Below are 72,089 nucleotides of genomic sequence, written 5' to 3' on the forward strand. Positions count from 1 at the left end.
GGCGTTAACAATGGGGGGGCATTTGACCCATCAGGGTTGGGAAACAATAAAAATTGGGGTCTGGGGACCATTTAACATTGGGGCCAATGTAAAATCAGGTCTCAGGGACGCGATTTTGGGGGGTCCCGATGGACACAATTTTTATCGCTGGCGCCGTGCTAGGAAGCAAGTACCAGTTAATGTTTTCCAGGTCTCCTCACAGAATCACAAGTGAAGTAATTAGCTCCACCTGTGGATCTTTTAAAATGTGTTAATCAGTTGTTATCTGGAAAATGTGAACTGTTGGTAGCTCTTGAGGACTGGAGTTGGCTACCACTGACTTAGATGCTAATTCAGTATGTAAAATTTGTATTAAACAGGACACCCTATAATAAATGAAGCAATATTTGAATTAAATGTTAAGACATTTAATTAATGAATGTTGCATATTTTTCTGGGTAGATGCCCTTAATTAATATGACAACTATATATACTTGTCATATAGGTCCATTAAGCCTAATTAACATACATTACAGTATATCTACTGCATCATTCCATTTACGAATACATTCTAATTTATATAGTAACGTTACCAATGTTTATATTATATTTGCTACTTTTTATGATCATCACAAAACTAAATGGTGTCTTTATTATGACAGTAAAATATTACTGTGTGTTGCTTATACTGCAATTTTATTAGGTTAAAACATTTTTCTGTAGTTAAAACTTTCATAAATTTAGTGCTATGAGGCATCACAAAACTGGCAGCTATTTGTGGTGTAAAACACATTGGCATCAATAAAGCCTCAGAATATATTGATAAAAACTGAATAAAAACATAATCTTTTGCAATTTAGAATTATTTGTTAAAATGATTTATAGACATAAACAGTACTGGCTAGTTTACTTTGCCACTTTTCTTAAATCAATTTAATAGATATTTAATATTAATTATTATTTTATATTCTACCTAGCAATAAGCTTGCATTGGTTAAGAGCTCATTTCCATATGTAGGCATGATTTACCAATGGAAAATATTTGACCTTCCATGAAGACCGACTGTAAAACAAACCCTTCACCTCCACTAGCATAAAACGGTGATGTCAATAGATCTTTATGTTGTTTTCCCTGCATTGGTCAATACATTCTCATTTGGCAAGTGCTCATTGGTAGAATTTCTGCCAATCAGTAAATGCAGAGCCACAGCCAGTTTTGAGTAAAGAATCAGTGGCAGATTTTAACCTAGGAGTGAGAGGACTGCAACCAGTGACTATAGCAGGGCTGGGCAACACCGGCCCTCCAGATGTTAATGAACTACACATCCCAGGATGCTTTGCATTAGTTTTGCTATGTGGCCATGCTGAAACTGATGCAAGGCATGCTGGGATGTGTAATTCATCAACATCTGGAGGGCCGGTGTTGCCCAGCCCTTGACTATAGGGTTTATTTACTAAGATGGGAGTTCTATTGAATATAGGATGTTGCTATCGCCAACCAATCAGATTCATTGTATTATCTTCTAAAAGATGCTAAATAGATAAGAAGTAGATTCTGATTTGTTGCTTTGGGCAACATTCCATCTTCAGCAGAACTCTTATCATAGTAAATAAAACTCTATGCGTGGGATTCTGTAAACCAGAAATGCAGTAACAGCCCCGTTATCTGGGTTTTTACCGCTTTATCAGCATGCCCCGCAGAGGGGGCAATGGTAAAGTGCTGGGTATATATGGGGTATAGAGGGGGCAGTGGTATAGTGCTGGGTATATGGGGGGTATATTGGGGCAGTGGTAAAGTGCTGGGTATAGAGGGGGCAGAGGTATAGTGCTGGGTATATATAGGAGGTATAGAGGGAGTAGTGGTATAGTGCTGGGTATAGAGAGAGGGGGCAGATGTATAATGCTGGGTATACAGTATATGGGGTATAGAGGGGGCAGTGGTATAGTGCTGGCTATATAGGGGGTATAGAGGGGGCATTGGTATAGTGCTGGGTATATAGGGGGTATAGAGGGGGCAGTGGTATAGTGCTGGGTATATAGGGGGTATAGAGGGGGCAGTGGTATAGTGCTGGCTATATAGGGGGTATAGAGGGGGCATTGGTATAGTGCTGGGTATATAGGGGGTATAGAGGGGGCAGTGGTATAGTGCTGGGTATATAGGGGGTATAGAGGGTATATATGGGGTATATAGGGGCAGTGGTAAAGTGCTGGGTAAAGAGGGGGCAATGGTATAGTGCTGGGTAAAAAAGGGGTATAGAGGGGTCAGTGGTAAAGTGCTGGGTATGTATGGGGTATATAGGGTCAGTGATATAGTGCTGGGTATATAAGGGGTATAGAGGGGCAGTGGTATAGTGCTGGGTATATGGCAGGGGTGGGGAACCTTTTTTGTACCAAGGGCCGTTTGTATGGGGAAAAAATCCTTCAGGGGCTATATGTAAAACATTTTTTTACAAATTGTTATGCTGCAGCCGACCCACGCTCCAGCTGCTGCTGAATAGGACTGACAGTCTCCCGCTGCTGTTGAGTAAGAGGAATCTTGCAAGAACTACCGACCTCTCGCGAGAATTCCCCTGTACTTGACTCCCGGCAAAGCCGCCGGGTGGGTGGGCTGGCTACTCAGACTGGCTACAGGGGCTGCATAAGGCCCCTGGGCATGAGGTTCCCCACCCCTGGTATATGGGGATATAGAGGGGGCAGTGGTATAATGCTGGGTATATAGAGGGAGGATAGAGGGGCTATAGAGGGGGCAGTGATATAGTTCTGGGTATAACGTATATGGGGTATATAGGGGCAGTGGTATAATGCTGGGTATATAGGGGGTATAGAGGGAGCAGTGGTTTAGTGCTGGGTATAGAGGGTGCAGTGGTATAGTGCTGGGTATATAGGGAATATAGAGGGGGCGGTGGTATAGTGATGGGTAAATATATTCTATATATAGGGGCAGTGGTATAGTGCTGGGTATATAGAGGGTATAGAGGGGGCAGTGGTATAGTGCTGGGTATATAGGGGGTATAGGTGGGGCAGTGGTATAGTGCAGGCTACATAGGGAATATAGAGGGGGCAGTGGTATAGTGATGGGTATATAGGGGGTATAGAGGGGGCAGTGGTATAGTGCTGGGTATATAGGGGGTAAAGAGGGGGCAGTGGTATAGTGCTGGGTATATAGGGGGTATAGGTGGGGCAGTGGTATAGTGCTAGGTATATAGGGGGTATAGAGGTGGCAGTGGTATAGTGCTGGGTATATAGGGGGTATAGAGGGGGCAGTGGTATAGTGCTGGGTATATAGGGGGTATAGAGGGGGCAGTGGTATAGTGCTTGGTATATAGGGGGAATAGGTGGGGCAGTGGTATAGTGCTAGGTATATAGGGAATATAGAGGGGCCAGTGGTATAGTGATGGGTATATAGGGGGTATAGAGAGGGCAGTGGTATAGTGCTGGGTATATATATATAGGGGAATAGAGGGGACAGTAGTATAGTGCTCTGTATATATGGGGTGTATAGGGGCAGTGGTATAGTGCTGGGAATATAGAGGGGGTATAAAGGGGGCAGAGGTATAGTGCTGGGTGTATATGGGGTATAGCATTTACAGTGGTATAGTGCTGGGTATATAGAGAGGGTATAGAGGGAGCATTGGTATAGTGCTGGGTATATAGAGGGGGTATAGAGGGGGCAGTGGTATAGTGTGGGGTATATAAAGGGGGATAGAGGGGTTATAGAGGGGGTAGTGATAAAGGGGGTTATTTTGGTTTACTCTTTCTGACAAGTTCCTTCTTAGTTGGACAAAACCATGTGCACTGCAGGTGGGGCAGATGTAATTTGTGCAGAGAGAATTAGATTGGGTGGGGTTTTACTTCAAGTGAGATCTATATTGCAGTGTAAAATAAAGCAGTCAGTATTTTCCCTGCACAGAAACAAGATAACTCACCCAAATTGAATTCTCATTCACATTTGACATCTGTCCCCCTGCAGTGCACATGGTTTCATCCATCTAAGAAGGAATTTGTCAGAAAGAGTGAACCAAAATAACCCCCATAGTGCTGAGTACATAGGGGGTATAGATGGGAAGTGGTATAGTGCTTGGTATATTATATATATATATATATATATATATATATATATATATATATATATATATATATATATATATATATATATATATATAGCAATTGAAAGTTGGCGCCCCTTGTTGATTCGGTCTATATAGCCTTTTGACAGATTTCAGAACAAAAAGTAAAGTCCAAAGTTCATATAAATTTATTAAAATGTCTCTTGTTCCACATAACAGTGGTGATTGTTTCAGACCATAAAAAGTTCAGTGGTACAGTTCACAACAGCTTTGAGGGTCTAAACAAGGGGCGCCAACTTTCAATTGCTATCTACATTCTCCTTGTCCCCATCCAACAGGGGTCTTTGTAAGTCCGGCAGCCCAAACATAGTCATCATAAAATAAGTGGCGCGAAACAAGAGTCTGTTGTCAATATATATATATATATATATATATATATATATATATATATATATACACGATACAATAAGATACAATTCATTGTTATTACCATGCATAACATAGTAACAAAATAATAGACGAGCGAATGGATCCTGACCTCACATCCTGGGGTCTGTTGGTCAGTAAATCCATGATCCAGTTACTGTTGATTCCTAGATCTAACAGTTTGGTAATTAATTTTTACTGGAATAATGGTATTAAAGGCAGAACTAAATCTATCAACCGTAATCGAACATATGAATTGCCTATATGCAAATGTGTTAATGCAGAATGTATCAGCAGGGAAACTGCGTCTTCCGTGTTTCTATTTTTGCGATATGCAAACTGGTATGGATCTAGAGTAGGGGAAAGGTTAGCCTTTAAATACCCTAAAACCAAACGTTCAAAACACTTCATAATAATCGGAGAAAGCGCCACGGGCCGATAATCATTCATACCCACTGGACTAGAATTCTTTGCTATCAGAATAATGGCCATATATTTAAAGCACTCCGGCACAATCGCTTGGGACAAGTTCAAGTTGAAAATGCCTGTAAAAACCCTGCTAACTGTTTAGCACATGCTGTAATTCCTTCCCCCGAGATACCATCAGGCCCAGCAGCTTTATTTACATCAATTTGACTCAATACCTCACTCACCTCTGCAGATATAAGTGACAAGGGCTGACTATCCGAAAGCAATCTAGTTCCATTCGTATCATTCCCTCTGTCAAACTGTGCATAGAAATGATTTAACTCATTTAAAAAAAGATACATCTTAGGCTAATAAGTTTGATTTGTTTTGATTTATAGTCACTGATGACTTGAATGCCCTGCCACATGCGTCGGGGTCAGATCTTAAAAAAATGTTCCTCGATCTTTAATCTATAGCAGCGGTTCCCAACCTGTGGTACGCGTACCCCTGGGGGTACGTGTCCACACGCTGGGCTGTACGCCGCGGCCCGGCCTGTAATGGCGGCCGCGGCAGTCAGACAGGTCGCTGGAGGGGAGAAGAGTGCATTGCGCATCTCTCCTACCCCTCAGTGTGCTTTTCTGTGACTGGCCGCCCGTCCGCCAATCAATCAGAGCTTGCGGGCCGGCAGCCAATCAGGAGCCGGCCCGCGAACTTTGATTGGCGGGCAGCCCAGTCACACTGAAGGGAAGGAGAGATACGCAGTGTGCTGTACTCTCCTTCCCTGAAAGAAGCACTGCAGCGCGGCAGCTACATGGCAGGGTGACACTGGACTGTCCTCTCCCCAGCAGCAGCGTCAATGGTGAGTGTGCTGCTGCTGGGAAATACTATGGGGGCATTGCTGGCACTGTGGGGCATTGCTGGCACTGTGGGGCATTGCTGGCACTGTGGGGCATACTTGTTGCTGGCACTGTGGGGCATTGCTGGCACTGTGGGGCATTGTTGGCACTGTGGGGCATACTTGTTACTGGCACTGTGGGGCATTGCTGGCACTGTGGGGCATTGTTGGCACTGTGGGGCATACTTGTTACTGGCACTGTGGGGCATTGCTGGCACTGTGGGGCATTGTTGGCACTGTGGGGCATACTTGTTACTGGCACTGTGGGGCATTGCTGGCACTGTGGGGCATACTTGTTGCTGGCACTGTGGGGCACTGCTGGCACTGTGGGGCATTGCTGGCACTGTGGGGCATACTTGTTGCTGGCACTGTTGGGCATTGCTGGCACTGTGGGGCATTGCTGGCACTGTATGGCATTGTTGGCACTGTGGGGCATACTTGTTGCTGGCACTGTTGGGCATTGCTGGCACTGTGGGGCATTGCTGGCACTGTGGGGCATTGTTGGCACTGTGGGGCATACTTGTTACTGGTACTGTGGGGCATTGCTGGCACTGTGGGGCATTGTTGGCACTGTGGGGCATACTTGTTACTGGCACTGTGGGGCATTGCTGGCACTGTGGGGCATTGCTGGCACTGTGGGGCATACTTGTTGCTGGCACTGTGGGGCATTGCTGGCACTGTGGGGCATACTTGTTGCTGGCACTGTGGGGCATTGCTGGCACTGTGGAGCATTGTTGGCACTGTGGGGCATACTTGTTACTGGCACTGTGGGGCATTGCTGGCACTGTGGGGCATTGTTGGCACTGTGGGGCATACTTGTTATTTTATATGCTGTCCACAGAATGGGCTAAGCTTATATTGTGGTCAAGTGGTTGCACTTTTTTTTTTCTCGTCATTGCCAGTATGACTTGCCCCTGTTAAGCCACACCCCTTTTAGGCCACGCCCCCTAAAAATTTCACGAGGGGGTACTCATAAATGAAAAGTCTAATCAAGGGGTACGGGAGACAAAAAAGGTTGGGAACCACTGATCTATAGCAACACTTTGCCACATAATACCCCTTCTCAGGTTCGCCCTGGATTCACTATATGCCTGGGCATCCCCCTTCCTGAAGGCAATGTTACGGGCCCTCAGAAGGAGCCAAACCTCCTTGTTCATCCATGGCTTCTGATTGTGGTACACAATAATCTGCTTCCAGGTTGTAACTTTGGAAATAGCAGTGCTGATATAGTCCAACACCGAGGAAGAATAGCTGTTAATATTTACATGTGAACCCTCCATAGCCGGAGCTTCAAACCCACTCCAGTCTGTATGTTCAAACTCATCCTGCAGCACAGAATCAGCCCCCTTTGGCCAGACCTTAACATCCTTGATCACCGACATTATGTGTGTGCACATATTGCTACTTTCCCTTCTCAACATTTATTCAACCACAGCTGATGTTATGTAGCTACTGCACACTCCAAACCATGCGTAGTAGCCATTTGCTAAGAAACCAGGTGTTTGCATCGCATAAGAAACTACACACATACTACACACATATGTAATGTCACTGATTTTATCATGATTGTTTTTGGACATGTGGCTATTTGCAATATGTGTATGGCCAGTGACAGAACTCTGGGAGGCAATGGAGTTATCTGCCACCGGGCTCCTGCTCTCAAGGGGGCACCTCTCCTCCCCTGCAAATGGAAATCCATGAATTGAAAACCATTGAAATAGCATCTGTGGCTGAGTTCTGAAATATATATGTGTTCTTTCGCTCTCCATTTATAAATAGATATATATTTCATAAGAGACATATATGTGTGCGTGTGTGCGTGTGTATATAAATGGTTGTGTGTGTATGTGTGTGTGGATGTGTTGGGGGCACCAATATATATCTTGCCTCCGGGCAACTGGGATGAACTTACGCCACTGTGTATGGCCCTAAATACCTGACACATTTTGTGATATGGGTATCTGTAACAACTATTCATCTGGCATTGCAATTTCTGTTATTTATCCTTCTCACTCACACCGTATAATGTTGCTAAGCTGCTCATCCTATTTTTGTAGTTAACTTTCACATGGCCTTCTCACTTTCCATATCTCTTTATAATTTTTTTCAAAAAAAACATACATTTTCAATGCTTAATTTTCGTTAATTGCATATGTATAGTCTACATTTTATCTCCAACAATATATCGTCATATATACAATATCTATACCTCTAACATTTTGTTATTACCTACTATCTAGGGTTTTATTGTATAATCTGTCCTAGTCTTAAACTTAAACAATCTTCTAGGCTAACTCTGTTTACGATGTGACTGTATTTTAATAAACATGGATATGTTGGATATCTTTTAAAAGAAAATAAAGCATTCAATATCAAACATACACGTAATAGAACATTCACAAGGAGACGGAGGTAAAAACAAATAGGGAAAAGCAAAGGTATAGGTACTCTCTATGGTTACAAAAAAGAGAAAAAACAAGTACTCTCCTTTGTTTGAGGGCACGCTTTTAACAACAAAGAAAATGGTTAGTGATTATGAAAAATTTAAAACTTAGCTTTTAATGTAAATTTTGCTAAAAAAAAAAAGACTACTTTAGGACAAAAACACAACGTACTACACAAAACACAGAGGTGTTTGAAAAACCACTAAGTGAACTCAAATGAGTTCACTTAGTAATTGTGCATGTTCTATCATTGATAAATAAATCTGACAGTTGTCTAGTATCATATGTATGTGACTTTATATAATGAAGCAAGTAAACCAAAGTATAAGGTACTTGTTGGTTACTATTAGCCCGTGGTAGACTATGTATATAGTGACGTATCTAGAGATTCATATACTGTAGAAGCATTTATTACTTATCCCATATATTTCTCTTATCCTTGTAAATTGGGATATATTTCCCCCTGGGTCAAATACATCTTTAATCACCCCCCTCAATTCCCCTTCCACACTCCAAACCAGTTATTTTCCACCCCCTGTAAGATAAGGGGATTCCACAAAAAGGAATATATGGGGAGTATTTCCAGTTCCATTTAAATTTTTTATTTATCTGGATCCATGCTGTATATGTATCTCCAAATAATAGATTTTTTACTGATTCCACAGGGGATTTTTGATTTGGGGGTATGTAGCAAAGCTGTTAGTGAATATGATTTTACTAATTCTATTTCTACGATCTGTGATGTATATACAGATCGTTGTAGCATCCAATCTGCAATATTGACAGGGCGAATACTTTCAAATCAGGGACTCCAAACCCTTTTTTCCTTCGTGGAAGAGTGAGTTTTGTCAAAGATATTCTAGGTCTTCCCTTATTCCAAATAAATCCAAAAATGTGTATTTATATCTTGTTTATGTATGGATATTGGTATCATCTGCATAGGATATGAGATTTTTGGAAATATTACACTTTTTATTACCGCAATCCTACCCATCATAGATAGGGGTAGCGAGGCCCATCCCATCACCACTTTAGGTATAAAGCGTAACAATGGTGAAAAAATTACCCAATATAAATCTGCCAGAGCAGGGGGAATATATATACCCAAATATTTCATTTGTAGATTCGGCAAGTCTTAATTGTGAGAACATTGGTATCTTTTGAATCTCAGATAATTGTCCTGTGAGGTGCAAAAATTCTGATTTACTGATGTGAATCCTATATCCTGCAAATGTTCCATATGATTCTATAATTCACATCACTTCTGGTGCAGAGACACTCGGATCGGACATAAACAGGAGCATATCGTCCACAAATGATGTGACCTAAAGCTCCACATCTCTGACCCGGATGCCTTTGAAGTTCCTTGATTGTCATAGTGCTATTGCTAACGGCTCCAAGGCCACAGCAAAGAGTAAGGGAGACAAGGGGCATCTTTGTCTCATCCCTCTTTGTACCTCGAATGGATCTGGGAGATAACCGTTACATGCAATTTGTGACCTACTTTAGCATGAATGTATAGGTTATTTAATATTTTTATAAATGTAAGTGGAAAACCAAATGTTTTTAAAGTATAAAATAAAAGATCCCATGAAATTAAATCAAAAGCCTTTTCTGCGTCAAATGGTAATATGGTGTTTAATTCATAAGTTGTAGTGCTCTTAGTGGCCTGTATTGCAGCTATCACTCTATGGATGTTGACTGTGGAATGTCATCCCCTTATAAAATCCGTTAGATCTTCATGTATGATTGTTGGCATAGTTATTTTTACTCTCTCTGCTAATATAGATTTTATAGTCGACATTTAGTAGTGATATAGGCCTATAAGACCCTATTGCTTTCGGGTCCTTTCCCGGTTTAGGTATTAATTTAAGGATTGTTGAATTAAAGTGTGGGGGCATTAAATCCACCAGAAAAATGGCGTTATACATGTCTGTCAAAATGTCTGTTACTTGTGATATTAATAATTTGTAGAATTCTCTGGTATACCCATCTGGGCCTGGGGCTTTTCCAGTTTTAAGTGTTTGTATAGCCTGATTAACCTCCTCAGATGTAATTGGAGCACTGATCGAATTTGCTAGTTCAGAAGTTAGAACTGGGTTAGAGAGATTAGACCAAAATTCATCTTTTTTTACAGTGTCAGGTGAGGAAGGTGACTATAGTGTGGCATAGAAGGTGCTAAATTCTTCCACTATTTGTTTACTCAAGTCTGTGTAAGGGCCAATGTTTGTGCTCAAAATTTTAACATAAGTGGGGGAGTGGGTCCCTTTTAGTAAATTAGAGAGTATACGACTAGTGGCCTTGTCAATGGTAATTCTACACATAAACACATAAACACACATCCAATGTTGGCCACATGTAGAATAAGTGGTGTGTGGTTTGCTTGCATCAACATATTGGCCATCTTCAATAAATAGATGCCTCAGCCTTGTGTGGTGTAAATATAATATAATGTTCCTTTTGTATAAACTTACTCCACAGATATTAGGAATCATGGATTTATTTTCCATTCCTTTGTCTGTATATGTATTAATATTTTCATCTGTTGTTGATTTGTGTATGTATTGTCAATTGTTTATATTTGAGGCTGCTTTGTTTTATCTGATTACATAGGTAGTGACGCTTGCAGTGGATCCTGATGTGGACCAGCAGGGGCAAAGTGTGGCTCCACCGGCTTCCCCAAGAAGGAGGCCAGGGCGTGCTCGAATCTTCTGCTCACTGGTGACCCTCTTTGGAATGCCTGATGATGAAGTACTTACTTGGTACAGGTTACCGCCCCATGTCGCCCCAATAGAAAGTGATTTAGAAAGTAGTCACAGGCTCCCAACAGCAATATAGCCAGTGGCAGTACTTGTTGTTATATCCCAACCTGCTTTCTGCAGGATCCTGAGACATGTGATATCTGCCATGTTTGTACGCAAGGGGAACTTCATGGCCATGCCATTTGACAACGATACCCTTGAAAGGTGTAAGCTGGCATTTCAACACCTTGCTGGCTTCCCTAATATGATAGGCACTGTGGATGGGACACATGTTCCCTTCGTGCCTCCATCACACAGCAAGCGCATCTTCTGTAACAGGAAGATGCTCCATTTGCTGAACGTGATGGTGGTATGTGGACCATCCATGGAGATCCTGGCATTTAATTCCAACTTTCCCGGAAGTGCTCATGACTCTCATGTTATCGTGTGTTGCTCCATCCGAATGGAATCGGTGGGCTTATATGCATGACTTTGCTCACCGTGTGTATGTGCGCAGTTTAATCGGTCGGATGCATGCGTACGCGTATACAAAGTAATGAACCAGAATAAGGCCCATTGGGGCAGATGTATTAAGCCTTAACAAGAGATAAATGCAAGGGTGATAAGGAGAGATAAACATCCAGCCAATCAACTCTTTACTGACTTTTTTCAAACACAGGCTGTAACATGGCAGTTGGCAGGTGATTGGCTGGACGTTTATCTCTCTTTATCACCCTTGTATTTATCTCTTGTTAAGGATTAATACATCTGCCCCATTATTTCCTGTGGCTGCTTAATTTAATTAAGCTCTTGTGTTGCCATTTCTTATTTCATTAAGGTGTGCTAAGTCAAGAATAATAATTAAACTTCACGGAACATATAGTATCTCTAAATAATTGCGTACAGTGCTCATTAAGACTCCTGTTTGTGATGTTTACTCCAGAGATTAATTATATCATTTTTAAATTATATATTTTAAAAGAAGAGCTAAGGAGTTTTGTGATGCAACATGTATTTTTGTCACACAAACACAGATTCATTTAACATGTCCATACTTGCTGGGAAACGGCAATATTAATTAGTTGTCACTGTGCGTAGACATAAAACTATTTATCCCCAGTTTATGTTCGGTCTTGCAATAATACTGTGTATTTACTCTACTGCAATTCATTGTCCTGTCCACACCACACAAAGAATTCAGCTACAGCTGTGTGCAAACAAATATTTCAAATCAATACATATTTTTAATTATTATTTTAATACAAACCTGAATGAAACATTTATTCATTCTGATTTTTTTTATTTCTTATGTGCTGTCTGCACCACTGCTACAAGCTTTATGTTAATATTTGATTAAGAATTATATTAATTACTGTATATATTAATTATTTTTCAGTTGTGATTTGCACATTTGGGGGTATGAAAAGGTCGGAGGACGCGTAGGACGGGTACCGCCGCCCCTCGCGGGCTCGCAGTGCTCGCCACGCTTCAGGTGGGCGTTGATAGTGGGGGTGGCGTTAACAATGGGGGTGCATTTAACATAGTAATCACCCATCAGGGTGCCTGTATAATTGAAAATCGGTTCCAATTTGGTCGCATTGCATGCAATCGCATGCGATCGCATGCAATCGGATTGCATTCGATGCAATGCGATATGACCAAAACTATGTTGTACGATGGAAATCTTGGGCGCCCAGATAATACACAAGTACCAAAAACTGTTTGATGTTTTTGTGAATGGATCTGTGAATGCATCACTATTTGCGATGCATTCACAATTTTGCAAGGGGTAACTTTTGATTGTAGACTCTTTCTCTTATTAGCAATCCATGCTGAATTAGGCCCTTATTTTGCAAGCAACTTAAGTGTGTTAAACCTTCCATCTGCCCCACTGGTCATCCATTTCTTGTGCATCTCTGTTAATTTTACATTACAGTGTAGAGAGGTAATGTTGCCCTTAGCAACCAATCAGATTCTGATTATTCTTTAGGATGCAACAGAAAAATGATAGACAGAATCTGATTGGTTGTTACGAGCAACATGACCTCCTTTCATTTTTAGAAGCTTTAGTAAATTTGCCCAGTATAGACTGACTAGATGTTGGTGAAAGAAGTACTGTATTGTGCACAATTAGGGCTCTTTTAAGTAAACATGTATACTCACACAATTAGGGCTCTTTTAAGTAAACATTTCAGAGAACTTGATAATAACCCATTCCAATTGGATTACATAACTAAATGGACCAGATAATTTTGCAGATTTAATAACAATTTTTCTCACATTCTGATGGGTGTAAGAAAATTCGGTACTTATGTAGTATCTGGGCGCCCGATTTTTTGATTGTATGCCTTAACTTAAGGCATACAATCAGATGCGATGCGATATCGCATCGCATCGCATACGACCATATCGCATGCGATGCGATGACCCGATTTTTCCATAGGATTCAATGTTAAAATGGACTGAGTCCATTTTAACATGGAATTCAATGGGAAAAAGGGGTCCTTTTCATACCCCTACTATCCAAGTGGGCATGGAGTTGGATATAAACCTGTGGCGAGCGTAGCGAGCCACCGAGCCTGAAGCGTGGCGAGCGAACGGTATTCTGTGTCCCCTCGCAGGGCTCGCTACACTCGCCACGCTTCGGGCTCGGTGGCTCGCTATGCTCGCCACAGGTTTATATCCAACTCCGTGCCCACTTGGATAGTAGGGGTATGAAAAGGACCCCTTTTCCCATTGAATTCCATGTTAAAATGGACTCAGTCCATTTTAACATTGAATCCTATGGAAAAATCGGGTCCATCGCATCGCATCGCATCCGATTTGGTCGCATGCGATGCGATGTGCCCGATCCGACCCGATTTCTAAATCGGGCGCCCAGATACTACATAAGTACCGAAAATTCTGTGTTGATGCATGTTTAAATAACACCTTTTACTAACAGCTGTATTTGCAGCAATATTACAATTTTCACTTACAGTACATGTGCTATTTTTCCAATAGAGGGAGAATAGAATAGGTGGCGAGCGCAGCGTGAATGTGCCTGCCCCCTGTTGGGCTCCTGAGAGACAGGATTCTGATATCGAAGAATCGCCTGTATGTATCCCGACTGTCGGAGGGTTATACCATACCCCATACAGGTGCGTAGAGAGCTGGGCTCGGCGTTGGTACTTTTTTTAGGAAAGGGTGGTCTGTTGTGGGACCTGTGAACAAACCTTTGAAAAAGTACTTTAAGCATTGTGATGCAGCCTTGAGCACCGAAAAGAAGAGAGCCGTAAGCCTCCTAGCCAAGGGCAAATCCAGGGGGGAGGCAATAATAATTTTTTAGCCATATTAGTTTTGGGACACATGTCACTAGTGGAAACACAACGCCCATTCATGGGGGTTGATTAATACACAAGTAACCCACTGACATACTGTATATGTAGTGAAAGAGCAGTAAATAGATAACTGTAGTAACCATTGTTTTCTATGGCAAATGTATCTTCTGGTTTCCTGGTAAATGTCTTAACCTTGGTGCTGTGTCCATGTTGCCATTTTGTGCCCATAGGAGCATACCCTGTTAATGCCCCTTTTTAAAAACCTCCGATTTCGACAGGCATCCAGCACTGCCGACAAACTCAGAGGCTATCACCATAAGTACTATAATAGCCTTTGAGTTCAGTGGCCGTGCAGGATGCCAGTCGAAATCGGTGGATGTTAAAGAGGGGCATTTACAAGTTATGTTTTTGATGCTATTGCTGCTGCATTATAATCCACAGCATGCAGTGGAAAGAGAGGGGTGGTTTTTTATCATTCATGTCTGCTACTCCTAAGAGAGAGAGAGAGAGATTACATGCATGTGTACTTTCATCTGCAGCCTCCTGCAAGGAGGGAGAGGAGGAAGGGGGGCAGGTTACTATCATCGGCTTTGGTCAGGATGAATAATATCTTCTGCGATTGTCATTTATGTGGTGGCTGATATGGAAGGACCAGCCACAGCATCAGCTCAGTGCACCAGCTGAGGTCGGCGGCAGAGCAGGTGATTAGTGAACTGGATGATACTGTTAGCAGCTGGTTCTACCACTGGTGAGCAGGAGCAGGTTTACTTCTAAGAAATCTATCCGGGACCCCTGGGACTCATCGCCTCAAGCAGAAATACTCTCCTGGGGGGATCTGGTTAGCATCTTTGCATGTATACCCTCCTACAAGCTACGAGACTTCCGGTTTTTGGGGTTGTCCTCTGCTATTCTGGAGGTAGGTTGCTCTCCCACATAACATGTTACTCATTGGCAATTGTGGGAGCCACAGAAAGTGAGCAATGCTAAATGACTGGATTTTGACATGTAGTCCCACCCCTCACTGTGGACCCGTGAATCACAGGTGTTTCCCTATGCTGGGGGTGGGGCCTTATTATGAGCTCATTCAGTCCAGCCCATGAAGTGCCCTGTGTAGTGTAGGATGAGTCTTACCTACTTTGTAAGTCTCATCCCGGACAGGATACAGGAGTGCATCTCCTGTCCGGGATGAGACTTACAAAGTAGGTTAGGTAAGTTTGACTATGTGATGCTAGCTGTGTCTGCCACTGAATTACAGTCCTCTATCCTCAGAAAATACAGATGTGTCCTCATACATCTTTCTTTCAGTCACTCCTCTTGTCTCGATAGGTCCTGTGAGATTCTGCCAGCATACAGTAGGTTGTGTTTTTTGCATCTATTGAAGAAAATGCATCTTATCTGCAATGATACAGATATACAACACTTGTATATCTGTATGCAACTGAGGGGGTAATTTGCTAAGAAGGCCGATTACGACCAATCCCATGTACGAACCGGTATGACCAGGATCATCCATAATTGGGTGGAAATAATGAACGGAAAATACAGCCGATTTACTAAGCTGCCTTATTTTCCTGATTTGTATTTTCCAATGGTGAAGAAATTTGTATTTGCCAAATATAAAGTCAAATATGGGGAGGCAGTACTTCCCCTGTCATTTTGATTTAAAATCAAAGCAGTAGGCTAAAAAGGCCCATTAAAAATAATGCAAAAAGCGGCACTTCTAGAAGTGCCAGGTCAGAGAGGAGGGGGTGGTAAACCATCTGATGATTAACTACCTGAGGCTGTTGTATGCAAGATCTCCAGCGAAGAGGGATAAAATGGGACGGAGATAAAGGACCTTGTTCTAATTGATTGACTATTACCCAAAGGTGCCATCTGGGCTCCAGGAATATCGAGTATATATATATATCTCCACCTGGACTGCGGACACCCCACTGCACATTGATTTTGTGCATATCGCAGAATTGAGAGACTCAGCCGGAGAGCTGTTTTATTATTGTATCACCCCGGAGAATTCCAATATTCTTAAACGTCATGATATTTGAATATCAGCTGTATCACGACCTACGATTAATAACTCCGACCACTATTCTAATCTGAACATCAGAGAAGTTTCCCTCTCACATGAGTGAAAACTGCCTTAACAGATTGATCACGTGTATTACCCCTGAAGAAGTCCCTTAGGGACGAAACGCGTAGGGTATCTCAGACTATCCTTACCATTGGTCGAATCAGGAATTTATACACCTCTGTGAATACAACTATTGGATTAGCACTGTTTGTTGTATTTTATACATTTTACTGTTTGAAATAAACATTTTCGATTTTAATGTATTGTTGGTGAAACATATCGAAGCGCACCTCTACACCTTTCATATATATATATACCCGTTGCTCGGCACTTCTGTACGCATCCTCACCCCCTATCTTCGATCCGGTATTGAATGATAGACCATCTACCTCCATCTATTAGAGGAGGGGATAGGTCTAAAAAATTAATTCAAATGGAGACCCGCTGGATCCATCGGTTGGGAACACTATCCCCGATGGGCTTGAATGAGCATTCTGGTCTGAGCGCACTATTATAATTAGTGGCTAGATGTAAACTGGTTTTATATTATTGCTAAATATGTAGAATGCTTTAGATGGTTATTGGAGGTACTGTGTACATCTATAATTGTGATCAATAATAGCCATATATGAGTTGTTGAATGTCTGTATGTTGCTTTACAGTTTGTCTATATGCTGCCATGGTGATGGGTCTGCACGTTGACATCACGTCTGGTGATGTCATCTTCCTGCGACTAGTGCCTGGGAAGCGTCACCGCCCCCAGGACTTGCTGCGCTCACAGGGTGCTTTTATAAGGTAAGAGAAACTTTTGACTTTTATAACCTGACGAAAATGCCACAATAAACGGCATTGAAACGTTGTTTATTATTCCTGTGTCCGCCTGAAGTTATTACAAGCCGTCTGGAGTGCCGAGCCCCGTCCCCCGCTATATATATATATATATATATATATATATATTTTGCAGGGGGGGAGTAGCACACCTTGTAAGTTCAGATACTGGGCTCCGGTGCCCGTCCTAAGAGACTAAGATAAGTCTCCCCATGTACAGATGCAAGTTGGCGGCACCCGGAGGCAATGAAGACAAGACACTGCAGTTAGTGATCAAACGTTTTCGATGTATTGATTTCACATCGTCATCAGGATGCAGTACAAACAAAGTGAACATAACTTTATAGGGAATACCTTCACCACGTGAAAAAACCCAAGAGAGGCTGGTCAGGTGTCAGAGCGCCCACTAGTGACGCGCTCACCTGGTTACCATGGAAACCAGTAAGGTACCGTGAAAAAGTGACATAAGGTATAATGTAACAAAATCGTGAACAATAATCTAAGTACAGTGTGACAAGAAAGGGTTAAAAATGTACAGTGTATCAAGGTACCAAGTGCGGAAAATGTGGCTGAAAGAAATGATATATAAAAAATTATATATAAAAGAGAAAGATGCAACATCGGCTATTGGCATGCGGTGATGCATAAATCAAAGTAGGGGCCTGTCAAGGTAATGGAGCGCAACGGACTGGCTACACAGGCGTACATATTTACAGATTACACATATGCATATAAGTGAGCGGCATAACCTGGGCCAAAAGCAAAAAAATTCAACGCATAAATTGTATAAATTGTACAGATAAATTGTACAGATATGTTGCATGAAACGGGCGTACACACAGAACGATAAATGAAAAGGCATTGGGTACTATGGGAGAAAAATATGGGTTAAGTTTAAAGAAAGCAGTGAAGGCCGGCAGACTCATTGAGCCCCTTAGGGGCTAGCATACCCAGTTCGTGTATCCAGCGAGCTTCTCGCCGCAGCAGACGGAGTGAACGATCACCTCCTCTGATGTTGGCAGGCTCGTGATCAATGATGGTGTAACGAAGTGTAGGGAGACCATGTGCCCTCTCAATGAAGTGTCGCGCTACAGGTTGGTCACTGTGACCACTAGCTAAGGCAGCTTTAATCGTAGATTTATGTCCCGCAATGCGCTCTCTGAGGGTGCGATCGGTCTTGCCGACGTACCCTAATCCACATGGACATGTAATAAGGTAAACAATGTACCTGGTGGTACAGGTTACTCGATGTCGTATGGTGATGCGTCTACCCGTGTGGGGATGGGGAAAGTCTTTGCCAGTGACAAGTGCCCTACATACAGCACAACCCAAGCAACGGTAACACCCCTTATGTTTTTGTAGGAATGTGTTCTGTTCAGACTGTGCTTCCTTGAGGCCACTGATGTCTGTCCTCATCACCCAATCTCGTATGTTTTTGCCTCTGCTATAGCATGGCATGATTTTGGTATCATGTAGTCTGAGGTCTGGGTCAGTCCCGACTATGGGCCACAGTTCTTTGGAAATTTTCTGGATTTGGGTACTATGGGAGTTAAAGTGATTGACCCATGGAATCCTTTTGCTGGGTGCTTCCTTTTTGGATGAGGTAAGTGCTCGTTCTCTGCTGATCTTGAGTGCTTTATTTTTGGCTATGCGAAGTTGTTCAATGTTGTAACCCCTGGCAATGAAGTCCTGGCTCATCCTGTCTATGTGTCGTATCGCTGCCTCCTGGTCGGAGCAGATCCTAACTGCTCGTAAGAATTGTGAGTAAGGGAGCGATAACTTGAGTTTTTCAGGGTGAAAGCTGCTCGCATGCAATGATGTATTACGGTCAGTAGGTTTACGGTATAATTCTGTACTGATCACGCCATTAGCAAGGCTAACCTGTACATCAAGGTAATTGACAGTGTGCGGACTCATGTTATAGGTAAATTGTACGGGGTGTTGGGTATCATTATGGGTACTGATGAAGGTTTCAAGCGCTGCTTCACCACCTGACCATATCACAAACAGGTCATCAATATACCTAGTATAGAATACAGTGTTATTGGTAAATTCAGTATTATTGAACATGATATCCTCCTCCACCATATACATGTACGCATTGGCGTACGATGGAGCCACATTCGACCCCATCGCACACCCAGAGGCCTGCAAGTAAAATGCATTGTCGAACATAAAGTAATTACATGTCAGGACCATCTCAAGCAAGTCCAGTACCAGATCAACATCAGGTCCAGAGTACCATTGATTACCATTAATCAAACGTTTAACAGCCCCCACACCCTCCAGGTTGGGAATAACAGTATATAGGCTGGATATGTCCAAGCTGCAAAGAATGGCATCCTTATGTATAGTTCCAATGGAGTCAAGTTTTTTCAGGAACATGGTGGTGTCAAGTAAATGACGGGGGTGGTTGACAATACAGGGCTGCAGGATGGTGTCAAGGTAGGTGGAAATCTTTTGGAACAGGCCACCTCGGGCTGAAATTATAGGTCTGCCCGGGGGGGATTCAAGGGATTTATGTATCTTAGGCAAAGAATAAATGAGGGGCACAGTCGGATTGTTAGTCATAAGGGCAGAGCAAAGTGCTGAGGTGATGAAGCCATCTTGGACAGCTCTCTTGAGTCTGTCATTAAGCCGTTTAGCAAATGCTGTGGTGGGGTCAAAGTCAAGTTTGCGATATACATTAGTATCACTCAGTTGTCGGGTTAATTCTGCACTGTAATCAGTCAAATTCTGGATCACAATTGCCCCGCCCTTGTCGGCGGGACGAATAATTATGTCAGTGTAATTAGACAAGTCTTTGAGTGCTTGCATCTCAACAGAGTTAATGTTGGATCGCTTACCCTTCCGATGGTCTGGCTTCTCCATATTCAATTTGACCTTACGGTCAAGGAGGCGATTGAAGGTCTTGATGGACGGATTGGCCGATGTTGGATCAAATCTTGACCGGGGTTGTAGTTTTTGTAGAGCAGGAGGTAATGGTGTAGTAGCAGATGCGTCAGTCATTCTGTCCTCAGCTTTAGCCCCATGATAAAATTCATGTAGTTTAAGCTGTCGATTGAGTTTGTATTTTTCCACAGTCCATTTCATACTGTCAAGTTTAACAGTTGGCACAAATGACAGGCCACGTTGGAGAATTTGTTCTTCAGTCAATGTGAGTGGGTGATCTGACAGATTAAAGATCATGCTTTCACTTTGCGGTGTAACGGGGGTCGACCTGCTTGCCCTCTTCCACGTCCTCTTCCTCGCTTTTTCTCCCCCACGGCGGGTTCTCCTTCTCTTCCGCGGTGGGTACCAACCCCTAAAGGGGACCTTACAGAAGTGTTATGTTCACCTGTACCTTCTGATTCGCTGTTGGTAGCTTGGTCTTGTGAGGAATCGGATTGCCAAAGTTGTCGGTAGTTCTTTGGTCGGTAGTAGCGGTTGCGATTGTGAGGACGTTCGTTGCCACTTGCCCACTGATATACCCGGTTATGTTCGTAGTCGGCATTGACCTTTGCAAGTTTTTCTTTTTTGAACTGTATTAGTTCATTTTTGTAAGTGGCAATTTGGGCTTCAAGCTTGTCAATCCACTTTTGGGGCTCAATGAGTCTGCCGGCCTTCACTGCTTTCTTTAAACTTAACCCATATTTTTCTCCCATAGTACCCAATGCCTTTTCATTTATCGTTCTGTGTGTACGCCCGTTTCATGCAACATATCTGTACAATTTATCTGTACAATTTATACAATTTATGCGTTGAATTTTTTTGCTTTTGGCCCAGGTTATGCCGCTCACTTATATGCATATGTGTAATCTGTAAATATGTACGCCTGTGTAGCCAGTCCGTTGCGCTCCATTACCTTGACAGGCCCCTACTTTGATTTATGCATCACCGCATGCCAATAGCCGATGTTGCATCTTTCTCTTTTATATATCATTTTTTATATATCATTTCTTTCAGCCACATTTTCCGCACTTGGTACCTTGATACACTGTACATTTTTAACCCTTTCTTGTCACACTGTACTTAGATTATTGTTCACGATTTTGTTACATTATACCTTATGTCACTTTTTCACGGTACCTTACTGGTTTCCATGGTAACCAGGTGAGCGCGTCACTAGTGGGCGCTCTGACACCTGACCAGCCTCTCTTGGGTTTTTTCACGTGGTGAAGGTATTCCCTATAAAGTTATGTTCACTTTGTTTGTACTGCATCCTGATGACGATGTGAAATCAATACATCGAAAACGTTTGATCACTAACTGCAGTGTCTTGTCTTCATTGCCTCTGGGTGCCGCCAACTTGCATCTGTATATATATATATATGCGCGACCGAGGTAAAATACCACACTAGAATTTAGACAAATATCAACCTCGCAACCAGCGTAGTTTTACTTGACAGTATATTACCCACTGAGAAAAGATCACTAAACTGAGAAAATGTGACAATACATAATCAAATGTCTGGTCCAACAGAAGAAATAGAAAATATAAAAATTAACAAGGCCCACCCAAAAACCCAAAACAACCCCCCCTATAATGAACCTTTACACAAGTGTCATTGAGAGTGTTCTTACCTATGGTGGCATGGTTCGGCCCCTGCTCTGCTGCTGACTGTAAATCCCTTCAGAGGGTAGTATCAGTTGCAAGCAAAATAATCGGGGTTGCCTTACCAAGCATACAACATTTATTTGGGAAGTGGCTTCTCTTAAAGATAAATAGTATCTTGAGGTACTACCTGAGTGGTGATTTGTTTTCCCTACTCCCTTCAAGCAAGCGATACCATTCAGCCTTGTGTGAAACTAAACGATATAGAGAGAGTTTTTTTTCCTGCGGCAATCCGCACCTTAAATACTTAGTGTCAACTGTGAATCATGCACAATCCCATACTCCAGTGTTACCTCCTTTCTTCCATTGTTTTTGTCTGTATTGTTTACATTCGATTTTCGTTTAATGTTCACTACATGTGGGCATTTTATGACAATTAAAGATATTATTATTATTATTATTATATTACAACCCACCCCAACTAGGCGTACCTGGATCCCTTAATGTGACCCCCCACTAACTACTATTGATTAGGAGGGATTAGATTAGTGGCCTTCAGCTAAAAATTAAGCTGATTCATGCCAAATGGCTAATGTACCCCCCCCCCCCCCAAATATCTAAATATACAAGATATTAGCCATATGGGCAGCACGGGGCGCTCCCGATACCGAAACCCACTATTATCCACACTAACCCACTATTTATTATAAAAAATACCCCCCCTCCCACCCCCCAACAAACGGATAATAGGCAAATGGGTTACCTAGGGCAATGACTTGGCATTAAAGAATAAGTATAGTTAGAATGTTGCAGCACAGTTACATTACACATACATAGCTAAAAAAAAGGGGGGGAGACAAAAAAACTAACCAGGATATAGAAAATGCACTTCGACAAGGAAATTATCAGAAAATTAAAGTCATCCTGAGGTACAGTATTTCGAAAATCAGGCAAGCCTCACCCTCCCATCAATAGAAAGATGTGAGATGGAAAAAATACTATTGCATATTAATAACTGCATAACAAGACACCAAAATATTAGTCCGGCCAGGCCCTCTTCCACAACAGAGCCAAGTGTTTAGCAGTCCCACTGTCATACACTCCTGGATACGCACATATATATGGGGAGTGAAAATACTGTGTTAAGGAGTCCAGGATCGTTTCAGTAAGCCAAGGAGGTATAGATTCTGGAGGCAGGTAAGAAAGAGGTCCTGGAGCATCTTCCTCCAATGTCTCATATCTAATATCTGGCCGGCACCATCTAGTAGGAGGCAAAATAGCAACAGGGGCTGTAGGAGATATCACACTTTGATGGGATGAAGCCTGAAGGTTCGCAGTACCAGCATCGGGGGACAACAAGGGAAATCTTGATCCGGCAGGATAGATCCAGGATGTTGGGAGACTCAGAATTTGTGAGCATAGCGATCACATTTCCTTGTCTAGCAGTGAGCCTTTGGGCAGAGGCATTTGTAAGTGATCAGCCATAATAGTGGTGGTCAGATGATACTCCAGAGGAAAGTCAGAAGTAACACGGTGGCGGCTAGCACACCACCAATGTGTACCAGCTATTAACCAAGTAGGATTGAGCAACCAGGGAACACCAAGTCAGCAGGATTTTTATAAAATATGGAGTAGAGTCCAAACACAAATTAACAGTGCAGCACGATGATACCTCAAGTAATGCAGGAGGTTGAAGAGACAATCTGGCAGGAGATAGAGGCAGATCCCAGGCTAGACTAGCAAACTGACCTCTCCAATGCTCCAGGTGGTGCTGTTCTCCAGGAGATCTCAGAGATGGCGTACACGCTGTAGAGGATCTAGATCAGCGGGCCCACCAAAAGGCAAGAAGCACTATGTGTCCCCCACTACAGGAGAGAGGTGAAGGCAGAGGACCACTGGCAGGGGCACAGGTGGAGCGGAGGCCGCGGCGTAGACTGCACAGCAAGGGAACGAGGGCCCTGCAGAAAAGTCCCAGAGTAGCCGTCAACTGGAGAGGTGCCCGGGCACTCAAGCGCTACAGCAGAAGTCAGGCAGAGGTCCCTCCACTATTAAGGATGACAGGGAGTGCAGCCGGTTGGCCGCCGGCAAAGCGCGCCACGAGTTGACTCCCTCCAAGATGGTGTCCGGACACATCCCAGCTGGACCCAAGCAGGCTGAAGTCTCCCCCACCACCACACCAGCAGCTCTCCGAGGATGCTGAGCCGCTCACTACCCCCAGGGAAGGATCAGCCGCAATTGCAAGCAGGAGCAGGACGATTGAGCTGCCGCTAGCAGGATATATGAACAGGATTTTAGCGGAGCTCGCACTTCCCACCACCACTCAGGAGCTCAGCCAGGCCACGCCCCTATCACTCTCCATTTTATCACTTTTGCAGCTTAGTGCATCTTGCCCCATGTCTGATGTGATTCTTCATTAGATTCTAATTTTCTCTTCCTCTTCTATTTTGTGTGCCAAATGTAATAAACAGAAGATGAAAGCCAGTAATTTAATTAATTTAATTTAATTTTATATACATTTAATTGGTGGGAAAATAATTATCCTGAGTTAGATATTTCAAATGTGGAAAAGTAGTACTTTTCAGTCCATTTAATTTCATGTTGTGTGTGTTTGTGGTTAAAATTTATTTTTCAGACAACTTTTAGTATTACGAATGTAATGCTATGGATGTCATGCTAATATTATGCAATTATCAAGTAATTAGATGAGAAGACTGCATGAATATTCATTAGTTAATTATTTGTGTATCCTTTTTAGTGCTTATATCTTACCCACAGTATTAGGGGCCCAGAAATATTTTAAAGGGGAACTCATAAAATGATTCCATTGATCATTTGTATAAAGATTAGAATAAAAATATATAAACTACAACAACATTTATGTTATTCTCAGGTGCTAGGCAATTATATTTTATGATCAGTGCCAGATTAACATCCACTTGTGCCTGGAGCTGAAATTTATGATGGGCCTAGTGTTCACCTCGACAGCAGGTGTGAAAGCGTTGCCGGAGGTTAGTTACATATGATACAAAGAGCACTGCAGTGAGTGACATATGGTACAGAGAGCATCGCAGTGAGTACATTTGATACACAGAGCATCGCAGTGAGCAACATACAGATACTGTATGATACAGAGAGCAGGGCAGTGAACATCATATGATACAGAAAGCATTGCGCTAAGGGCCTTATTCTGGTTGGTTCGGATGGCTCCGAATGCGTACAGACGGCCAATGGTTGGTGTTTGTGCATGTACAGAGGCGTATCTGCGCATGTGTTAACGCTGCACATGTCCGAATACGGCGCGAATTCTGTAAAATCCGAACAGGGGGTGGAGATGGGTGTGAAGGGCTGTTTGGGCTCATTACCATATTTGTACCCCCTGCGTTTCATGGGCGTTCCCATGAAAACGCTGGGCTTTCGTATGGTAATGTGGCCGTGACGCACGTGTAGGGGGCGGACATATGGCATATCCGGATGCCAGCTGTCCGCCCATATCCCTGCTTTTGCACGGAGAAATGCCCAAGTGTTCTGGAGCACTCTGTGCTGCCTGACCACCCCCCCCCCCCCCCCCCCCACAGCCGAAACCAGCACCAGGCTGAAAGAGCCGGGCCGGTTATAAAAAATCAGTAAACCCGACAAATAGGAGTTCCCCAAGTTTTTAAAACCAGCCCCAGGCTCCAGGTCCGGGGCTGGTTCCCAAAATACGGGGGACAAAAAGAGTAGGGGTCCTCTGTATTTTAAGAAGCAGCCCCAGGCCAAACCAGCCAGCAGGGTAATGTCACAGCCGGGGGACACTTATTATATAAGGTCCCGCGGCCAAAACATCACCCTACTTACAAGTCAGCCTGGCCAGCGGCCCTGGGGGAGTCCCCCCCTCCAGGACTTACCTGACCAGGCTGAAGCCTGGTGCAGTCCCCGGTGACCCTGTGCGGTGGTCACTGGGCTGATTGAAGTGTCAAAAAATAGAATAAAAACTATTGTCTTTTACTGTGGAACTATGAGTCCCAGCAAGCCTCCCCCACAAGCTGGGACTTGGAGAAGCACAAGTCCCAGCCTGCGGGGCATTAAAGGGCCCGCTGGCACTTGTAGTTCCACAGTTAAAAAAATAGTCAAATAAACACACACTTGCACACAATAAAAATAAAACTTTAATACATCCAAAGCCCATACATACTGCTACTTACATATCTTGAGCCCGTAGGTAGGTCCTTGGGTCTTGGTCCGGTGTCCTGTTCTGGTCCGGATCCATGTTGACATTCGGCTCCATGTCGATGTCCAGGTCCATGTCGGCGGCGTCTGTCAGCGTCCGGTCCGGGTCAGAAGAAATCCATGGGGGACCTGTGGAAGGAAATCCAACTCTCCCAGGTCCTCCTGCGAAGATCTGTCCTCTTGATCCAACATAGTCCTGGTCTTCTGGCATCTTCTGGCACCTGCCAGCGATTCCTGCAGCTCCCCGCATCGGACTGATGAGAGGCGCAGAGATCTTTCATCTTCTGCGCCTCTCCACTGAATGATTCTATTGGCCGCTGGGCAGCCAATCAGGAGCCGACTTTCTCGGCTCCTGATTGGCCGCCTAGGGGCCAATAGTCTCATTCAGTGGAGAGGCGCGGAAGACAAAAGATCTCTGCGCCTCTCATCAGTCTGATGCGGGGAATTGCAGGAATATTTTAGTAAATTTCCCCCTGATTGTCAGAGCCGGAGGGGACTGTGTTCCCGGCTATGCCGGTAGTGGACCAGTGGTGAATGATAATGGGTAATGGAACCTTGGCTGTTTAATGTACCAATGGTTTTGCAATAGAGAGACTGGGATGTTGGATTAGGAGTTGGTCGTCAGACTGAGAACCGATGAAGGCTGTATCATCCTGGGAACCGATGGTCGGTCTGGGAATCAATGGTGATATTATCGGTATGAGAAACCATGGTCAGTCTGCGAACCAATGGAAATATTTTTGGTTTGGAATCTGATGGTGTTCCTCTGCTTGGGGAGTCCTGGACTAAACAGCCAATACTCCAGGTGTTAAGCTGGAGGAGGTAAAGTGATGTGACAACGCGTTTCATCTCCTTGACAACTGTAAACTTTTGAAAAAGTTCTCAAGGAGACAAAACACGTCGTTTGCTAGATTAATGAGGGAGAGAGGGAGATTGCTGCTATTTAAGAGAGGCAACTATGAAGAAGAGATGATTCAAAATGATTCTAGACACTGATACAGACACATTGACATACCTTACTGACACAAATACATATTTATTCGGACATATTTACATAAATCCCTTACTGAGAAGTACCTCTTACTGACACATATTTCACCTACTGACACAAACAAATTGACAGTGACACTTCTGATACAGACATACTTACTGACACAGCACTTACGGACAGATATCCCTTACTGACAAAGAAACTCTTTGTTGGTACATGCATTCTTACTGATAGACACCCCTTATTTACATAGATTAAACTTACTGACAGATACAATTTAGTGACTTCTTACTTAAACAAGCACTTGACATAGACACCCTGTCACACGTAGCCGCGACGGAGCGCGGCGGGTACAGAACTCACCCGTCCGCGCCCGCCGCCGGCTAGCGTGTGCAGGCTCCGGTCTGCGGTGTGCGGGTAGCGGCAGCTCTGGGTAGGGATGGCAGCAGGGGAGCGTCGGGTAGCGGTGTCTTTGCAGATAGTGGTGCTGGGAGGCCGGCGTCGCCATCTTGGTTGAGGGCAGGAGACAGATTGGCCCAGAGTGGAGGTTCCCTCCTCATCCTGCGCTGACAGCCAATGGCAGCCGTCCCCTGGGGATATAAGGGATCTGCCTAGGCTGTTCAGTGTCAGTGCAATGAGTCTTTGGAGTCATTCACAACTCCTAGCTGATTCCCGAATCCTGGCTCTTTCTCTCCTGACTCTGGTGCCTTGCTCCCTGCATCTTGCTACAAGGAAGTTTTCTCCTGACACCAATGCTGCAAGTCCTACCTAGTGCTTGTTCCTGCTTGTGTCCCAGAATTACCCTGCACAGCATTCCGCTGCCCTCCTTCATACAACTCATTCATTCCATCATCTTTCAGTCATCCGGATCCATTTCTTCTGTCATCAAATCAACCTCTTTCCGGATCTTCCTCTATGTACTCTGGCTCATCAAGTACACGTTTCCAGATTTACCTGCTCGTTATTAATATTGTGCTGGACTCTATTTAATTTATCCCAACTGTTACTTAAAGAAGTATTTGAGTGAAGTTTATCATTTATGAAATCTGTTATTAAACCTGCACGTTTCAATCCTACTCCTCCTGGTCCGTCTCCGGCTTCTGTGCACCACACGACTCCATCCAGCCCTTTAGCCGTGACACACCCCTTACTGACAGACAGGGGCGTAGCTAAGGGTTCATGGGCCCTGGTGCGAAAGGTCAGCTTGGGGCCCCCCTACATACAACAAAATTAAAATCTCGGTCTGTTTATATTTTAATACATCAAGTATATTATGTTAATAATAGAACTAACATTTAAACATAGGATAGCAGTTTATTGAAATAAAATATTAAAAGAACAAATGATAAAACTGGAGAGGCCCAGGTTACTGGAAGCTCAGATGGTGGCAGACCTAGGAGGAGCAGTAAGAATGTTTGTTGTTAGGAGTGGTAATAGTAGTATTGTAAAGTGCTACTTTTAATATATATAACATATAACCTGTAATGTTACTTATAAACAAGCAAAACAGAATGCATAATCTCACATCAATTAAATAAAGCTGTGTTATATAATGGTGGAGTTTACATGATCCCACATAATTAGCACATCTGCACATTTATATCTACGTGTATGGTAGAATAGTTGACCGGATTAAGACCTAGTGTAACCCCATTCCTTACTTGTTTATGGGTATGACATAATGAAACACCAAACCCTACCTTAAATCTGTGAATTCCAAAGAGACAACGTGGTCTGTGATTTTCCGGATTCTTAAATGTGACAGTTAACTGTAAACCACTAACCTACAAAATGAAGGACATCTATTAGCATGTAGGTCAATAATTATACTTCATATAATAATTCACATAAAATAAGTTTCACTTACTGGTAACTTTAAAGATGTGAACAATGTTGTTGCCATAACTATTAGTCGAACATTGATAATGAATCAAAGAACAGTCAACAAAACTAGGGAACTGCAAAAGTAACAATGAATGGCCACCCTGCAAAAAGAAAAGGGACAATAAATTTCTGAACTTATATTATATGTAATAGAAACTGGAAAACAACTTTTGTAAGCATCCGCCATCACTTTTATTCCACACAGAAGCATTCATCCAGGTATCTATACTTTATAGAGTTGTTATACTGCTATGGCTAATGTTTTTACTGTAGTCATCTCTGAAGAAATCAAAATCTAAATGTAGATTATGTGGTCTTTAGCAAGGCGGATGCTATACAAATGTATTATTATGATGCATGCAATAGATTAATAAACTGGAACAATGTAACAGAATATATAGAACTGGAACATGCCCACAAGTTAGTATAAACCTTTTAACTGTGAGACTTGATGTCCAAACCGATATTGAACTGGTAAACTGTATACTCACAAAGCCTATTAAAATGGACATCTCCGGGATTTAGCTTCAGAAAACTTGTCAATCATGCTCGGAATATCAATCTTCCTGGCCCTGCCATTTTCAACACTCAATAGGGCTAAATCACTCAGCCTCTGTTGAGACATTGTGCTCCTAAGGTAATTTTTTATTAATTTCAATTTTGAAAATGATCGTTCTGCAGACGATACTGTCACTGGCAGTGTAAGAAAGAGTAGAAGTGCTATGCAGACGTCTGGTACAGTAGAAGACAATCCAGAGTTCTCAACCAGAAGGAGAATTGCTAGATCTCGTATAGATGAAGATTTTTGGATATCTCCTAGGAGCGCAGATCGGAAACTTAACAACTGAGCAGGAAAATCATTAGACAAGTCATCCTGGTAGAATTCTTGCAGTTTAGTTGCTTCTTTGAATACTGTATCATCAGCTTCTGCTGACAATGTTGCTGGCTGAAGAATATGGAATCTTTGTACAACTGTATTCATACCACTGAAGCGATATTGCAGCTGATTTATAGCTATATCCAAACATCTATAAAAGACTGTTGTTTTAAATCTTTCTTCTGGGTCCTGTAGCCTTTCATCCTCACACAGCTCATCAAAGTGTTGCTTGACTTTCTTCACTCTTTTATCTTCAAATTTTGCTTGGATGCCCCAGTTTTCTGCAACAGTTACTGCTGTTCTTTTTACCGCCTCATAATCATCTCGGAAGTTGCTAAGGACTTCAGTGGCATTGTAAATCAATTTGGTGGCATTAGAGAGATCCATGTCTTTTGACTGCAGCATTTTAGAAACGGAGTTAACATTTTCTAAAATTTTGGCCTGCAGAACAACTATGCAAACAAACTGGAATGATTCCAGTTTTTTTTTCAACGCACCGGCCTCATCTCTTTCTTTTGGCTTTGTGGAAAGAATAATTATTTTAGACAAAGCCTGTAAAATATCCCGAAACCTGAACCGTAGTGCTAGTACTGAGTCATATCGAGACGCCCATCTTGTTGGGCAAAGTTGTTTTAAAGTTAGTGAGGATTCTGAAGTAAAGGATGCCAAAAATGCCCATCTCTTCACACTTTCACCAAAGAATTTGTATAAAGACTGAACCACGTCAAAAAAATTGGAAATTTCAGTTATATTTGAAACTGCATCCTGCAAAACTAAATTAAGGTTATGGGCAGCACAATGTATATAAAGAGCATTTTTTTCTTTGTTAATAATGCGAGCTTGAACTCCTGTGTAAACACCACTCATTGTGGCTGCTCCATTATAGCCCTGACCACGGCATTTTGATAGGTCCAGGCCTTTCTTCTCTATGGTTTCCACTATTGTTTTTTCAAGGCCAGCAGCTGATTGGTCCTCAATAGACTGAAAACCTAAAAAGGCTTCCTCTATTTTGATATCAGTGGCCCTTGAGTTCTCGTCTCTTTGAACAATTACATATCTAAACACTTGACTTAGCTGATCAATTTTTCCTATGTCTTGGGTTGTGTCCATTATTATTGAAAAAAACTGTGACTTCTGGATTTCAGAAACAATATCTCTTTCTATTTTGCTTGCAAGAAGACTTATAAGTTCGTTCTGAATTTGTGGACTCAGATATTTAATGCTTCCTTGTGGTCTCTGCAAAATGTCCTTTAGTATAGGATCATATTCAGCCAGTAATTCAATAATAGTCAGAAAATTGCCATTGTTTACCTCTCCTATTTTTTCTCTGTGGCCACGAAAAGCAAGGTTGGCCATAGCCATTGTTAATGTTACATTAACAATCCTATGTAAAACTTGTCTCCAAAACATGCTTTCTCTTCTTATGTTTTTCTCATTTTCCTCATCTATGGTTTTATTACGCCTCCAGTGATCATATACTATGCACGCCTCTGTGTGGGACTGACTATTTTCATGGATATGAATTTTGGCTGACAACCTTTGCCACTTTTGTATACCTTTTGCCCATGCTGGTTCATATCCCTGTTTACTGCGATCTGCAAACAACCAGCAAGGCTCACAATAAGCAGCATTAAGTTTTGGAGAATAACAAAGCCAGGTCACAGGTAATTGAAGTCCTGTTTTAGTGACTCTCTCATAAAAACTTTCTGAAAAACACCTTCCATCTTTTTCATCTCTAGGGAATGGCCCTTTAGGTCTGCATGATCCATTAGTAATAATAAATCGTTTAATATTTCCATCCTGAATGGTAATAGGATAATGACCTCTGTCTGTTATATGTTCCTCTGTCAGAACACTTTCAATAAAACTAGACTGTAGAGGTGACTCTGACACAGCCTGAATTTGGATCTGTTCCTCTTCTGTATGTGTGCTACAGCCTTCCTCTAAGCTTGTTACACTGTCCTGCATTGAACTCTGTACAATACTACCGGGACTCACATTTACATTTTCTATTGACAAATCTTGTTCGGTTGTACTGTGAGAGGAGGCGGCTGATGTACTTGCATCTCCAGGTGTTTTGAAGAAGCTACTTATTTTAGGAAGTTTGGCATATTTCTCTTCTTCTTCCCTCTTCTTTTTGCGTTTTTGAGCACCACTCATGTGATGGTGAGACATGATAGGTTTCGTAATAATAGTTCTGTGAAAAAATAAACACCTGTTCACACTGCATGAGAACTACACCTTTGTTATGATAATAACTTTATAACAAGCGCATACGTATAACCGAATAACCGAGGGATTGCGATGTTAGAAGTGGCCTCTATCTCCACCGCAGCGCCAAATAGACTCACTCAAAAAGGGGTGCGGCCTAACATTATACCACACACTGTAATGCCCATTGCACAATTTATCGAACTTTGTAATACCCATTACACATAAAGCCACATGCCGTAATGCCAATTACACATAAGGCCACACATGATGGCCATTACATACTATATAACACATACCATAATGCCCATTACATACTATATAACAAACCGTAATGCCCATTACATACCATATAACAAACCGTAATACCCATTACCCATAAAGCCACATGCCGTAATGCCAATTACACATACGGTCACACATGATACCCCCATTACATACAGTACTATTTAACACACCGTAATGCCCATTACACATCTGACACATAAGTGCCATGCTCATTGCTAGGAACTTCATGCTCAATGCCAAGGGGCATCATGCTCGTTGCCAAGGGGGACTGAAATAGTTTGTTGCAAAGGGGGACTGAAATAGCTTGTTGCCAAGGGGGACTGAAATAGCTTGTTGCCAAGGGGGACTGAAATAGCTTGTTGCCAAGGGGGACTGAAATTGCTTGTTGCCAAGGGGGACTGAAATTGCTTGTTGCCAAGGGGGACTGAAATTGCTTGTTGCCAAGGGGGACTGAAATTGCTTGTTGCCAAGGGGGACTGAAATTGCTTGTTGCCAAGGGGGACTGAAATTGCTTGTTGCCAAGGGGGACTGAAATTGCTTGTTGCCAAGGGGGACTGAAATTGCTTGTTGCCAAGGGGGACTGAAATTGCTGGTTGCCAAGGGGGACTGAAATTGCTTGTTGCCAAGGGGGACTGAAATTGCTTGTTGCCAAGGGGGACTGAAATTGCTTGTTGCCAAGGGGGACCCCCACCTGCTCCCTGCTCTGCCCGGCTGAGCTGCCCCTGTCCGCAGCTATTTTTAATTAAGTCTCCCACTGGACCGCTAGCCAATAGATGCTTGCGGTCCAGCAGCCATCAATGCTGCTTCTGATTGGCTGCTGGACCGCAAGTACTAATTGGCTAGCAGTCCAGCGGGAGACTTAATACCATGCAGAGCAGGGAGTGGGCCGGGCGGCATAGGTGCTGGTGGCTGCTCAAGCCAAAAATATAGGAAATGGCTTCATGGGGAAGGGACGTGGCCACAAAATAAGGCAAGCAATGTTCACTGGGTTTACTTAACCTTTTATGACCTCCCATGAGCCTTTGTCAGTGCATGGCCAGACACCAGGCAGGCACCCCAAGTAAATAAATGCTGACAAGCCTGACAGGACTGGAGTCAGTTCTGTTGTGGAACTACACGTCCCAGCATGCCCTGCCACAGATTTTAGATAATGGATTTCTAAAACTGTGACAGGGCATGCTGGGACGTGTAGTTCCACTGTAACAGTGGAACTACACATCCGAGCAGTTTTAGCAATTTGTCACATAATCTCAAAAGCCTGACAGGACTTGAGTCAGTGTTGTTGTGGAACTACATGTCCCAGCATGCCCTGCCACAGATTTTAGATAATGGATTTCTAAAACTGTGACAGGGCATGCTGGGACGTGTAGTTCCACTGTAACTACACATCCGAGCAGTTTTAGCAATTTGTCACATAATCTCAAAAGCCTGACAGGACTTGAGTCAGTGCTGTTGTGGAACTACACGTCCCAGCATGCCCTGCCACAGATTTTAGATAATGGATTTCTAAAACTGTGACAGGGCATGCTGGGACGTGTAGTTCCACTGTAACTACACATCCGAGCAGTTTTAGCAATTTGTCACATAATCTCAAAAGCCTGACAGGACTGGAGTCAGTGCTGTTGTGGAACTACACGTCCCAGCATGCCCTGCCACAGATTTTAGATAATGGATTTCTAAAACTGTGACAGGGCATGCTGGGACGTGTAGTTCCACTAACAGTGGAACTACACATCCCAGCAGTTTTAGCAATTTTCCCCATAATCTCAAAAGCCTGACAGACTGGACTCACTGTAGTCTGTCCGATATAGGGCGCCGGGCGGTCCTGCTCCTGAGTCCTGGCACAGCCTACACGTGCTGTGTGATGGCACGGAAGCGGTGGGAGAGGGAGGTTGGAGCCCGCGTGCGTCGCGCTGACGTCACGCGGCAAGGGCTCCCCTTCCTATTGGCTGCCTGCGGCTGGGGACGGGACACGGTGGCCGTATCTGAGCTGTGATTGGCTGCAGCGGCTCCGGAGCCGCTGCAGCCAATCACAGCTCAGATACGGCCAATAGGAAGGGGAGCCAATAGGAAGGGGAGCCCTTGCCGCGTGACGTCAGCGCGACGCACGCGGGCACGCAAAGCAGCACTGGGAACGGGTGCGTTCGCATCCCTCTTCCAGGCCAGTGGCGGGGGTTGGGCCCCCCTGGCTCAGGGGCCCGGTCGCATCTGCGACCGCTGCGACCCCTGAAGCTACGCCACTCATTATTGATACTTTTTTTTATGTGATAGGTGAAATTTAACATGGTTTGCCTGCTTGTGTCTTCTCCTAGCAGGAGCAACAGCTCAACAAATAATAGATACACCACTTACAAGGCAAACGGTACAAAATATAAACCTATTTCTATGAGCTTACAAATTCTAGGTGATACTGCGGAACATACTGTATATGGACAATAGCACCCATTGGGCCTGGTTCTAGGTATCACACAATGCCGATTTACGTTTGTTAATTAACTGTTTGCCCAGAAAGTACTGATAACCCATGTGGCACAACTTAAGCACTTCAGAGTGTATGCACCAGTGGACTTACTGTGGTAGTGTTTCCGATACAGGGCGCCGGGCGGCGGGCGGTCCTGCTTCTGACTCCCTAGCACACACTGCACAGCCTACACGTGCTGAAGTCACTCTGATGGCGCTGAAGCGGTGGGAGAGGGAGGGGGAGGTTGGAGCCCGCGTGCGTCGCGCTGACGTCACGCGGCAAGGGCTCCCCTTCCTATTGGCTGCCTGCGGCTGGGGACGGGACACGGTGGCCGTATCTGAGCTGCCAATCACAGCTCAGATACGGCCACCGTGTCCCGTCCCCAGCCGCAGGCAGCCAATAGGAAGGGGAGCCCTTGCCGCGTGACGTCAGCGCGACGCACGCCACGGGCACCCGAAAGGCAGCACTGGGAACGGATGCGTTCGCATCCCTCTTCCAGGCCAGTGGCGGGGGTTGGGCCCCCCTGGCTCAGGGGCCCGGTCGCATCTGCGACCGCTGCGACCCCTGAAGCTACGCCACTGCTGACAGACACTAGTTACTGACACAGACACCACTTAATGGCACATACAGACACATATTAACTGACACAGAATTACTGTACTTACACACACAACACAGACACCACTTACATTCACAAAAATACTTACTGACACAAACACCAATAAATTCAGATACTGCTTACTGACACACACACTTACTGACAGACACAGCTTACTGACACACACAACACAGATAAACTGAATGACACAATAATCACTTTCTAAAATAAAGGGAGAAGAGACCCAAGGGTCTCTTGTGTGCTGCATCTCACTGGTTATGTAGCATGCCTGCTGTGCTTCGATTTCCATGATAGTGACAACCTCAATGTACCTGGCTTTCCTCATAGACACTAACAGCAGCCTCCTCCCCCCAGGGCAGGCGACAGGGGGGGGTCAAGGGGGACACCTGTACCGGGCCCCAAGCTTGTGAGGGGCCCCAAAGTTCTGACAGGCTGTAAGCATAGCTGCGGCAGTGCAGTGCCTAGAAATGGTTTATAAAGGCACCCACCTGGATTCCTGTAAGGGTACTTACCCTGACACCCCTCCAGTATTAGTGAATATTAAGTGTGTCTTTTGTTATAATAAAAAAAACACATTCAATAAGCGGTATACTAAAAAATTTCTATTCAAGGGGGCGTGGTTAGGGGCCCCAGAGATATCAGTGTCCCGGGCCCCAAGATTTCTGTTGCCGGTCCTGCCTCCCCCAGACCCTTTCCCTCTTTCATCCAGCATCTGATTGTTGCAGGAATGATAAGCAATAACTGTGGACAGACCAGGGTGTGGACCTTTAGATGGAATGCAGAACTAGGCATCAGATGGGTCAAGGGGCCTCATGCAGGCTAGGGCAGAGTTTCAGAAAGGCTGTAGGGTGGCCAGGACTTCAGCTGCCCGGTTCAAGGTGGAGGCTATTTCTGGCAAGTGAGCTGAGGTGACAGGATTTTTTTTCCTGTCAACACTGGCTACACTGCATATGATCCTGCTGCAGCTCCATCCAGCTCATTGTTAATCCAGCCATATAGACTATGATTAAAATGCTTCTCAGAGTGTGATTAGCTGAAATTACATGGTATACACCTCTTAAGGCATCTTTAATGAGCTGCAGTATCCCATTGTTACTGCAGTTTTAAACTGCACCATCTTAATAAATAAGGTCGACATGAGTTTTTCAAATTTTTTGGTGTCTATGTCAACATATTTCAATACTAGCTGACCCGCCCGGCTTTGCCCGGGAAAACCTTGGGATTTTTTTATTTCCAAAATTGCTGAAAAATGTAATCTTAAGGGCCCTACATACGCAGAGATGTGTGCCAGAGATACATAACGGGAGATTCAGCACAAGAGATTTCACTCTTGTGGCTCATTTCAGATAATGAGCCACATACGGAGAGATTTGTGTCAGAGATTAATAATGGGAGGTTCAGCACGGGAGATTTCAAATCTGTAACACCATCAAACTGCACTGTGTATGTATATATATATATATATATATAAACAGTTCGCGATCTGGCACTCCCGGTAAGGCGGTCGATGGCCTGGGTGCCCCCGCAGTAGTATGCACACACAGAGGGATGACGGGTAGCTCCTAAGAGGGACACAGTCACCAGCGCGGCACTCCAGGACTTGTGATGCAAGCAAAATTTAATGTGCAACAGTTTCGGGGAAACAACTCCCCTTCCTCAGGCGGACAGCAATACAAAGAAACAATCATAGGGTCCTACCTTATAACAGTGTGTGTACTCTGAAGGCACCTCCTACCGCCGTGCGTGGCCGGTAGGCTGCGAGGAAGCGGGAGACGCCGTCTGTCGGATGCAGGGCGAACGCTGCTTCCGGGGTCTGACGTCATTCCGTCACGGCTTGCTAGCTGACGTCCGTTGCCAAGCATACAGCGTCGCCTAGGTGTTTACAAGCCGTCTCCAGGCAACCAGGCTCATTGTCACGGTGTAATTAAAAAGAATCTTTCTGCTAGCCTCTCTGAAGCACACAGGAGTCTCTTAGGAGATATATCTATTTTATTTTGGATGAAGATTCATCATCCAGGTTTTTAGGAAAAAAATCTTTTTAATTACGATTTAAAGGAGGCTGACAGGAATTCAAATACCTGCTACTCTATAGGCAAATTCACCCACTCCAATTTAAAGGAGACAGACAGGAATTCTAAGACCTGTTTCATTTTAGGCCACACTAATTGGCTTTATACAAACCTACCAGCGGATATAAATTTATATTCCCATCATAGGTCTTAAGAATATTATGCCTTACATTATTGATCTATTCCGGAAAATATTTGTGTAAGCGGAGAAAATATCCCACAGATTTCACAAATATCACGACCATAAGATTATTGTATTTCCCCTGATGAAGTCTCTGTGAGACGAAACGCGTTGGGTTTGTCTACAAGCGTTTTTACCCGATTATCCTGTGAAGAAAATAAACAAACAAAATATTGGAAAAGATCTCCTTTATTACTTCATTGGATACGGATTTTTGCAAATTTGTATTTGAATTCTGTCTTAGGCGCCATACCACTATTGGGTAAATATATATATATATATATATATATATATATATATAAATATAATATATATATATATATATATATATATATATATATATATATATATATATATATATACCATGACACCATAAAAACAGCCTTATGCTCAATGGGGGTTCAGTACTCGGGATCTATGTCCGAGCACACTGACATTGTTTTTATTATTATGATTGGAACACTGCCCCAAATTTATTGGTGCCAATGCAGGTACTTAGCAGGAGAACTTTGGGGGCACTGAGATTTCAGCAATGAACTCGGTCCGGGCAGCACAGGTCCGGGCAGCAGCAGCACTCATCATCCACGCTGCTGCTGCTGACTGCTCAGCTTATAGACGCGTCGCAGGTGGATGGTGTGTATCGGGTATCGGCAGAGGGGCTTCCGGATCAGGCGGCCAAGCAGCAGTGGATCCCGTCACTGCTGCAGAGGCATGGCTGCCAGACCGTGCTGGATGGCACCTGTGGCACAGGGTAAGCTCAGTTCGGCGGTTCGTTCGAGCGGAGCCCGGGGGAGCTTCAGTCAGTCAGAAGCCCCTGCTCATCTGCTCGCAGCCACACATGCAGGAGATGAGCAGGAGCTTTCTGAGCTACTGTTCTCAATTGTACAGCCGGTCCGTTCTGAATCTTGGCCAGATTCAGAACGGCGGGTGCGCGCATGTAAATCGCTGTGTGGGCTATATACACAGCGATTTACATGCATTTTCAGGTATTTTCTGAGCGGTTTAGTAAAATCGCTCAGAAAATGCCTTGAAATTGTGCTGTGTGTGGGGCCCATTACAGTATGCTGTGCCAAAGACCTAAGATTGTAATTTGTTATAGATTCCACCATAATGTTAGAATGTGTTTGCATTGATACTCAAAGACGGCAATGAAATCAGGTGTGGTGTTGCTGTTTGAAACACAACGCTCCTGAGTTGATAACTTGTATGTGTTGATGAATTCCACATCCACTCCTGAGATTTCGCACCTACTGTATTACATATCCTCCAAAATCTGAGGGTCAGAAATCGGTACAAAATCAGAAAGGGACGTGGCCACACCTCCATTTCTATACTTTCAATGGTACAGTTTCTAGGGTGTGTAATTACAGGCACTGAGTGCGTGGGGACTGGGGTGGGCGTTACTTACAGCGCCATAATTAATGAAAAATTTACCGCTCCCTGCCACTGCCGCTCCCCTCACCGATCCTGCCTGCAGCAGTCTCTGAGGTCTGGAGATCTGTAAAGCACATGCACTGGGCGTCTCTACCAAACAGTGGGGCAGCCCCTGAGTGTGGGAGCAGGTCTGCGGGCCTGGCCAAATGACATCATAATGCGACGCATGCTACCCGCACCACTGCAATGCATCACTGGGAATGGGTGCAATGGGTCAAATTCTTCCCTACACCTGCCGGGCCAATCCACCGATATCTGCAGATATATGCAACCAAGATCTCTGTATTATCTGATTATTATGTAGATATTTCTCACTCAGTGTGCAATTGCGAAACAAAATGTTTTTTTTTCCTAGCCAGAATTACCCCTCCCTTTTGGCACCTGAGTGACACACCTCTTAATGAGCAGCTTACCAACAAATGTGTTGTGTAGTACCTCAAACTCAGCTATTATAGTCCAGGTTTTCAGAAGTCCAGATGGTTAAATCTAATAATGTACTGTATCAAATAAATCACCTGCGCTGAAGCTTGGATACTGTAAGCTTAAATCCTGGACTGTAGATGTGTCACGTGGCATATATTATTAGGTTATGTTTCAGGACTTTAAGCTAACTGCCTGATTACAGTAATTTGTCCTGCATACCGTTTCAGAGCCATTCACACTACACACTGAAATGGCTCTGAAATGGGTAGGACACTGCTTTTAACCTGTTTTGAATTATTGTTTTTCTTAAAACGGTAAATTCAGACCAAACGGTAAATTCAGCTAGAACCATTTTAAACCCCTTAAAATTGGCAATATACCGTTTTTTAGCTGTAATGTGAAAGGGGTATAAGAGTAGTATGTATTAGATTAATAAAAGAAAAGTTACGAACTAATGTATAACATTTCATTTTATTTCAATTATGTATACATATTTACTAGGTAGGACTTGCAGGGGCAATTTCTACATTTTCTACCCAAATACCCTCCATTCAACTGTCAACACTGAATCAAGTAGTCAGGTGCTGCTCCCCAATAGGTATCACCCCTAGACACGTGCGTGCCTCACTTGTCTGATGAGAAATTCATCACTGCCATTCTGGTGATTTCCTATGAATATTTACCTCGACTAAACTTGGAAATTAAAGGTTTTTAAAATGTTACAATTTAACAATTGTGAACAACTTAGTTTATTGGCAGCTTTATTATAGCATAAAATTAGTGATTTGACACTTTGAGATTTGATATATTCAAATCATAAAAAGAAATACATTCACAGCATGTCGTTTGAAATGATTTTCTTTATTATGATATTACACGTGAAAAATAGTGTAAATGAAGGTACTTCTTTACTTTCACGGCGCCAGCATGGCGCCGCGCGTCAGAGTCCCCTTGCGGGGCTCGCTTCGCTCGCCCACGCTGCGGGCTCGGTGGCTCGCTACGCTCGCCACGCTAATTAAAATCAACTCCATGCCAACATGGATAGTGAAGGTATGACCTATCCATGTTGGCATGGCGTAAACTTTGTTTATTTTACTTAGTTTGTGGCGAGCGTAGCCCGGAAGTAGCGCGGCGCCATGCTGGCGCCGTGAAAGTAAAGAGGTACCTAAATTAACAACATTAATATTATACTTATTGACTTCAAACTCATTTTTTATTCATACAGCAGTCATTGCTAATGCAATTTAAATGATAATGATTTTCCATATGTTTATGATTATTATGTATTTACTATTTTGAAACAATTTGCTGCAATCTGTAGTTTGGTGTTAGTAGCAATTATGACCACTGGACTTAAGGCAGAGTAAGAACAGGCAAGTATAACTCTGACATCATTCAGATTCGGAGTTATGTTAAACAAAGAGTAAATCCACATAGAGTTATCTAATCCAAAAAGTACCACATAAAGGACAACCAACAGTATCACAGCTCTAGATGCCTTGTACTCAACTGATTTGATATGTCCCTTGTCTGAGCTCCGAATGCTCTTAATGGTTTGCTGGTGATGGAACAATACATTGACTATGTAGCTACTTGCTAAAGTCATCAGTGCCACTAACATGAAGTCTTTGATAACAAGAAGTATTCCATTCATGAGGTAGGAGACATAAGTCAAAAAGTCTGTTTTACAACTCCCCAGTTGTAATGTGTATGGTGAATTTGTTAAATTATTATTGGCATGGGCATAAATAACACTAGAGGGGTACAGCAATAAATTTATGAAAAAAATAACAATGATGATTGGCACCACATGTTCAGACATCTTTAACTTCAGATAATTCCAGATCTTTGATGAAGGAGCAATAAGGATGCACTGATGACAACTTAGTAAGCTGGTTATAGATATGGACATGGCTCTGCTCACTCTGTAGGTATAGACAATGAGTTTGCATTTAGCATCATCTAGTGAATTTTCTAATCCCATTGTGGACATGTACTGGGGAGTTAATCGAGCCAGGAGAACAAGAAGATTATAAAAGCCTAAAGTCATTAGTATGATATTAGTTGGAAGCATTTTCTTCTCCATAATCCTAATGAAGATAAATTTGAGCATGATATAGACATTGCCTGGAACTCCAATGACCACCAAAGGTATGAATTCAATGGCTCTGAGAAGTCTGATTTCCATGAGGCTATCTGAGTGAGAATCTGAAATAAAAAAATAGTTTTGTGTATTTTTATATATCTTTGGCTGTTTCATATTTTAAAAACGAGACCCAATGAAGTCTCAATATATGTAGAATGTTGTACATTGATTGGTGATCATTTTGTGGATATACTTTTTACTAACCATTGGCAATGATATGCTATTTGAAGGTTCTGTATATTGAGTTTATGAAGTAATTATCACTTACCTGTTATAATACCTGTCATCCAAGTAAAATAAGATTAGCTGAGGGCTGTTAAGCATGATGCTATATAAAAGCTTTAGATTATTTGGGGGTGTGCCCCTTTAGCAAAGTTATTTTAGTTGAATTGACTTTTGTTCAGCCTCTTTTCACTTGCAAGTATCACCCACCCAAAGCCTTAGTATGGGGCCTAGTTACCCAGCCTGGGATGGAGATAAAGTACCAACTAACCAGATCATAACAGTCAATTTCCAAGCACTGCCTGTATTATGGCAATAAATGGCTGGGACTATCTACATCTACTTTATTCCATCCAAGGTTTAGTAAATAGACACAAAATTTTTTTTTTAGTAATCTTTCTATTAAAACAAGGTACAACTAGGTGCGTCAGTGATATTAACTAGCAGCCAGAGATGGTGGTTGTGTGGAACTTACCCTTTTGAAAGAAGGCGGTTGTCCTACCAAAACATGGGGACAATAGACACTTCTCTGCGGAAACATGCCTGCTGTACAATAGTGAAGCAGTTGAGTACTTTGTAGCACATATTAAACCTATATAGAGGAGGGGGTTAGTCTCCCCATTTTGGATGGATCTTAATTGACTAGAGTTGGGTTTGATACAGTAGCATATTTTTTGCCACACTTTGATAACAATAAACTAATGGACTCATAACATTTTAAAAGTAATATTACTACTGCTACTACTAATGATAATAATAATAATAATAATAATAATAATAATAATAATAATAACAACAATAATTATATAGAATGTATTACACATTTAATATGAACTATTGACTAGAATCCAGACAGGTGCTCCTGTCTGGGTATTTATAACAACTTTAAATAACATTTAACAAGAAAACAACTTTTAATTAAATTACTTGAATTAAACATTAATAAAAGCTACTGAAGTCAATAAAATTGAATACATATATTTAGTACAATTAAACAGTTATACAATAAAATTTCTGATATGAAATAAAATAAATTTAGTAACTAATAATAAATAATATAAAATAATAAGTAAATAAAGCAAATAAAGGTATTATTGAAGTGCATTTGGAATTTAATAGTTGTCAAAAAATTAATGTATTTCAAAAACATCACAAAAATCTATATAAACTTCAGTAAAAATGTTCATCATTTAAAATATGTATCTCTAATTTTCTATTGGTAAAGTGACAATGGCCCTTATTCTGGTTGGTGCGGATATGTCCGCGTGCGTTCGTTCCGCCGATGTTTTGTGTCTGCGCATGTGCAGAGGCATATCTGCGCATGTGCGAAAGGGACATACGTCCAAATTCCACATGAATTGTTTGCACTACGAACAGGGGGAGGAGAGGGGCGTGAAGGGCTGTTTGGCCTCATTAACATATGCATACACCCCGCGTTTCATGGGCGTTCCCATGAAAACGCTGGGCGTATGTATGGTAATGCGGCCGTGACGCACGTGTAGGGGGCGGACATATGACATTGCCGGATGTCAGCTGCCCGCCCAGATCCCTGCTTTTGCACGGAGAAATGCCCGAGTGGTCTGAGCTCGCGGGAGGTACCTGACCACTCGGTCCTGCATCGAATGATGGGGGAAGTTCCCAGAGATGGAGGAGGTGTGTACATGAGAAATTCACTCGTGCTCCGTGCGGTCAGCGGCTTACCGCATTCGGACGGAGTGAGTGATCCGTACGGAAGGCAGGGTTTAGGACGCACAGACCAGAACAAGGCCCAATGAGATGAGGTTTTTTTTCCCATAAATTGTTCACATTTAATCATGTTTCTCATTTTTTAATTTTGCAGTTAAGTCTAAAGTTACTTCTTTATTATATTTCCTACAGGAAAATTTTACATTTCTTGAATTTAGAATATGATAATGATCTATAAATGTTGTATCATATTTATTTTGTTTAAATTGTATAAAATGCAATCTTATGGTATTTTCTTATAACTGTGTTTAAGGAAAAGTGATTTAGGTGAAATAATGTGTTAGACGCAGGACAAACATTTAGATAAACACTTTACAAACTAAAGATTTACTAATCATAAGAAACTTTATCAAATTACTATATCACATCTGAACTAAACATGATCAGAAGTGCATATTTTATTCTAACTGTGAATGCCTGTCTTCAACAACTACTGTAGCTGACCTCTTTCAGATGGGTACATACACTAAGTTCTATAACTTCCATTGCTCTGTACCACTTTACTGCAGGTTAGGGCAGTGGTAGCCAACTCAGTCCTCGAGAGCTACCAACAGTTACTGTTTTCCAGGTCTCCTCACAAGTGAAGTTATTAGCTCCACCTGTGGATCATTTATAATGTGTCAGTGAGTAATGAATACACCTGTGCCACAGCTAGGTGATCTAAAAAACTGTTGGTAGCATCTCGAGGACTGGAGTTGGCTACCCCTGGGTTAGAGACTGGGCCAAATGTAATAGGGTGTGAGAATCAAAAAGTGAGAAATTTTGGGAAAGTTTTCCCATATTTTTTAAAGCAGCAATCAATTACATGGCAACATTAACCTGATTTTTCTTTGTAAATGATTGCCGCTTTAAAAAAATAGGAAAATTCACCCAAAATCTCTCACTTTCGGATTCACACACTCTATTACATTTGGCCCACTGCTGTAAGTAGCTTAAAGCTACTAATTAAAAGTATAAGACTTAATACTGAAGGTGGGTTGCTGGGTCAAAGTGGAAATACTCAGAACCTTCAAAATGATAAACGAAAAAAATGGAGGGAAGCCAGTCATTAGTCTAAATCCTAAATAATTCAGCATTTTGTAAAATCAGCAGAGAGCACTGAACCTTTATGTGCATTTGACACATTTGATGTGTACACAGTTCCCTACGCTTTCTGTTTAGCACACTGAAGGTTGTGACCTTCATCACTTGGTTTTGGCATTTCATGAAAGTCCCTGCCCTTCAGCACAAACCAGCTGCAGTATATATTTATGAGTATTTTTTAAATTTGCATGCCAAGTGGCCAAGAGGGAAGGTAAAATGTAATATTTTAATGCAATTTGATTTATTGGCAACTTAATTATAGCATATAAATAGTGATTTGGCCCTTTTTGAAATTCAGAACCACCAAAATTAGGACCAAAAATTTACTAAGAGGGGAGTTTTATTGAAGATCCCCATAGCAACCAATCAATCAGATTCTACTTCTTATTTATTTCTTCTAGAAGATAATCAATAGAATCTGATTAGTTGCTATGGGCAACTCCCATTTTAGTAAATTTACCTCTAAATTTTGCCCAGTGTGTATGCAGAACGATTAAGTTAAAAAAAACACTGTATGAAAATTGCTCAATGCATACACACTGGGAGATTTTCACCTGGCCAAGTGATTTTCACGGAGGGGGTTTAAACCACAGTAGGATACTGAGGAAAGTGGTTCACTCGGCTGATAAAACAGTCCGATGGACAGCGGTGGCTGATGATGATGCAGGAATGCTCACTGCTCATTGCCCGGCTATACACACTGGTAGATTTTGAACTGAAAGTAGCTCAAAACACCAAAAGTAAGCTACTTTCAGCTCAAAATCGCCTAGTGTGTATGGGCCTTAAGTGTTCCACTGTAGAGATAAGATATCTGTGTATGGTGAACATGCTAAGATATCTTTGACAAGGACATTAACAACACTATGGATAAACACCAGATTCAAACTACTAATGTCTCTTCAGAAAGTACAGTATACAGTGGAATAGATGATACATGTACAGTATACAGTAGAATAGATGATACATGTACAGTATTGTATTCATTTTTCAGTAGTTATGAAATCTTAAACTCTTTTCTATTTCTTCTAAAGGTAAACATGGTAGAAACATTGCTGCTTTCATATACTATGAACCATACATATAGTATTCAAATGATCCTGTTTCAGGTAAAAGTAGCAAACAATAAAGTCATAAACATCAGACAATTGCTGTAATTGTTTCCCTTGTTAAATCGAAAATAGTACTTACCACTAACACCTTGTCTAGTTGGGATAGTAATGTGCTAACCTTTATCTATATTTATAATAATTTGCTATGTGACATCACACCCCCAGTGACTAATTAAGTAGCAGCAATTACCAAATTGTTTGCTGTGGCAATGCACCTTTCACCTTGCATCTTTGTAATCTGGCAACTTGCAATAGTCAATGTATCAGACTGCATGTTATTTGTGTGTTCTAGGGTGTGTCATCTATCTATCTATCTATCTATCTATCTATCTATCTATCTATCTATCTATCTATCTATCTATCTATCTATAGATCTATCTATCAAGCTAAAAGTCGGAATTGTGTAATGGAGGTATGGAAATTTCAATAGAAATATGGTGATGGAGTCAGAGCCAGCCCTAAACAACTTGTTGCCCTAGGCAAGCTTTGGCTGGTGCCCCCTAACAATGTTGCTATTTCTGCCTCTGCATCAGCACATCTCTCCCAGCACAGCAGCCATCACCCGGCAGCACAAATCACAGCAGCAGTCAGTAACACCTATCACCCCTTACCCATAGCAATCATCACATTGGTACCCTGTGCCAGCAAGAGAAATGGCACCCCCTTTTTTTCATGCTGTACATCATGCTGCAGTTGAGATGTGTGTGACGCGATGCTCGCATACGCCATTGTGCATGTGTATTGTAGTCATACTTACAGCCCATTAGGAAGCTATTACCCAGCACCCTGAGTTTTAGTGTCAGTAGGTACATAAATGGGCACCCTCGTTTGTGATGGAGCCACAATGAACGTGGCTATATCTGTATACACCCACACACATAGTGGGTGATTCAGACTAAAATTAGTATGTGCATGTTCAAAGCCCCAAAGTGAACGCATTCAGGGAGCATAACACTTGCTGGGATGTTCGCTCCAGGATGGGCGGGCAGGGTGCAGGCAAGGGGCTGGATGCAGGGGACTGCCCAGTGTATCATGAGCATGCCCAAAAAAACAGTGGGGAAGCCCATAAAAAATACTGGGCATATCCTGAGAAGACAGGCGTGACGATGCTTGCTTGGGGTGGTGGCTAACATCACACAATGTCACCGCCCGCCTCGAATTCTGCCATCTCGGGCCACTATAAAAGTAAGTGTGAGCTGACTTCTATAAGTGAAGAAGAGAAAAATCATTCAATGGTCAGCCGCATGTAAGCTAATGAGTATGCAAACCCATCTGCTCACATGCTAGGGAACGGGTTAGGCCGGCAGGAGGGGGGGGGGATGCTCGATGGGGCAGCACTCGGCTGCCAATATACGCAAACTATTGAATCAGGCCCATAGTGTTCTATATAAACACCACCTATTACACTCACCATACAGTACAGCATAGATTCCCAAACTGTGTGCCAAGGCACCCTGGGGTGCCTCAGGACACTTACAGGGGTGCCTTGGGTTGGTGGACCAGGATCAATTCATATTATTTATGTGCAATGTAACAGGCAAAAGCAGTGCTGGTGGCTGCCAATCATAATATATGTGGACAAACAGGAGAAAATCCTGCCCCTCACCAGATAACTGTGACATATACACACAATGTACTTACTTTTATATTTTTTCCTGAATTTCTCAATAAGAAACATTTGACCTAGGGGTGCCTTGAAAACATTTTGATGCTCTAGGGTGCCGTGATTCAAAAAAGTTTGGGAACCCCTGCAGTACAGTATCAATCTACAGTTTTCCCAAAGGCTCATATTGTAGCACATTGGTGCGGGGGCTTGATGTCACGGTTGGAAGGAGCTTGTTGCTGCGGGTGGGTGAGGCTAAGATTATCACACTCAGGGCTGTGGTAAGCACAAAACATATCATATCATATAATTTTACCAACTTATTGATCCCATTAAACAATGTTTCAAAAACAACACACTCTCACTGCCCCTTTCAACGTTATTTTGCTAACAGCTGCTGGTATTTAACTCAGCCACCACACTTACCTTCTTGTCTTCTAGTGGCCTGCTGCAGTTCACCTGCAGTCCTTCTTCTTCCATGGGGTGTAAGTGGTTTAGCGCTGTGTGACGTTATGACATCATGTATGGTGTACCACAATAAACAGAAAAACCTTTATTGCAATAGCCGCTGCCACCAGTACAATAAGTGTTGTGGCTCCTGGTTCCAGGGTGGACCCTGCAGTTTTGTGCACTGCTGATAATACCGGAGTAGACAATAGTCATACTTATGGCGGCCATACACTTGTGTGATCAGATGTGATGCGACATTGCAGTGCGATTTCCCATCGCATCTTAAGTGCTTTTTTCCATCACTCAATGTCACATGCCACCTGCAATGACACATCCAGTGCTTGAAGAGGGCTGGTGGGCATTGGTGTAGCAGAGCGGGGGGAAGGTGGGCAGGAGGGCTGGTGGGTGGTGTAGTCAGCAGCAGGCAGCAGAATTTGAAAATAAAAACATTTTAAAACACTAGACGGCCCCTTCCGCTACACCGACGCCCACCAGCCCTTTTGCCACCTGGCCCGCTGACTACCTCTGCCACAGATCACATTGCGAGTGATCACATGTGGTTAAAAACCATATGCAATCGTACATACAATGCACTTAATATTATGTGCAGCATATAATATCTATTGACGATACATTCGACCGATGGGCCCACGCATAGGGTCCGGTGACACATATACGAGGGCATGTGATTTTTTGCGGCGAGTTATCAAAATCACATGGATCATGTTCCATATTTCACACGTGTATGGGCACTATTAGGTTCGTCTGTGTACCTTTAGTCCTCCCCCTTTTGGAGTGATCTAACTTTTCTTCAGTGTTCTCCTTACTATTTTTTTCAAGAGACATATTGATATTATATCACTGCATATAGTAAAATATGTTTCTAACAATAGCAAAATGTTCTATATCTATCTGATCAGTATAATTCTACATTTACCTTTGGACATTTCAGTTTCATCTAATAGCAACTGTGTGAATGGTATTCCAAGTATAAATTGCAATTACAGTACTTGACATGTTGTAAATACTAGTTTTACAATGAAATTATTTTTATTTGAAGGCCTACTTAACACCATAATTGACATTTTCAGATAAGAAGCAATAATGGAAAACTACATTACAGTTGCGCTGTTAAAAAGTAATTTATTATATCCCCAATAAAACAGCTGAGGCTCTTCCCATACCCAAGTGTGGTTTCAGCCGCAAATCCATACAAAGCGGCTGTGCGAAAATATGCCATTGTCACAGCTGCTGGGATTATTATTGAGAAGCCCACTGGATCTGCCACTGTGTACGAAGACGGACATTGGTCAATAATTGAAATTCAGTGTAACTTACTGTATGATTACTCAGCTTGTCTGTCAGAAGTAATATCCAAAAGCAAATGCAGCAAAACAATGAGTGGTCACATCTGTTTATAAAGCTTCTGCCTCAATTGTAGCAACTTCATATAACATCAAGGATTAGCTTGAGCCAGACACTGCAAATCCGTGTGCCATACCACTGGTTCCTTCCAGTCCTACTATAGTGGTATGCATAACTCATTCTATTCTCATTATCTCACTCAGGCTGGTCATGGCTGTCCTGACAACTGTCTCCTACACCTGTAGCTGCCTCCACAACCAGGAGTCACAGTGGCACAAGATAAAGGGGGCTTTTTATGGTCTTGTTGGGGCAAATGCCCTAAGTGCTATAGACTACATTAGTTCCAGATAACAGATGTACAGTGTAAACAAACAAACAAAGTCTACAGTGTCTAGAAAGACACTCAATAGGTCTACCCCAAAAGGGTATACAGAAAACAGGAGAAAAAAGAAGTGTCTCGGTGTGGTGCACCTTTAAAGATTTTTACACATAAAAATTAACTTTTATTTCATGGTATAAAACAAGCGAAATATAAAAACACACAGGACAAGAACAACATAAATATGGTGTGTTTAAAAACGGTGGTTCACTTCTCTCAGCAAAGTGTCAAATTTATGATACACTGTCGACAGGTACTTTCCGTCGACACCTGTTTTATTTTATATAATTTGGATTAATTTCCATATACAGGTGTTTGATTCGGACTCCAGTATGGGGTGCGTGTCAACTTCTGTGAGGTATTGATATGCTAGGCACGAATTTTCTGCTAAATCAAGACAAAATTGAATGGCTGGTGTTCCCCAACCAAATTCAATGTTTTGTCACCCACTACAGATCATCACACTGAGTTATACTACAACAGTGTGTTTGCTATGAATTCTAGGTATTTATATAGTTTCTCTTAGGTGCGGCCGCACTTTATTAAGGAAATACCTAAAAGACATATAGTATTTCTGGATGGGTTTTAAGCTATATGCCAATACCATGTGCAGTTAAATTTTAATTGTCACCCAAAGTTATACATGAACCCTATTTGTCATGGACTATATCATATGCTGTTTGTTGTATATACACATTCGCTTAAATGATACATATGAAGTTTAAAGGGTCACCAGACTGAATGTCGACCTTTGTGTCCACACTTATATACTGGGTTCTCAATTTGCTTGTTTTTCTGCAGATGCAGTGTGTAAAGTCAGCGTTATCCGCATAGATCAGCGCTGGCTAATATGTTTCAAAGTATACAAGCAGTGACAGTTTCTGCTGGTATGACAGCATCAAACAGTATTGTAATAACAATTGGTGTGACTGTGTCTATTATATGAAATAGCTACAGTTGCTATTTGCTGCTATATCGGCCAAGCAGTCTTATACAGGAGTAATCACTCCTTGTAGTGCACAGGTGTTATGGACCAATAGCAGCAGACAGAGTTAGTGAATATGTACTCTGTCTGCACATGGTCTGGCAATAGATATTGGTACAGCGTGCCTAAGCTTCTATAAGTTCCAAAATAGATAGGTAATCACACAGTATGACACCGCGCTCCCCCCTGGTTGTACCTGTTAAATTAATACAGATCAAAAATACATCCTAAATGCTGAGTTTAAAGTGAACGTCACCGCTAGCCGGCGTACGCTTCGCTATTAGCTTTTTCAAGGCCAACGCGACTGGCCGCATCTCAGCTGTTTAAGTACCTCCCCGCACTGAGTGCGTCATAGATTCACTCCCACCTTTCTCTCAGATTGACGGCTGCCGTCTGCCTGACGGCTAGCTGAATTGCGTGTGCGCTCTCCTTTTGGACAAATCTCAGATTGGCCCGATGTGAGTATGTTTTATGATGTGCAGTAACACATTACATTATATTTTCTGAGGAATCCGGTTTGCGATGTGTATTCTTAAATACCGGACACCCCTATTCCCAAGAATCTGGATTTCTTCTGTGTCCGACATGCTGATATGTACTTTTATAATGTTCTATTTGACATTATCTTGTGGACATTTGGTTACAAGGTCATAACAGGGTTTTCTTTATGTATATGAGTAGCGTATCTCGCAGAGTAAGCTCTCAGAATTTCACATTGACGGGATTGATACTCCTTACAGGTATGTATTGGAATCACATAAAAGGGAATTCTTGAAGGAAGAATGGTTTGCATCTATATATAGGAATTATTCCCTGGGTTTGCTCATTTAGTTTATAGGGATATTCATGGATAGGAATTACTCAGCGTAATTATACTGTATCTCAGATATCGATTTCTTAACATCAATGGATATCATATAAAATTCCATATCCTTAGTAGGATGTCTCATTATAAATAATTACTTGTGTAGTCATATCCAAGATTTAAAAAAAACACAGTATCCTCAATGAACGTGTGTCTGGGATTGTATCATAAAGTATGAAGAGACATTCACAATGGTGTAAAATAATAGACACATTATCATCTCTTATTGTTGTGGCAGTCTGTCTGCCTTAAATAAGTAGTTCTAAAATATGATTGTCCCTTGCAGTATCCAAGTGCAGTGAAAGAAAGAGAAAAAATATATATTAGAAATATGATATGACAATTATTATGCCAAGGTTGGTGTAATAGAGTGAATTTAATGTCTTAGGTGTCCTAATATTAATATAGGTGAATAAAAATAAAGATAATAATAATAATAATAAAATCTCCTTGCTCAAAAACTAGTGATAAGAAAAATGTGTGCATAGCGCAAAATAAGATATTCGTGATAGTAGTGATAAACAGAACACAAACAAGATGAGATTTAAATCTCAATAGTACTAAAAGTGATAATAATTGCATATTAAATGCAAATTGGAAGGGACAGAGAAAGTGTAGGGGAATTCGAATGTCTGTAATTTATGTTCAAGGATAAGCTACTGTGATATTGAGGATTTTAATACGGTTTTGGACATTTGAGAGCTTTCAAGAATTTTAAAGGAATTTTGAAGGAATTTTAAAGGAACGCTGTGTACTTATTTTCCTCATTCAGTCCTCTAGGGGACATGGTGTCCACTAAGAATATGAGCCTGGTCTCCTGCTTCAAAAGTTCATTGTCTAGGTCACCTCTTCTAATTCCTAAATTGACCTTGAGCATCCCATAGGCATTTAAACCTCTTGGGTTGCTCTGATGATATCTGAAGAAGTGACGTGCCACTGGGGTCAAGGTTTTCATTGCTTTTTTGTCTTTCAGTGCGTTTTTTATACTGTTGACATGTTCCATGATTCTCTTTTTAAGGGGTCGAATGGTTTTCCCGATGTATTCCTTCTTGCATGGACATTGCAGATTGTATACCACCCCTGCTGTCTCACAGGTGATATAATCTTTAATTTTCCAGACAGTATTGAATTTGTCCTGGTAGGATTCCTGATTGGTCATGTACATACATGCTTTGCATGTTCCACACTTGAAAAAAACAGTCTTCGTCCTCTCCGGTCTCTTGATCTTCTCCAGATGGCTATGGACCAGTATATCGCGTAAGTTTTTACTTCTGCGCCAGCTGATGTCTATTTTATTTCCTACAATAGAGGATAGGTCTGGGTCTGTCTTCAGAATATCCATGTGACGGTTGAGGATTGTCTGTATCTCACGCCACTCTTGGCAATAAGTGCCTATAAACCTGACCTTCTCATCCTGTTTGGTCTTTTTCTTTGCAGGAATGAGAATTGACTCCCTATTGATCTTTTTGGTGTCTTTGTAGGCAGTTTTAATGGCCCGGTTACTATAGCCTCTCTCTTTTAACCGGCCGCTAAGTTCATCAGCTCTTTTTGTAAAGGTATTCTCTTGTGAGCAATTGCGTTTAGTGCGCATAAATTCCCCTCTGGGTAGCCCTTTAACTATCGGTGGAAAATGGGCGCTCTCAAAATGCAGAAGTGAATTGGTGGCAGTTTGTTTCCTATATAGATCTGAGGAAATGGTGCCATCTTCCTCTATGACAAGATGTAGATCTAGATAGTTCACTTCCTTCTTACTCATTTCAAATGTGAGACGAAGGTTGAATCTGTTTGTATTCAAGATACTGATGAATCTCATGAACATGTCGGAATCTCCCTCCCAGATAATCAGGAGATCATCGATATATCGCAGCCATAAAAGGACATGGCTCGTGTATATCTCATTATCCTCATGGAAAACCACCTCCCGCTCCCACCACCCCAGGTACAGGTTCGCGTATGTGGGAGCACACGTGCTCCCCATAGCGGTCCCCCGCACCTGGAGGTAGAAGCCTTCAATACAGACAAATTAGTTTCGTTCGAGTACAAATCTCAGTAATTGGATGATGATGTCATGGAGATTATTTTCACGGTCCATGCTGAGGAAGTAACGTGCTACGTTGATGCCATACTGATGGTGGATGCTTGTATATAAGCTTTTAACGTCACAAGTAATGAGCCATGAATCTCTATTTAAGGTGACGTCCTGTATCTTTTTTAGTACGTCCATTGTGTCCCTGACATAGGAGGGCAGAGTGGTAACATATTGGCGTAAATGATGATCTACAAATTCACTCGCCTTCTCTGTCAAACCTCCTATGCCAGAGACTATAGGTCTCCCAGGTGGGACCTTGTCATGCTTGTGGACTTTTGGTAAGAGATACAGGGTGGAGATGCGTACATTTTTGACCGAAAGAAAGTCATATTGTTTTTTGTTGAGGACACCGTTTTTGAAGGCTGTCTCTAACATGTTCGTATATGTTCTCAAAAAGTCATCTGTTGGGTTAAAAGTAAGCCTCTTGTAACATGTAGAATATCCAAGTTGTCGCTCAAGTTCTTTCACATATGAATCCCTGGACCAGAGGACCACATTACCCCCTTTATCCGAGGGTTTCACTATAGTGTCACTCCATCCCCTTATCTCCTGTATGGCCTTCTGTTCCTCTTTACTTAAGTTGTTTTTAAATTGATAGGAGCGTTTATTCCGCTGTAGTTGGTCTAGATCTCTGCTAACCATGTCTACATATGTCTTGACCACTGGGCATATGGCGAAGTCAGGGTAGAAGGTGGACTTCTTTTTTAGGGGGGTCATCCCTTCATTTGTTTCTTCCAGAATTTCCAGTTCCTCTTGAATATTCTCATTCTGGAGGTCTTCCAGAGAAAGTATGGCTAGTCTTTCTTCTTCAGTGTACCATAATTCAAAGAGGGGGTTTGGGTGTGTGGAATCCTGTGCCTCAGCATAGGGCACTACATTCCTGTCATCCTCATTTCTCTCTTTTTTGCAAAAGAATTTTTTAAGAAGCAATTTACGTGCAAATAAGTGCACATCTTTTTCCGAGGTGAACCTATCAAAGGTTCCTGTGGGGGAAAAAGGATAGGCCCTTCTGGAGTACTTCGATTTGTGGTCTGGTAAGTATATGGTCAGTAAGATTAATAATTTTTAAACAATCTTTTAATTCCGGTACCTCCGTCGTTCCCTCGGGTCCTCTCTCCAATCCCTCATATCTCGTTTTCGCCTTCTTCCCCTTCCTCGTCCTGCCATTTCTCTGCCTAAAGTTTCTCTGATGTAGCCAGGGCTTGCAGCTAAAAAATTCCTCTGTCCAGTGCCTGAGGCAGAGGCTTCTGGTCCAGATTCATTTTCTTATGACTCTAGCTCTGAGCTGCTATAATTCATGGGGTTTGTGGGTGGAGATCTTTTTCTCATGCTGCTCCATCTGTATACTTTGTCGCCCAGAAAGTCATTTTTGTCCCTCTGCATTTTGTTTTTCTTCCTACTTATTACTTCTTTTTCAAGGTTCTCTATCTCACTTTTGAATTTAAGGTATGTCTTTTGGAATCGTTCCAATCCTTCAAATGGTTTGAGTTTATTGCTCAGAGAGGTTATGTCTGCAGTATATTGATTAAGCATGATCTCGTCATGTTTCACTAGGATATTAATTAATTCGAATGAGCAATTTGTTAAGACCTTTTCCCAATCAGATTTTAAAGTTGGAGTGGCCAATTCGAATGAAGGAAAGACCCTAGGTCTCAGGCCCCTAGGTGTCACTCTCTGCCTAATATAACTTTCGAATGTCATTTTATTCCAAAATGTTTTTGTTTGTTTTATTAGGATAAATTTTAATTGTTGGAGATCATTCATCCAGTCCTCTTGTGTTGTATTAAAGTGAGATAGGTCTCTCTCCAGCATAGTTTCTCTGCATTTCCTCAGATTAGCTTGTCTTTGATCTAATTCACTGCTGAGACTGAAGTGGGGAGTATTGTTCACTGACGTCTCGGGGTTCAGCATAATGCTGACTTGATTAGATGGTCCCTACTTGGACTACAATGGACGCTGCTGGTCGGGTTGTAAAGACAAGTAAAAAATATTCAGTAATAGATATTGAATATATTATTGATGTCCGTGCTGATTGACTAAAAGAAGTGAATTTTACTTCACATAGGCATATGTCGACACAGAGAAGGCTGGTCAATCGCACAGGACCCTCATTAGTGCTTGAGGAATTTTAATGGACCCCCCAGGAATATCAATATATTGGGAATTTCCTGGAAATGAATTTACGGGAGGTGTGCTACCACTGGACACATTTACAGAGTATACAGAAAACAGGAGAAAAAAGAAGTGTCTCGGTGTGGTGCACCTTTAAAGATTTTTACACATAAAAATTAACTTTTATTTCATGGTATAAAACAAGCGAAATATAAAAACACACAGGACAAGAACAACATAAATATGGTGTGTTTAAAAACGGTGGTTCACTTCTCTCAGCAAAGTGTCAAATTTATGATACACTGTCGACAGGTACTTTCCGTCGACACCTGTTTTATTTTATATAATTTGGATTAATTTCCATATACAGGTGTTTGATTCGGACTCCAGTATGGGGTGCGTGTCAACTTCTGTGAGGTATTGATATGCTAGGCACGAATTTTCTGCTAAATTAAGACAAAATTGAATGGCTGGTGTTCCCCAACCAAATTCAATGTTTTGTCACCCACTACAGATCATCACACTGAGTTATACTACAACAGTGTGTTTGCTATGAATTCTAGGTATTTATATAGTTTCTCTTAGGTGCGGCCACACTTTATTAAGGAAATACCTAAAAGACATATAGTATTTCTGGATGGGTTTTAAGCTATATGCCAATACCATGTGCAGTTAAATTTTAATTGTCACCCAAAGTTATACATGAACCCTATTTGTCATGGACTATATCATATGCTGTTTGTTGTATATACACATTCGCTTAAATGATACATATGAAGTTTAAAGGGTCACCAGACTGAATGTCGACCTTTGTGTCCACACTTATATACTGGGTTCTCAATTTGCTTGTTTTTCTGCAGATGCAGTGTGTAAAGTCAGCGTTATCCGCATAGATCAGCGCTGGCTAATATGTTTCAAAGTATACAAGCAGTGACAATTTCTGCTGGTATGACAGCATCAAACAGTATTGTAATAACAATTGGTGTGACTGTGTCGATTATATGAAATAGCTACAGTTGCTATTTGCTGCTATATCGGCCAAGCAGTCTTATACAGGAGTAATCACTCCTTGTAGTGCACAGGTGTTATGGACCAATAGCAGCAGACAGAGTTAGTGAATATGTACTCTGTCTGCACATGGTCTGGCAATAGGTATTGGTACAGCGTGCCTAAGCTTCTATAAGTTCCAAAATAGATAGGTAATCACACAGTATGACACCGCGCTCCCCCCTGGTTGTACCTGTTAAATTAATACAGATCAAAAATACATCCTAAATGCTGAGTTTAAAGTGAACGTCACCGCTAGCCGGCGTACGCTTCGCTATTAGCTTTTTCAAGGCCAACCCGACTGGCCGCATCTCAGCTGTTTAAGTACCTCCCCGCACTTATTTAAGGCAGACAGACTGCCACAACAATAAGAGATGATAATGTGTCTATTATTTTACACCATTGTGAATGTCTCTTCATACTTTATGATACAATCCCAGACACACGTTCATTGAGGATACTGTGTTTTTTTTAAATCTTGGATATGACTACACAAGTAATTATTTATAATGAGACATCCTACTAAGGATATGGAATTTTATATGATATCCATTGATGTTAAGAAATCGATATCTGAGATACAGTATAATTACGCTGAGTAATTCCTATCCATGAATATCCCTATAAACTAAATGAGCAAACCCAGGGAATAATTCCTATATATAGATGCAAACCATTCTTCCTTCAAGAATTCCCTTTTATGTGATTCCAATACATACCTGTAAGGAGTATCAATCCCGTCCATGTGAAATTCTGAGAGCTTACTCTGCGAGATACGCTACTCATATACATAAAGAAAACCCTGTTATGACCTTGTAACCAAATGTCCACAAGATAATGTCAAATAGAACATTATAAAAGTACATATCAGCATGTCGGACACAGAAGAAATCCAGATTCTTGGGAATAGGGGTGTCCGGTATTTAAGAATACACATCGCAAACCGGATTCCTCAGAAAATATAATGTAATGTGTTACTGCACATCATAAAACATACTCACATCGGGCCAATCTGAGATTTGTCCAAAAGGAGAGCGCACACGCAATTCAGCTAGCCGTCAGGCAGACGGCAGCCGTCAATCTGAGAGAAAGGTGGGAGTGAATCTATGACGCACTCAGTGCGGGGAGGTACTTAAACAGCTGAGATGCGGCCAGTCGGGTTGGCCTTGAAAAAGCTAATAGCGAAGCGTACGCCGGCTAGCGGTGACGTTCACTTTAAACTCAGCATTTAGGATGTATTTTTGATCTGTATTAATTTAACAGGTACAACCAGGGGGGAGCGCGGTGTCATACTGTGTGATTACCTATCTATTTTGGAACTTATAGAAGCTTAGGCACGCTGTACCAATACCTATTGCCAGACCATGTGCAGACAGAGTACATATTCACTAACTCTGTCTGCTGCTATTGGTCCATAACACCTGTGCACTACAAGGAGTGATTACTCCTGTATAAGACTGCTTGGCCGATATAGCAGCAAATAGCAACTGTAGCTATTTCATATAATAGACACAGTCACACCAATTGTTATTACAATACTGTTTGATGCTGTCATACCAGCAGAAACTGTCACTGCTTGTATACTTTGAAACATATTAGCCAGCGCTGATCTATGCGGATAACGCTGACTTTACACACTGCATCTGCAGAAAAACAAGCAAATTGAGAACCCAGTATATAAGTGTGGACACAAAGGTCGACATTCAGTCTGGTGACCCTTTAAACTTCATATGTATCATTTAAGCGAATGTGTATATACAACAAACAGCATATGATATAGTCCATGACAAATAGGGTTCATGTATAACTTTGGGTGACAATTAAAATTTAACTGCACATGGTATTGGCATATAGCTTAAAACCCATCCAGAAATACTATATGTCTTTTAGGTATTTCCTTAATAAAGTGCGGCCGCACCTAAGAGAAACTATATAAATACCTAGAATTCATAGCAAACACACTGTTGTAGTATAACTCAGTGTGATGATCTTGATGAAAACATTGAATTTGGTTGGGGAACACCAGCCATTCAATTTTGTCTTGATTTAGCAGAAAATTTGTGCCTAGCATATCAATACCTCACAGAAGTTGACACGCACCCCATACTGGAGTCCGAATCAAACACCTGTATATGGAAATTAATCCAAATTATATAAAATAAAACAGGTGTCGACGGAAAGTACCTGTCGACAGTGTATCATAAATTTGACACTTTGCTGAGAGAAGTGAACCACCGTTTTTAAACACACCATATTTATGTTGTTCTTGTCCTGTGTGTTTTAATATTTCGCTTGTTTTATACCATGAAATAAAAGTTAATTTTTATGTGTAAAAATCTTTAAAGGTGCACCACACCGAGATACTTCTTTTTTCTCCTGTTTTCTGTATACTCTGTAAATGTGTCCAGTGGTAGCACACCTCCCGTAAATTCATTTCCAGGAAATTCCCAATATATTGATATTCCTGGGGGGTCCATTAAAATTCCTCAAGCACTAATGAGGGTCCTGTGCGATTGACCAGCCTTCTCTGTGTCGACTACCCCAAAAGGGGGCAATATCTCGACAGGATTAAAATGTCAACATGAAAAAGGTAAACGCATGACACGGTCAACATGACATGGACATCACTTATAGGGCAACCCAGACTTTTTTACCCACACCATTTTTAAGTCATCATAGCCTCCCCTGCTTTAGCTAATAAGACTACCTAATGAGAATAAAGTTGTTATGCAAATATGATGCAAATATATTTACGGTGGTGTTACGATCCGCCTCCAGCAGATCAGTGTATATCTGCTGTAATATATTCTGTTTGTGGTTTGTATGTTTTCCCTGGATCAGTACTGAGGGTTTTGCTGATCCATCTTCCCTGGGTTTCATACATACCCTGATGCTTGGGTGTGGCTGCATGCTAGGTTATTTAGCAAGGCTTTCAGCCTGCAGACCATGACAGAGATTTGCCTGTCAGCATCTTGTGCAAGCCTGAAGTCTGTGTCCTTGCTGTGTATCCTGGGATTTTGTCGCAGGTGACTTCAAGTTGTTTCTTGGTACCGGTTCCTGATGTCCTGACCCACACCTGTACATAGATAAGTGTCCTTTATCATCTAGGCATTTGTAATCTCTGTTTATTGCAGTGCAGTATTTTCTATGAGCAAAGTTATATGGTGTCACTCTGGTATTCCCACAAGCGACCCTCAGTGTTATGGTGGGAGCCAGCTCAGTGTTTTAACATCTTGCTGCAGAACTGCATGTACAGTATAGGGCTGGCTGTTAGAGTACTGTGTAATTATTAACTCCTTCATGCATTGTTGCATCCAGGATAGTGTGGTGGTGATAACTGTATCATTACTCCCTACTTCATTATCTTCTGAATTAATCCAGCTAGTGATCATTAGTCAAACAAGTTACCATTTTTTCCATTATTGCAGCAAGCCTAGTTACCTTTTATGTAACCGCTTAAAAGGCACAATCGATTCTATTGCCAGCCCCAGCTAGCTGCCAGGCCCCACCAGCCGTGCACCCCGTTCCGACGAAGCTCCCCTCCACCGTCCGCCAACTCCCCAGCCCCATTGCCGGTCCCCACCGCTGCCCCAAGCCACCCCCCCCCCCCCCCTAACTCTGCCTATCTCCTTGAAGTGGAGATGGCAGCGTCATGCCGCCCAGCCACCGAGCCTGGTTGATACTCAATAAATATTTGCAAAGTAACTTTCACTCCTCCCTTAACATACCCTTGTGGGGTAACCTGACATTTCCTCCATTTCTAGAACATGTGGCATACAAAATATGGGTCTGAAAAGAAATCTTTGACCATAAAATATGTATTCCACCCAGGTGACCATTTTTTTTCTCTTTTCCCAAATTCAGGACAAATGACACCTCCCCAGCTCACACTTTTTAAATGTTTCTGCTAATTCCACCATTACATTCACTCTTTAGACAACCATTTTCCCATTATCCAATCCACAAATGTCTAGCCATGACTCTGGTCTTTTGTCACCTCAATAAATTAAAAATCCACTTTAAATATCCAGAATTTACTGAATGAGATATACTATTATCAATTAGAATATCTAAGGCATGGCATTCTGAGATAACGAATTAGTGGACTTTGCCACTTTATACTATACTCATAATATCTTTCCAGGAGAGAAGGAAGCATTTTGTGGAGTCTGACCATTTACTGCAGTATTGAATGTTTGCAGTATTGAATGTTTTGAAGTATTAAGCTGGCCATACATCTACAGATTTATTGTCAGATCTGGATGGTTGGAACAAAATCCTGGTAATGGATGAGAGCAAATGACAGTTGACCATTTGCTTTGAAATGCTGGAAAACTGCCAAAAACTGTCATTCAGATATTACCAGGTTTTTGTTCCAACCAGCCAGATCTGACAATCGATCTGTAGATGTATGGCCAGCTTAAGTGTGTGCCAGTAAGGGAAATTTATGGAAACAATTATTTTCTGCTATTAGGAAGGGAGGGATTATAGTATTAGTAGTCAATGTGACAGCGGTGGTGTCCTGCAGTGCAAGGGAACCTTAGCCCAGAGAAAAATATGATGCGTTTTTCTTATCAGTTATATGATTTACAAAAAATAATTATATATATCAGATTAATGTGCCATATTATTTCTAATACAATGATTGCCCTATTCAATACTTACTGGCATATAGACAACATTATTATTATTATTATTATTATTATTATTATTATTATTATTATTATTATTATTTAAATGTTTTAGACTTTTTTATATTCCTGGTACAGGTTGAGAGTCTCTTATCTGGATATCTGTGATCCAAATTATTCCAAAAAACCATAGTTTCCAGAATGTACCTTTTTTTTTGTTGTTGCTAAAAACACTACTGGGGACATCTGTGACTGTCACATCTGGGGACATTATACAGATGGAGCGGGCCTTATCAGTGGCCGGCGCTCGCCAGATGCCTTTCACTGGCAAGTGCTGGCGATAGAGACTTGGACGGGTATGCGTCTCACTCGCATGCGCGTCCCAGGAACGCAGCGGCTGGACAGCGTCTCCCTTTCCATCTCCGCTTCAGGGAGACGCTGCCCAGTTCGGGGGGGTCGGGGCGGCGAGGGGGACTGGTGGCGACGACGGGGGAGGAGACAGGGACATCGGCCGAGCACCATTGCCATGGGACGCACATGCGTCTTGTGCACGCGTGCCCCTGGCGGTAGCCCGCCGCTAGCGGTGGATGGAGGTAGAATAGCCATCCACTGCAAGGATGTGGCCGGCTCCATCTGTATGTAACTGGCACTACTGGGGACATCTGTGACTGGCACTACTGGGGACATTATATGTAACTGGCACTACTGGGGACATCTGTGACTGTCACTTTTGGGGACATTATATGTAACTGTGACAAAATCTGTGCAATAAATGAATGGTTAACACTAAATATGATTTTTCTGCACTTATTTTTTCATTTGCATTTATGGATTAGCCTTACTGTAGATTTTCATAATGTTTTAATGTTTCTATCATTTGCTATAAAAAAATATACCCTCTAAACAGTCAATCAACCCCCCCCCCCCGCTCAGCAGCACAGTACACACCTACAGCATGTGCTGTGCTGACAGACTCAGAGTCAGCGTGAACGTCTCACACTGTAATACGCTGACAGCATGATAGCTCATGTTGCTGCAGCCTGGAAGGGAGGGGGGATCAGACTATGGGGTTTATTCTAGTTCATTCTTTCTGACAAAATCCTTCTTAGATGGACAAAACCATGTGCACTGCAGGGGGGCAGATGTAACATGTGCAGAGAGAATTAGATTTAGGTGAGTTATTTTGTTTCTGTACAGGGAAAATACTGACTGCATGATTTTACACTTCAATATAGATCTCACTTTGAAGAAAAACCCCACCCAAATCTAATTCTCTCTGCACAAGTTACATCTGCCCCACCCGCAGTGCACATGGTTTTGTCCATCTAAGAAGGATTTTGTCAGAAAGAATGGACTAGAATAACCCCCAATGTCCTCTGCCGGGCCCCTCAAGCAGGCCCGGGCCTGGGTTATTAGTAATGTTATAGTCCGGCACCTGGCTTCTTTCACTTTGGAGGTTCTGGAGTTTTGGTGTCACTCATCAGAGGGTATCACCCGGTTTTGGCCCACACCCTCTCATTGAAGCAATTGCTACAAATACCCCAGGTTAATGGCTAAAAATTTCGAGTAGTCAAATTGACAGATTATAGTTTAGTGTACCTTTAAAATTCTCAAAATAAAGAATTATAAATAATAAAATAAATATTGTCAGTACCAGCATAATGTAATGCAATGTAATCACAGATATTTAATTACATCTGTAAGTGGGATGGAATAATTATAGTGCTCATTAGAGACATTACAAAGTTGTATATTTTGGAATTTCAGATGTAGTTTGTAAATTAATGAATCAAATAAATTAAATAAATTGGCTAAATGAAACATTTTTTGTTCAAACAGTAAGAAATAATAACTTAAAATATAAATATTGCATATTTGAGCATTTGCTTAACGCAGAAAACATCACTAGGAGATAAACTGCATCCAATATAACTATAATTTTAATTAAATTTAAATGATATATTAATGTAGACATGCAAAACAAAAAACATTAAAATACATTAATTTAAAAGGACTTTCATAAAATCATAATTTTTATTATCTACTGATACAGATTTTAATAAAATATATAGTGCTTAGCTATTATTGTGTCAAATAGCAATTAAGTAAAAATCTTAATATAACATTTATAAAATACCCCTTACATCTAAACCACTTACATGCATGCAAAACCCATTTTATTAAAAACTAGCAATAATACGGGTTATATACAGTAATGTGAAGAAAATGACTTTTAAAAAAAAACTGTATTACAATATACTGTAGCATATAATGAGAATATTGTATGAATAAGACATTAAGGATCATGATCCCTGTGATGTGTTAGAAGTGAAATGACTCAATTCTCCTTCAGGACCATGGTAGGTTCAGCGCATGCACAGTCTGCTGAAAATGCATTTTCTAACAGAGAGTGTGTAGAAGGATGTGGCTAATCCATCTTCCTCTACCTTTTGGGAAATTTTGTTTATAGCTGAGTACACATTAGATGATATATTTAAATGAAACAGATTGGAAAGATGTTCAAATTGTCCAGTGTGTAGGCACTGTCAATGATAATGTGTGGTTTCATGTATCCTCAGGACATCCTCCATGAGCCCTACATGGAGGGTCAACAGGGGACATCATTAGTGAGGGCCATACTGGTGAATGCAGCATGGCCGCTATTACTCTGCCACCGAAATTGGCAAGTGTGTATAGTGTGAGTATACAACGCCTAATGGCAGTAGAGATTTTAGGGCTAAAATGGCTACCACCATCTAAAGATGTGCTAGTTAAGAAGTCCTTATTTCAGAAGCAGAAAGATTAGTTATTACAATTTTTAAAACATAAAAGAAATGTGCAGATTTTATCGAGTACTTAATGAAATTTAGATTTTTTTTATTTTTTATTTTTTCATATGAACCTATTTATTGCTAACATTTTTGGAATTTATGACATCAAACATTCATATTTATTAATGTACATATTTTAGTAACATTTTGTAAAATATTTAGTAAAACATTATTATAATTCAGTTGCTTCAGTCACCCATATGTTTTATGATTCCACTATACCTTAAATTAATACAAAGAATAGTAATGAGGACTCATTGAGGCAAAGATATTTAAAAAAAGGAATGTCACAATGATCAAATAATATGTAAAAATGGTTACAGACAGCAGTGCTACCTCAGCCACAGCCCAATAATAATATTTAATGGGGTAGAATTTCAACATAGCACAAACAGTAACACTCACCTCCTTAATTGGGGTGTTGCATGGCGTTCCGACAATCGGGACAGTCAGTATCCCAACATCGGAATCCCGACTGCCAGTGCTCCGTCTTTGGGGGAAATGCAAAGGAGCCCCTTATAGGGTTGCTGGCAAATCAGTGGTCATCATGGCACATTATTTGGGTGCACCCAACTCCACAGTATGTGCTTGATTGATACCACCTTACTACAGCAGCATCACCATTCTGGGTAATATGACTAGTGTAAATTTGTCAGAGTGTTGGGAACAATTGCCACCCCCATTGTATGTTAATTATTTTGCATATTGCCATATGCCCCCAGCATATGCCCCCAGCAATCAGCTGTTTCCCCCGGCACAAGCTAGTCCTACTCTATGCATATCTAATGAGCGAGACCCGCTAGTGCAGTGAATGTTTAATGAGTTGGTCCCCACCTCCTGCATATCTAATTAGCGGGTCCTGCTCATTCCATATGCAGAAGGCGGGTACCCACTCATTAACTATTCACTGCGCAATCAGGTCCCGCTCATTAGATATGCACAGAGTGGGACCAGCTTGTGCTCACTATTGGCTGGGTCCTAAATACCGTTTCAGACCCGTTCAGACTGGAAAAGAAAAGGGTCTGAAATGGGTAGGGCCCTGCTTTTTTACCGTTTCCAAATACTGTCTTTTGGAAACGGTAAATTCACTGTGGACCTTTCAGACCACACATATTACGGTTTTGAAACGGTAAAAAAATGGCAAAATACCAGGTAATATGTGTGGTCTGAAAGGGGCATTAGTTTCATCAGTAGTATCATTCTTTAGTGACTATCCTCTTAATATGTTGGCATCTAGCAGGCTCTGTCTTGACCTACATGTGTTTCACCCATTCTGACAGGCTATTTCAAGGCATAAACCAGCTGGGCACTTGATTGGTGCTAACAGAACACATGATCCCTCCCAAGGGCGTAACTACCATAGGTGCTAGGGGTGCAGCTGCTATGGGGCCCAGAGCTGAAGGGGGCCCATCTTTGCTGTCTAACTAATATTTTTTACATCCATTTATCACCATCAGTTGCTAAATACGGGACCCTTACAAACTTTTGCTATGGGGCCTATGAATATGTAGGTACGCCTCTGATCCCTCCCACAATTTTGATTGGTGGCCAGGAATGAATGTGATGCTGCTGATTGGCCGAGAGAGCTCTCAGAGGTCCGACCAGTGGTTTAATTTTTGTGATGCTGCTGTTACCGATACCCTCACCACCCGTCACCCGTCAGCCCTCCTTCGCAGCGCAATGCTACTCCACCGCTCACTCCTCCCTCCAGATCCCTCTCTCTGAATACGACCCCCACTGAAAGTGATCCCTCTGCCCGCTGCCGACCGATTGCATTTGAGCGATCGCATGTGGTTAAAAACGTGACCACTCCTGCAACTCCTGCAAATTGAGCTTCCAGTGAGTCTGATTGACTTCTCTATTCATTCCTGGGCAGCAGCTATACTTCCCAGCAGTGGCGTGCGGTGGGGTGAGGCACAGCCTTTCCTGTCATACTAGCGCATATGCCGGCGCTTTGAATTGATAAAGTATGTCAAAAATATAAATAATTTATAAAAATATTCTTATTTTTATTATTCTAATCATTTTTATAGTCAAAACGATGGAGTAAAAAGTCTATGGCAGGTGAGGCAGTGCCTCACCTGGCTACCTTTTCTGCACATCTCTTATCAAAACTCAGTGAATCTCCAGCAATACACACTGCTGCACATGTGTATAATGCTGGTATGTACCCCATGGCTCATATATTGTGTGCATATCTGGCTCTGGTACTTGCCAGAGCCATTTACCTCACCACACGTCCATGCTTCCCAGATAGGCATCTCTTTATCCTAGAGATCCGCAATTATGCATACAAAAATTTATTAGACAATTAGTCCCAATTACTACTCAGTCTATCCATTCTCTCCAGTTACTAGTCACTAAATACAGTATAAGATGTGCCTGGGTGTGAAGAGAAATGCTCTGCCCATCCACACGTTTTGAAATTGCATAATATATCTTTAATGTTCCTAACTGTAGACAGATACAGTAAGTTTTATGTCTGAACTTTGTTTAACAGTGGTCTGGGTGAGACCCCAATCTCATACAGCATGTAAATTCCATGGGTCTACAGTACTAGTACATATCAGCATATTCTACACTTGATTGACCTTTATCATGTTTCAGACTTGCTAATTATTTACTCTACATCACATTGGTATTCTATACTGTATGTTGCTGCTATCAGTTGAATGCTTGAACTGGCTATTTGCTATGGAAACAGAGGTGTTGGAGTTAAAAGAACAAACTATTCAATCATAAAGTTAAAACAATAGACATTCTTTGACCAAGTCAAATGTGAACTCAATAGATATTATTATAAGGGGAAGTTGCAGTTCTCTAAATTGTATTGTTTATATTTATTTCCTAAACTATCTACTTATAGAGTACACAAGTCTATTGCTTTCTATAGTTTTCTGGATAGGCTTTGTCCTATGTAAATATTTCCAACAGTGCTGTAGCCTTGGGTTGGTTATTACAATAACTACGGGACTAAGCGCTGCATATGAGGATGCTAGAAATATCCGTATATCATTCATATTAGGGCTGACATTAGACAACGTTAGTGTGTAAATCCACATGGAGTTATCCAGCCCAAATAGCACCACATAAAGAACAACCAATAAAATGACATATCTTGAAGCCTTGTACTCAACAGATCTCTTTTGACCTCCTTTGTCCGAATTCCTAATTCCTTTCATATTTCTTTCATGTTGAAGCAGGATATACACCATGTAACTGCTTGCCAGCAGCATTAGTCCCACAAAGATAAAATCCCTAATAAAATAAACTGTTCCATTGACAATGTATGCTGTGTAAGTCAGGAAGTCAGTATCACAATATACCAAATGGAGAGTATATGGAGACGTTGTTATGTTTCTCCTGGCACGAGTGCTCATAAAACTGTAAGGGTACATTGAGAAATTCATGATAGAGAAACTTATAATAATGACCCACAAGTTTCGTGTCACCTTCTGTTTTAGATAAATCCAAGCTCTAGATGTTGGGGAAATGAGAACACACTGGTGACAGCTAAGCAAACTGGTGACACATATAGACGTGGCCCTACTAACTCTGTATGTATATATGGCAAACTTGCACTCTGTGTCATTCAACAAATTCTCTACACCTATGGCATTCAAGGACTGTGGGATGATACGAGACAGGAAAATAAGAAAATTAGCCATGGCCAATAATGTCAGTATTGTGTAGGTTGGTAGAAGTTTCTTCTCAATGATTTTAATGTAGGCAAATTGCCAAAGCAGGAAGACGTTTCCTGGGATTCCGATTATCACAAGAAGGAAGAATCCTATGGCTTTCAGGAGAAGGTGCGGGTCCATTAGGCCATAACAGATTGTGCAAAATCTACCAAGGGAGAAAAAGATGAAATCTTTCATCTGCAGAAATATCAATGCTTCAAGTTTTCAGGAAAAAGTTTCTACAGTATATGAGTAACAGAAAAAAATTAGAATACTGAAAGGTAAAAGAAATTACGTAGGAATGATTCAAAACAATGGGGCAGATGTATTAAGCCTGGAGAAGAGATAAACTGGAGATAAAGTGGAGATAACTTGGAAGAGTTAACGCACCAGCCAATCAGCTGTGTTTGAAATATGACAGTTGGGATCTGATTGGCTGGTGCGTTATCTCCTTCCACTTTATCTCCAGTTTATCTCTTCACCAGGCTTAATACATCTGCCCCAATGATCCTTATCTCAAGTCCTCAAGTACCACCAACAGGTCACAGGGGTGTAAGTTCATCCCAGTTGCCCAGAGGCAAGGTGGAATTTGGTGCCCCGTCAAACAAATAATGTGTCTATGTGTGTGTCTCAGTACGTCACATCTCACAGTACAACAGCAGTTAGGGGTGTACCATTGCTTGCTGCAGCAGAGTGTGACTGGTACAGGTGCTGCTGAATATGCAGGTGCCCATTCAGGGCTTGTATCCTGGAGGCTGGCGCCTCCATTACCTATGGTAGTTACACCCCTGACAGGTCATGTTTTGTGAATTTATTTATTCCTGCACAGATTAATTGATCTATTTAGCTGTATCAGTAATTATCACACCTTCTTCTACATACAAAAAAAACATGATTTGTTGGGTGGTACAGTACTTGGGGTTTGAGTTAAGAACCACTGATTAAATTAGTTTTTGATAAACAATTGAAGTAGTCTACCATGCAGTATAGCAAGGGATGCAGTTAATTTGCCGGCGGTCGGGATCTCGGCGGTCGGAATCCCGACACTGGAATCCCGACCGCCAAAATCCCGAAACTTTCTCCCTCTGTGGGTGTCCACGACACCCATAGAGGGAGAATAAAATAGCGTGCCGAGCGTAGCGAGGCACCGGGCCCGCTGCGTGGCGAGCGCAGCGAGCCCGCAAGGGGGGGCGATCCATGTCCCCCCCTTGTCGGGATTTCGGCGGTCGGGATTCCAGTGTCGGGATCCCGACCGCCGGGATCCCGACCGCCGGCAAATCGTATCGGATCCGTATAGCAATATAAGAAAACAAATAACTAAACATGATTTTTTTTTTAAATAGATGTAATGTAATAATACTGAATTGATGTAAATGGACACAATCTAGGTATACTAAGTAAGATTATGAGGCCCGCTGAATACCACTCTCTTCTTTTTATACTTCAGTCTGGTTACAGATACATGCTCTCTATTAAAAGCCTCCTTGCTACAGTATATTCCAATGCTCTTGCCTTACCAGTTTCATCTAACAGGTTCGGCTACTACTGTGGCTGGGCTAATGCCACTACTGGGAGATTTAGGGGGTTGCTGTTGTAAAACCGGGATTTAATTACCTACAATGCGATAACGCTATTATAACATGTATATTCATGTATCTACTTTTTGTTTCTTGCCTTCTGTATGTTTAAATTTTTTTTGTTTAATTACCAATTTTATAAAAATGTGCTGCATTGGTCATATTCCCAAATACATACATGTTACATATTCCCAAATACATACATGTTAAAAGCTTCCATAAACTAACTAGATGTTTGAGATGGGCACTTGTTTATGCAGTATCTGATAAATCAACATGGTCGAAAGTTTGACGTGGTTCACACACATTCTTAATTTTTTTTTATATCCCTGCCCTCCAACCCACAATAAGACTCTCCGCCAGGGCCAGATGTATCAAGCTTCAAAAAGTGATAAAGTGGAGAGTGATAAACATCCATTGCTTTGGGTCTCATTCCGATATGTGCAGTAATCAGTGGCATCACTAGGGGGTGGGCGGCACCTTGTCAGTGATAGGAGCCATGTGATGCACTGTAACATAACATGCAGCACTTGGCTCATAGTCAGATTAAGGGGGGGGCAGAAGGGCATACTGCACTCTGGGCCCCTCTTTGTCAGGGGCTCCTTGCTGGACCGCACTGACATAACTGGCTATCTCTCTTATGCAGAAGCAGAACTAGACACAATGAGAGCAGGACAGTATGGACTACAGGCAGAGACACAAGAGTATCAGGTTTAAGAGCTGAAGCTGGAATTGGTCATGCGAGGAGATATGCATAATATATATAACTTACCACCACGACTTCCAGCACTTTCCGCTGGGGGCCCCCAGGTGTTAAGTGCCATGGGCACCCCAAGGCTTAATCCGGCCCTGACTTGGCTCATGTCGTAGTAATCGACACTCTAGTCTAGTAGTAGCCAACACTGCAGAGCCCAGCCTCTCTGACACCCACAGTGGCGAAAAGAAGGGTTTGGGCTGAGAGGCTATACCCCCTACTTGCGAGGCATGCCACCACACTAAGAGGTAACACCCCATTGTTACCGGCGCACTATATAATGCCATACAGGGTGTCACAAATTGTAAGGGAACCTCTGAAAGAAATGCATTCACAGCTGTAAATTTGTACACTGCAAATATGCGAAAATATGCTAATGCTGAATTAAGAGGTCTACTGGCAGATTCACAGAGCCCAACAAACATGCAGGGTTGCAGATCTCTCAATACTTAATAGTAATCCATTGGAAGTTTAGAATGGTTTTGGTATCTGAGATACTGGTGCTTGCTTTGTGCATACAGGATTGCAGATATAATTTAACACATACCCCAACAATGGTTGCAAGCAACATGCCTGCATTTTTTACCTCCCTTAAATATAGTCAGTCACTTTGCCAAGAAATCTTCAAAGCAAGTGACAATGGTAAGGTACAATAGCATGTGCGCAATGTAACTGCGGTGCATCGCTGCTTCCGTGAACACTGGCATTGAGTGCATCTCTGAATAAGGGTCTTAGTTCATTTTTGTCCTCCTCTTCCCAGCAACGTATTCTTCTGATTTGAAATCATTCATAATATTGAATGTATTAATTAATGCTGGAAATGTAGTGTACATTGTTTGTCTTTTAGAAACATTTTTAAATATACAAGATATATTAACTAAAGCATAATTCACAGTTTGGGCCTGATTCACTAGCCCTCGACTCTGTGCATATGGGCCTTTATACATACAGTATGTGCAAGGCCACTATCACAGTCTCTGAGGCATTCGCACAGGTAGGGGAGGGAGGGGAGAGGGAAGGCGCTGGATCAGGGGAATGCCCAGCTTTTTTTATGGGCATTCCCATGAAAATGCTGAGCCTTCATCTGGGAAAAAAGGCAAGCCGATGATTGCCGGGGCGGGCGGTTGACATCACATGACGTAAGCAAACGCCCCCTCTGGCAAACTCCAATAGAAATAAAAGTCAGTTTAGACTGACTTTTTCATCTGATGGTTGGTGACCGTCTAATGATTTCTCTCCCCTTCGGCCACATATGAGGGGATGTGTTCAGGGGCGGATTGGCATTTAAATCCGGCTCAGGATTTTTTTTAAGCAGCCCGGGGGGAGGGGTGGTGGTGAAGGGTCTAACACTACTGACCGGGGGGGGAAAAGGGTCTAACGCTACTGGTGGGGGGGGCGGGAAGGTGGCTTTCTATGGCGGTGGTGATGATACTGACTGGGGGGCTAATGCTACTGACTGGAGGGGGGGGGCGGCGATGGTATTGCTACTGACTACTGACCCGGGGGGGGGGTACTGACCTGGGGGGGTAATGCTACCGACCCGGGGCGAACAGTACTGACCAGGCCGCTTCCTGCACCGCCACGGGTCCATGAGCGACCAGCCACAGGCGCAGCCTGGTTACATGGAGGCTGCTCAGTCACGGGTGACGTCACCCAAAAGCACCAGCCAGCAGCGGCATTGCCCAAAACAAATATGGTCGCAATTATGTTCCCCATAGGATGATGTTATCTCTCCAGCGCCAGGGAAATGGCCCGGTTTCCTGGTGGGCCAAACCGCCCTTGGATGAGTTCATGTACATCCCCTCGCATGGTAACTAGGGGATTCAACAGCAGGGGCAACCAGGGGGTGGGCATTTCATCTGGAGGCGTTAAGGTGCTTCCTAGGCAGCAAAGAACTGCTGCCTAGAAAGCCAACCTGAATCTCCCTGTTAATCTGTTGAATCTTAAATTTATCCTAAAAAACAGTAACCCACTTAAAGTTTTAGTTAATCTTTCATTCAACACCTTTTGAATTTCAAAGGCCTAATATTACTGTATAGGTATGAAATATCTTTCCCA

The 72,089-nt window shown here is 42.1% G+C and overlaps 3 protein-coding genes across 3 annotated transcripts; all 3 read right to left on the reverse strand.

The window, feature by feature from the left end:
* Window positions 1-28,204: 28,204 nt before the first annotated feature.
* On the reverse strand, window positions 28,205-30,847 carry LOC146058866 (zinc finger MYM-type protein 1-like). The gene is made up of 4 exons (XM_083171066.1): window positions 29,286-30,847; window positions 28,778-28,895; window positions 28,611-28,694; window positions 28,205-28,303 (listed from the first exon to the last, which is right to left on the reverse strand). Exon 1 carries the CDS (start codon window positions 30,779-30,781, stop codon window positions 29,294-29,296), a length of 1,488 nt encoding a protein of 495 aa, XP_083027192.1. The 5' UTR covers window positions 30,782-30,847; the 3' UTR covers window positions 28,205-28,303; window positions 28,611-28,694; window positions 28,778-28,895; window positions 29,286-29,293.
* A 40-nt stretch (window positions 30,848-30,887) lies between these two features.
* Window positions 30,888-41,545, reverse strand: LOC146058439 (olfactory receptor class A-like protein 1). Its single transcript, XM_083170718.1, has 4 exons — window positions 40,652-41,545; window positions 40,384-40,469; window positions 31,228-31,868; window positions 30,888-30,919 (listed from the first exon to the last, which is right to left on the reverse strand). Exons 1-4 carry the CDS (start codon window positions 41,543-41,545, stop codon window positions 30,888-30,890), a joined length of 1,653 nt encoding a protein of 550 aa, XP_083026844.1.
* A 25,327-nt stretch (window positions 41,546-66,872) lies between these two features.
* Window positions 66,873-67,841, reverse strand: LOC146058440 (olfactory receptor class A-like protein 1). Its single transcript, XM_083170720.1, has one exon. The coding sequence runs from the start codon at window positions 67,839-67,841 to the stop codon at window positions 66,873-66,875; it is 969 nt and encodes a 322-aa protein (XP_083026846.1).
* Between the last annotated feature and the right edge of the window lie 4,248 nt (window positions 67,842-72,089).

Source organism: Crinia signifera, chromosome 2, assembly GCF_055691185.1.
Source record: "Crinia signifera chromosome 2, ASM5569118v1, whole genome shotgun sequence".
NCBI lineage: Eukaryota > Metazoa > Chordata > Amphibia > Anura > Myobatrachidae > Crinia > Crinia signifera.

What these genes read in the sequence shown, in the direction of transcription:
- LOC146058866 (XM_083171066.1), bottom strand. Translation starts at nt 30,781, where the DNA reads ATGGACACAACCCAAGACATAGGAAAAATTGATCAGCTAAGTCAAGTG.
- LOC146058440 (XM_083170720.1), bottom strand. Translation starts at nt 67,841, where the DNA reads ATGGACCCGCACCTTCTCCTGAAAGCCATAGGATTCTTCCTTCTTGTG.
- LOC146058439 (XM_083170718.1), bottom strand. Translation starts at nt 41,545, where the DNA reads ATGGAAATCAGACTTCTCAGAGCCATTGAATTCATACCTTTGGTGGTC. An exon ending in ACTATCCATGTTGGCATGGA is followed by an intron (nt 31,869 to 40,383) that starts GTTGATTTTAAT and finishes ATTTTTTCACAG; the next exon opens with AACTATTATTACGAAACCTA. An exon ending in TGAACCAGCATGGGCAAAAG is followed by an intron (nt 30,920 to 31,227) that starts GTATACAAAAGT and finishes CCTATACTAAAG; the next exon opens with GACATTTTGCAGAGACCACA.